This window comes from Mytilus californianus, unplaced genomic scaffold (genome assembly GCF_021869535.1).
Source record: "Mytilus californianus isolate M0D057914Y unplaced genomic scaffold, xbMytCali1.0.p SCAF_5, whole genome shotgun sequence".
Taxonomy (NCBI): domain Eukaryota; kingdom Metazoa; phylum Mollusca; class Bivalvia; order Mytilida; family Mytilidae; genus Mytilus; species Mytilus californianus.
This window is the reverse complement of record NW_026262701.1, coordinates 105,314,363-105,386,451: the sequence shown is the minus strand read 5'-3', so window position 1 is coordinate 105,386,451 and position 72,089 is coordinate 105,314,363. Positions and strand designations below refer to the sequence as shown.

Sequence of the window (72,089 nt, the reverse complement as noted above, 5' to 3'; positions counted from 1 at the left end):
TTCTACCTGAACCGTGTAATGAGTTGTCATCTGTTGAACGTAAATCTAACCATAATGCATAATTAGTTGTAAGATATTTTTCTAATGTTGTATAGGATAAATTTAAATCCTTTAAAACTTCTTCTGTTGTTTTATTTCTTTTTGAATTTAAAGCAAAGAATTTATTTATTTCATCCCATTGTTGATATGCTTTCATTCCTTGACTGTATAGTTGATTTGGAACACCTTCTATTGTCATTTCTACTTTTGTTATGTTAGGATTATAATAAGTTTCGGTACTTGTTCTTTCAGGATCTTCGAACAACATTAGAATTCCTTTCATACTTCTAGCTGGAACATTTAAATTTATATTCCACAATGTATCAGATTTGTTTTTGGTTATTTTTCTATGTCTTAGTATTCTATCGTACAAAATAACCATCTTACCATTAACTTGTTGTCTTATCTGTCTTGCTAATTCTGCATCAGTAACCATATCAAATTCTAAACAAATGTTTTTGATTGTATAACTTGCAGATGTATCTGTTGATTTAATAACATTGCTATAATTATTAAATGTAAGTTCATATTCAAGTCTATCACCAAGACCTGCTTGATAAAAAGGCATATGAGTTTCTAATAGTTCAAAATCAAGTGGGATACAAAATCTTGCACCATATGCAGTTGCAATTGCTTCATCACCTATGTCTGATGCTTTATTATCTGCACCAACTCTGTGTTTTAACATGTTTGTTTCACCAATTCCTTGGTATGCCATATTTAAACGTTCAGATGTAGATTTCCATAAATCAACATAACAATGATAAATATCACTATCATCAATTGACATAATTTCATTTCCACTTATACGAATTGTTGTTTTTTGAACTATTGTTCTTCCTATGTTTTGATATATAGTTGCATTGTCGTCTGTAGATGTGAGTTCTATTTCAAATGCCAATCTGGTTGTTCCAGGAACAATAACATCATTATTGCTTAGATTGGGGAATCTCACTAATAGCTGTTGATTTTGATCAATAGTTGAAGGATTATTTGTTATTGATACACTTTGACGAATACCTTTCACACCACGGGGTTCTCTTATTTTTCTGTAAGGATTTAATTTGTTTCCGTATGCCGACATTTTTAAGGATTAAATTTGTTATAAAAATAATTCAATTATCACTGATACTAGAGTATTGATACATGTATAATTATTAGTCATACTAATAAAACTTATTAAATCTCCAGCCTTAACTTCAAAAGGTGTATAAAAGTTATTAAAACCGTGTGTGACACCCTTATCCAAACTCATTTTGTAAATAGTTGACTTATCATTAACAATCATCTTAATGGCTATAATATCTGTGCTTGTTCTTAAACTTACTAAACTAATACCCAATATTTGTCCTGGAAAGTTCATTACATAATAACCACCACCAACACCAAAATTAAACTTTTTATTTCCATGTATTGGACCATCAATTCCAGCATATATACTTATTATTTTTCTGTCTGGTTTATTTTTAATATTATCAACTATATTTTCAACATTTAAAACTCTGATGCTTAGGGCAGCGACACTCCGATGTAAATTTTTATCCTTAGTATCCATTGTTTGAAGCTCACTCTTCATATTTAATATTTCTTTTTCTACGTTTTTTTTTTTGACACCAAGTATGCTCATTTTATTAAATAAATTATATAACTTCTAAAACACAATTAATTGGTAAATGATTAATTATCTTGTTATTATTTTCATCTCTTATTTCTAATTTCAATTCTGTTATAACATCATTTACTAAACACTTATATTCCGGATGCTCAAATCTTGCTGTTATAACTTCACCAAACTCTTTATTTTCAACTGGAATAACAGCTAATAATTTACTTGGCTTACCATCAAGATAATTATGAGAAGTGCTAACTTGTTCCAAATGGATATATAATGATTTATGGATAGCAAAATCCACAAATTTGTTTCCATAATGTAATTCATTAGGTTCGAATTTACGTTTATTATTAAACCCTAACATATTTCCCAAACCCTTACTTATCCTTAACTCAGTAGTAGTGTTTAATGAAGCGATACCATTTGCTTCATTTACGGATAATACAATATTTTCTTTTTGAAATTCATCCACTATTTGTTGAAAACTATAATAACCATTCATAATCCTTTGCTGTTCCTCTCCGGTTTTTGTTATAAACCCATGATAAACATTATACCAACCTATGCTGTATCTTATAAATTTCAAACCAATACGTTTATTTCCATTTCTGTTATTTATGTATTGTTCTAAGTTTATTGTATTATCAATATTTGAAATAGTATGAAACATTTTTAATATAAAAAAATGATAACAAAAGAATTTAAATATAATCCTAATGTTTCATATAATCCAGGTATTAAATATTCTGAAAAAGATCATCAATTAAAAACAAATCTTGTAAATCAAACGATATTTGTAAATCAAAAAGAGAACTTTAAAACAGCTTTTCCTGATTTATTTCAAAACTATCAAAACCCATCAATACACACTAACGAACCATGGAATGCCTGGATTCATTCTTCATTTGATTGGTGGCAATGTCAGTTAAATTTTGCAGTTTGGTGTGCAAGTACAGGATGTGGTGTTTCTTATAATGATCATATACAAAATACTTCAAATCTTACAAAGTCTTTTTATATGTTTCATTTATATTATTGTATTGCCAGAATTTTAAAAGAACTTAAATCACCTTTACCAACAGATTCTTCTTTCTGTTATTACAAGAACCCATATGACAAAGCTGCATATCAGAAATTATGTGATGAATTTAATATTTCTCCAAATACAAATTGGAGACAAAAACTAGAATCATCATGTCAAGGATTAGGAAGTTTTGAGCAATATTATAAACCAAGTGGAGAATATAGACAAAGAAATAAAATTAAAGGACCGTTCTTTAGTACTCATGATACTATTAAGCATGAAAAAGATATAAGTATGGCTTGGACAACATTTATTTTAGATAACTCTAATGGGTTTACACAAGCAGGTATTGAACGTATTAATGAAAGTATTAAAATTTATGTATGGGCTTTGTTAGGTGCACAATCTCAAACAAAAACAAAAATTTTAAAAGTAGGAACAGGATTTGATGCACAAAAACAATTCTTAGCAAATGTACAAGATGTAATAAATAGTCCTATCGATTTACCCACCCAGATATCGAATTATGAAAATGTTTTAAAATATGCAAGAAGTAAAGTTGATTATGCTTATGGACTTGGTTTATATATGTCTCCCAGTGATATGGTTTTACAAATTGGAAGTATTGTTGGTTATAATAATAAAATTATAATTGCAACAGAAAATCAAACACTTGGGTTAAATGATGATTTAAATAATAAAAATTTTGATCATGTTGATTTTAAACCAAAAGAACCTGTAAAACCACAAGAACCTATAAAACCTGAAAAGCCTAAAGAACCAAAAATAGATCCAATAAAAAAAATTGAACATGAAGATCATGAAGATAATAAACAAGCAATAATATTTGTAAGTATTGTAATAGGATTTACAGCACTTTATTTTTTCAAATAATCTCTAGCAGCAGTAAACAATAAACTAACAACTAAAATAAGCAATGCCCATAAGTTGTTTGCAAACCAATTTACTACGTCTTTTGTTGCAGACAATAACCAAGAAACAATAGAACCTATAATACCTGGTAATGCAGCTGCTAATTTTCCTGCAAGAAAAGATAATAATTTTCCAAGATTTTTTAATTGTTTTTTTATCCAGTCTTGTACACCACCACCTTTTGATGGAGGAGAAGGAGAAGGAGAAGGAGAAGTAGTTCCACCAGTAAATGCTTCAACAATAACACCAATAATCATTCCAAAAGCAGTTAAAACACTAACTATTGTTATTCCTTGTTCTCTGAATAATGTTCTTATTCTTTCACCTAATGTTTTGTCTTCGTTTAACATTTTATGTATTGTTTGTTTAAATCTGTTTACTTGACTACGTAGTTTTTCTTTATTAATATTAATTACTTCTAGTCTTGCACTTCTCTCAGATTCCAACTCTCTTATTCGACTACTTATTCTATCTATTTGAAATTTATTATTGTCTTCTTTAGCTTGTTCTAATTTGGCATTTTCTTTTGCTAAGTCTTTATTTGTTTCATTCAGTTTTGCTAAATTATTTGCAATCTCATCTTCCGCTGTTGTAAATGCTTTTATTATACCATCCATCTCTCTTTTTGTCATTTTTGTTTGTGTTTCTTCATTTATTAAAGATGTTCCTTGTTCAATAAATGAAGTTTCTATTTCTTTCACATATGTTTCTGCATTACTTGCTGTTTCTAATAATTCTTGTCCTTCTTCTTGTGTAGATATTTCTTGTAATGGAATTTCTATATTATCGAGTTCATTTAACATTCTCTGAAACCCTGCTCTACCTTCTCTTAAATTATCAGATATTTTATAATCATCTACACCTAAAACATCCCTGACAAAATTAACACCGTATTCTTTTTGAAGAGTGCTAAATTTATAAAACTTTAATACTCCTTTTTGGTAATATGTTAATGCAATATCATTACCTTTTTCATCTTTTACATATAAGATTTGTCTTCCCTTATGATTTTCCCCAACAAAAAAAACCTCTTCATTACGTATAGTTTCACCATTTTTTTTATAAAATTGTTTAATCATTTTTTTTGTAGTTTCTTTTTTACGAATTTTAACATCATTTTCTGATAAATCTCTTGATATTTCAAATTCCTTATTTATATTATTTTGAAACTCTTCATCATCTTGAAAAGACGTTTCTTCTTCTTCATAATCATCATCATAATCATTATTTTTAAACACAGGATTATCAAACTCATAACCTCCTTCAGCCATTTTATTCATCTAAAATATTAGATAATAAACAATAAAAAGAACCTGTTAAAAACAACTTAAGATAAAAATAATTAAATTTTTTATTTAACATTATTTTTACATTTTTTACTAATTTTTCTTTTGTTTCTTCATCCATTTATTTAATTAAAAATTGATTCATAGTTTGGTGGATTTCCGTTATCAACTAAAATTATTTTATTAAAGAAAATCAAAGATTTTCCATTTTTTTTTTTAATTCGTTTTTTACTCTATTTTCTGTTTCCTCAATTAGTTTTTTTCTTTCATTATCATTCATTACTGTTTGTGTTTGTTTTGTTCGTATATTTTCTTTCATTTTGTTGTATTTTTCTAATTCATCTAAAATAAGTTTAAATTCATCTGCACTTATCTGTCCGTCAGTTAAAGATTTTGATATTAAATCTTTTATGCTGTTTAACTTGCATTCTGCCATTGTTTTAATTTCATAATGTTTTTTTGATTTTGTTGTCAACTTTCTTCTAATTAATTTAACTAGACCTCCTAAACTTCCACATACAACAGCTGCAATTTGTATGGGAAGTAAGATAGGAAAAGCTATTCCTATACCAGCTAAAACAACAGATGTCGAAATTAAACTTGTATCAACACCATCAGTAACATTAACTCCGCGTTTATATTTTTTGTATAGTGATTTACGTTTATCTCTCTCATTTATTAATGTTTTTTCTATTTCTGTTATTTTTTGTAGTCTATAATTTTGTCCATCTTCTATAGGTAATTCTGGATATAAATCAGGAGCTGTAGGTTGTTTCATTTTTTAAAGTAAAAATTGATTTTTTTTTTTTTCTCTTAAATCCCACAGAATTCTTTCTTCGCCTGTTCTCCCGGTTTTTTTATTTATTTTTTTTTTGGAATTTTTTTGTTGTTTTTTGGGTGTTTTTAATAACGTTTTTTTCCAAAGTAAAAAAAAAAATTTTTTGGGAGTAAGAAAATTTTGGTGTTTTTGCGTTTTTTTTTGCTTTTTTTTTTATGAAAATTTAGGGCTCTTTTACTTGAAATGAGGGTAATTTTTTGGGGGTCAAATTTTTTTTTTTTTGGAGGGGGATATAGGTGTGTGATATTGTGTCACGTATAAAATTTGCGATTCTTATCCAACGCAATCATAGGTTTGAACGTTGTTTTCAATTTAGACTTGTTTATATTTTTTCGTTTGGGCTTGTATTATATTTGCCTTCGGGTTTATATGATCCGTTCATCCTATTTTGACTCTTTCAAAATTCAAGAGTCTATCCTAAATTGAGGTAAATTATATGGCCTTCCAAATACCGTTTCGATTCCTAACATCACTGAAGAGACATTAATTGTCGAAATCCGGATATGGTGTACAAATGTTTGCACCTCATGTTTGCGGTATACCATCTTTTCCGCAAGTTTATTGTTTTCTGTCTGGTAATAATTTAATTATAAGATCTGTTTTGTTACATCTTGTGATCCGTTTATTTGGCAATCGCCAATGGCAGTCAGCAGGGTTTAAGAACATCAGTTGTTCGACCTGCTAGTCAAATGCGTTTTGTTAAAATATACTTTTTCACTCATTTGGTCTTTTGGAAAATGTTGTTTGTGCTGTATTAAGACCCCTCTACCAAGAAATTTGTTTTGCATGCACACGTATAAAAATTGCGATTCTTATCCAACGCAATCATAGGTTTGAACGTTGTTTTCAATTTAGACTTGTTTATATTTTTTCGTTTGGGCTTGTATTATATTTGCCTTCGGGTTTATATGATCCGGTCATCCTATTTTGACTCTTTCAATATTCAAGAGTCTATCCTAAATTGAGGTAAATTATATGGCCTTCCAAATACCGTTTCGATTCCTAACATCACTGAAGAGACATTAATTGTCGAAATCCGGATATGGTGTACAAATTTTTGCACCTCATGTTTGCGGTATACCATCTTTTCCGCAAGTTTATTGTTTTCTGTCTGGTAATAATTTAATTATAAGATCTGTTTTGTTAAATCTTGTGATCCGTTTATTTGGCAATCGCCAATGGCAGTCAGCAGGGTTTAAGAACATCAGTTGTTCGACCTGCTAGTCAAATGCGTTTTGTTAAAATATACTTTTTCACTCATTTGGTCTTTTGGAAAATGTTGTTTGTGCTGTATTTAGACCCCTGTACCAAGAAATTTGTTTTGCATGCACACGTATAAAAATTGCGATTCTTATCCAACGCAATCATAGGTTTGAACGTTGTTTTCAATTTAGACTTGTTTATATTTTTTCGTTTGGGCTTGTATTATATTTGCCTTCGGGTTTATATGATCCGGTCATCCTATTTTGACTCTTTCAAAATTCAAGAGTCTATCCCAAATTGAGGTAAATTATATGGCCTTCCAAATACCGTTCGATTCCTAACATCACTGAAGAGACATTAATTGTCGAAATCCGGATATGGTGTACAAATTTTTGCACCTCATGTTTGCGGTATACCATCTTTTCCGCAAGTTTATTGTTTTCTGTCTGGTAATAATTTAATTATAAGATCTGTTTTGTTACATCTTATGATCAGTTTATTTGGCAATCGCCAATGGCAGTCAGCAGGGTTTAAGAACATCAGTTGTTCGACCTGCTAGTCAAATGCGTTTTGTTAAAATATACTTTTTCACTCATTTGGTCTTTTGGAAAATGTTGTTTGTGCTGTATTTAGACCCCTCTACCAAGAAATTTGTTTTGCATGCACACGTATAAAAATTGCGATTCTTATCCAACGCAATCATAGGTTTGAACGTTGTTTTCAATTTAGACTTGTTTATATTTTTTCGTTTGGGCTTGTATTATATTTGCCTTCGGGTTTATATGATCCGGTCATCCTATTTTGACTCTTTCAAAATTCAAGAGTCTATCCTAAATTGAGGTAAATTATATGGCCTTCCAAATACCGTTTCGATTCCTAACATCACTGAAGAGACATTAATTGTCGAAATCCGGATATGGTGTACAAATTTTGCACCTCATGTTTGCGGTATACCATCTTTTCCGCAAGTTTATTGTTTTCTGTTTGGTAATAATTTAATTATAAGATCTGTTTTGTTACATCTTGTGATCCGTTAACATCAGTTGTTCGATCTGCTAGTCAAATGCGTTTTGTTAAAATATTCTTTTATCACTCATTTGGTCTTTTGGAAAATGTTGTTTGTGCTGTATTAAGACCCCTCTACCAAGAAATTTGTTTTGCATGCACACGTATAAAAATTGCGATTCTTATCCAACGCAATCATAGGTTTGAACGTTGTTTTCAATTTAGACTTGTTTATATTTTTTCGTTTGGGCTTGAACTATATTTGCCTTCGGGTTTATATGATCCGTTCATCCTATTTTGACTCTTTCAAAATTCAAGAGTCTATCCTAAATTGAGGTAAATTATATGGCCTTCCAAATACCGTTTCGATTCCTAACATCACTGAAGAGACATTAATTGTCGAAATCCGGATATGGTGTACAAATTTTTGCACCTCATGTTTGCGGTATACCATCTTTTCCGCAAGTTTATTGTTTTCTGTTTGGTAATAATTTAATTATAAGAAATGTTTTGTTACATCTTGTGATCCGTTTATTTGGCAATCGCCAATGGCAGTCAGCAGGGTTTAAGAACATCAGTTGTTCGACCTGCTAGTCAAATGCGTTTTGTTAAAATATACTTTTTCACTCATTTGGTCTTTTGGAAAATGTTGTTTGTGCTGTATTTAGACTCCTCTACCAAGAAATTTGTTTTGCATGCACACGTATAAAAATTGCGATTCTTATCCAACGCAATCATAGGTTTGAACGTTGTTTTCAATTTAGACTTGTTTATATTTTTTCGTTTGGGCTTGTATTATATTTGCCTTCGGGTTTATATGATCCGTTCATCCTATTTTGACTCTTTCAAAATTCTAGAGTCTATCCTAAATTGAGGTAAATTATATGGCCTTCCAAATACCGTTTCGATTCCTAACATCACTGAAGAGACATTAATTGTCGAAATCCGGATATGGTGTACAAATTTTTGCACCTCATGTTTGCGGTATACCATCTTTCCCGCAAGTTTATTGTTTTCTGTTTGGTAATAATTTAATTATAAGATCTGTTTTGTTACATCTTGTGATCCGTTTATTTGGCAATCGCAAATGGCAGTCAGCAGGGTTTAAGAACATCAGTTGTTCGACCTGCTAGTCAAATGCGTTTTGTTAAAATATACTTTTTCACTCATTTGGTCTTTTGGAAAATGTTGTTTGTGCTGTATTTAGACCCCTCTACCAAGAAATTTGTTTTGCATGCACACGTATAAAAATTGCGATTCTTATCCAACGCAATCATAGGTTTGAACGTTGTTTTCAATTTAGACTTGTTTATATTTTTTCGTTTGGGCTTGTATAATATTTGCCTTCGGGTTTATATGATCCGGTCATCCTATTTTGACTCTTTCAAAATTCAAGAGTCTATCCCAAATTGAGGTAAATTATATGGCCTTCCAAATACCGTTTCGATTCCTAACATCACTGAAGAGACATTAATTGTCGAAATCCGGATATGGTGTACAAATTTTTGCACCTCATGTTTGCGGTATACCATCTTTTCCGCAAGTTTATTGTTTTCTGTCTGGTAATAATTTAATTATAAGATCTGTTTTGTTACATCTTATGATCCGTTTATTTGGCAATCGCCAATGGCAGTCAGCAGGGTTTAAGAACATCAGTTGTTCGACCTGCTAGTCAAATGCGTTTTGTTAAAATATACTTTTTCACTCATTTGGTCTTTTGGAAAATGTTGTTTGTGCTGTATTTAGACCCCTCTACCAAGAAATTTGTTTTGCATGCACACGTATAAAAATTGCGATTCTTATCCAACGCAATCATAGGTTTGAACGTTGTTTTCAATTTAGACTTGTTTATATTTTTTCGTTTGGGCTTGTATTATATTTGCCTTCGGGTTTATATGATCCGGTCATCCTATTTTGACTCTTTCAAAATTATAGAGTCTATCCTAAATTGAGGTAAATTATATGGCCTTCCAAATACCGTTTCGATTCCTAACATCACTGAAGAGACATTAATTGTCGAAATCCGGATATGGTGTACAAATTTTTGCACCTCATGTTTGCGGTATACCATCTTTTCCGCAAGTTTATTGTTTTCTGTTTGGTAATAATTTAATTATAAGATCTGTTTTGTTACATCTTGTGATCCGTTAACATCAGTTGTTCGATCTGCTAGTCAAATGCGTTTTGTTAAAATATTCTTTTATCACTCATTTGGTCTTTTGGAAAATGTTGTTTGTGCTGTATTAAGACCCCTCTACCAAGAAATTTGTTTTGCATGCACACGTATAAAAATTGCGATTCTTATCCAACGCAATCATAGGTTTGAACGTTGTTTTCAATTTAGACTTGTTTATATTTTTTCGTTTGGGCTTGAATTATATTTGCCTTCGGGTTTATATGATCCGTTCATCCTATTTTGACTCTTTCAAAATTCAAGAGTCTATCCTAAATTGAGGTAAATTATATGGCCTTCCAAATACCGTTTCGATTCCTAACATCACTGAAGAGACATTAATTGTCGAAATCCGGATATGGTGTACAAATTTTTGCACCTCATGTTTGCGGTATACCATCTTTTCCGCAAGTTTATTGTTTTCTGTTTGGTAATAATTTAATTATAAGAAATGTTTTGTTACATCTTGTGATCCGTTTATTTGGCAATCGCCAATGGCAGTCAGCAGGGTTTAAGAACATCAGTTGTTCGACCTGCTAGTCAAATGCGTTTTGTTAAAATATACTTTTTCACTCATTTGGTCTTTTGGAAAATGTTGTTTGTGCTGTATTTAGACTCCTCTACCAAGAAATTTGTTTTGCATGCACACGTATAAAAATTGCGATTCTTATCCAACGCAATCATAGGTTTGAACGTTGTTTTCAATTTAGACTTGTTTATATTTTTTCGTTTGGGCTTGTATTATATTTGCCTTCGGGTTTATATGATCCGTTCATCCTATTTTGACTCTTTCAAAATTCTAGAGTCTATCCTAAATTGAGGTAAATTATATGGCCTTCCAAATACCGTTTCGATTCCTAACATCACTGAAGAGACATTAATTGTCGAAATCCGGATATGGTGTACAAATTTTTGCACCTCATGTTTGCGGTATACCATCTTTCCCGCAAGTTTATTGTTTTCTGTTTGGTAATAATTTAATTATAAGATCTGTTTTGTTACATCTTGTGATCCGTTTATTTGGCAATCGCAAATGGCAGTCAGCAGGGTTTAAGAACATCAGTTGTTCGACCTGCTAGTCAAATGCGTTTTGTTAAAATATACTTTTTCACTCATTTGGTCTTTTGGAAAATGTTGTTTGTGCTGTATTAAGACCCCTCTACCAAGAAATTTGTTTTGCATGCACACGTATAAAAATTGCGATTCTTATCCAACGCAATCATAGGTTTGAACGTTGTTTTCAATTTAGACTTGTTTATATTTTTTCGTTTGGGCTTGTATTATATTTGCCTTCGGGTTTATATGATCCGTTCATCCTATTTTGACTCTTTCAAAATTCAAGAGTCTATCCTAAATTGAAGTAAATTATATGGCCTTCCAAATACCGTTTCGATTCCTAACATCACTGAAGAGACATTAATTGTCGAAATCCGGATATGGTGTACAAATTTTTGCACCTCATGTTTGCGGTATACCATCTTTTCCGCAAGTTTATTGTTTTCTGTCTGGTAATAATTTAATTATAAGATCTGTTTTGTTACATCTTGTGATCCGTTTATTTGGCAATCGCCAATGGCAGTCAGCAGGGTTTAAGAACATCAGTTGTTCGACCTGCTAGTCAAATGCGTTTTGTTAAAATATACTTTTTCACTCATTTGGTCTTTTGGAAAATGTTGTTTGTGCTGTATTTAGACCCCTCTACCAAGAAATTTGTTTTGCATGCACACGTATAAAAATTGCGATTCTTATCCAACGCAATCATAGGTTTGAACGTTGTTTTCAATTTAGACTTGTTTATATTTTTTCGTTTGGGCTTGTATTATATTTGCCTTCGGGTTTATATGATCCGGTCATCCTATTTTGACTCTTTCAAAATTCAAGAGTCTATCCTAAATTGAGGTAAATTATATGGCCTTCCAAATACCGTTTCGATTCCTAACATCACTGAAGAGACATTAATTGTCGAAATCCGGATATGGTGTACAAATTTTTGCACCTCATGTTTGCGGTATACCATCTTTTCCGCAAGTTTATTGTTTTCTGTTTGGTAATAATTTAATTATAAGATCTGTTTTGTTACATCTTGTGATCCGTTAACATCAGTTGTTCGATCTGCTAGCCAAATGCGTTTTGTTAAAATATTCTTTTATCACTCATTTGGTCTTTTGGAAAATGTTGTTTGTGCTGTATTAAGACCCCTCTACCAAGAAATTTGTTTTGCATGCACACGTATAAAAATTGCGATTCTTATCCAACGCAATCATAGGTTTGAACGTTGTTTTCAATTTAGACTTGTTTATATTTTTTCGTTTGGGCTTGAATTATATTTGCCTTCGGGTTTATATGATCCGTTCATCCTATTTTGACTCTTTCAAAATTCAAGAGTCTATCCTAAATTGAGGTAAATTATATGGCCTTCCAAATACCGTTTCGATTTCTAACATCACTGAAGAGACATTAATTGTCGAAATCCGGATATGGTGTACAAATTTTTGCACCTCATGTTTGCGGTATACCATCTTTTCCGCAAGTTTATTGTTTTCTGTTTGGTAATAATTTAATTATAAGAAATGTTTTGTTACATCTTGTGATCCGTTTATTTGGCAATCGCCAATGGCAGTCAGCAGGGTTAAAGAACATCAGTTGTTCGACCTGCTAGTCAAATGCGTTTTGTTAAAATATACTTTTTCACTCATTTGGTCTTTTGGAAAATGTTGTTTGTGCTGTATTTAGACTCCTCTACCAAGAAATTTGTTTTGCATGCACACGTATAAAAATTGCGATTCTTATCCAACGCAATCATAGGTTTGAACGTTGTTTTCAATTTAGACTTGTTTATATTTTTTCGTTTGGGCTTGTATTATATTTGCCTTCGGGTTTATATGATCCGTTCATCCTATTTTGACTCTTTCAAAATTCTAGAGTCTATCCTAAATTGAGGTAAATTATATGGCCTTCCAAATACCGTTTCGATTCCTAACATCACTGAAGAGACATTAATTGTCGAAATCCGGATATGGTGTACAAATTTTTGCACCTCATGTTTGCGGTATACCATCTTTCCCGCAAGTTTATTGTTTTCTGTTTGGTAATAATTTAATTATAAGATCTGTTTTGTTACATCTTGTGATCCGTTTATTTGGCAATCGCAAATGGCAGTCAGCAGGGTTAAAGAACATCAGTTGTTCGACCTGCTAGTCAAATGCGTTTTGTTAAAATATACTTTTTCACTCATTTGGTCTTTTGGAAAATGTTGTTTGTGCTGTATTAAGACCCCTCTACCAAGAAATTTGTTTTGCATGCACACGTATAAAAATTGCGATTCTTATCCAACGCAATCATAGGTTTGAACGTTGTTTTCAATTTAGACTTGTTTATATTTTTTCGTTTGGGCTTGTATTATATTTGCCTTCGGGTTTATATGATCCGTTCATCCTATTTTGACTCTTTCAAAATTCAAGAGTCTATCCTAAATTGAGGTAAATTATATGGCCTTCCAAATACCGTTTCGATTCCTAACATCACTGAAGAGACATTAATTGTCGAAATCCGGATATGGTGTACAAATTTTTGCACCTCATGTTTGCGGTATACCATCTTTTCCGCAAGTTTATTGTTTTCTGTTTGGTAATAATTTAATTATAAGATCTGTTTTGTTACATCTTGTGATCCGTTTATTTGGCAATCGCCAATGGCAGTCAGCAGGGTTTAAGAACATCAGTTGTTCGACCTGCTAGTCAAATGCGTTTTGTTAAAATATACTTGTTCACTCATTTGGTCTTTTGGAAAATGTTGTTTGTGCTGTATTTAGACCCCTCTACCAAGAAATTTGTTTTGCATGCACACGTATAAAAATTGCGATTCTTATCCAACGCAATCATAGGTTTGAACGTTGTTTTCAATTTAGACTTGTTTATATTTTTTCGTTTGGGCTTGTATTATATTTGCCTTCGGGTTTATATGATCCGTTCATCCTATTTTGACTCTTTCAAAATTCAAGAGTCTATCCTAAATTGAGGTAAATTATATGGCCTTCCAAATACCGTTTCGATTCCTAACATCACTGAAGAGACATTAATTGTCGAAATCCGGATATGGTGTACAAATTTTTGCACCTCATGTTTGTGGTATACCATCTTTTCCGCAAGTTTATTGTTTTCTGTCTGGTAATAATTTAATTATAAGATCTGTTTTGTTACATCTTGTGATCCGTTTATTTGGCAATCGCCAATGGCAGTCAGCAGGGTTTAAGAACATCAGTTGTTCGACCTGCTAGTCAAATGCGTTTTGTTAAAATATACTTTTTCACTCATTTGGTCTTTTGGAAAATGTTGTTTGTGCTGTATTTAGACCCCTCTACCAAGAAATTTGTTTTGCATGCACACGTATAAAAATTGCGATTCTTATCCAACGCAATCATAGGTTTGAACGTTGTTTTCAATTTAGACTTGTTTATATTTTTTCGTTTGGGCTTGTATTATATTTGCCTTCGGGTTTATATGATCCATTCATCCTATTTTGACTCTTTCAAAATTCAAGAGCCTATCCTAAATTGAGGTATATTATATGGCCTTCCAAATACCGTTTCGATTCCTAACATCACTGAAGAGACATTAATTGTCGAAATCCGGATATGGTGTACAAATTTTTGCACCTCATGTTTGCGGTATACCATCTTTTCCGCAAGTTTATTGTTTTCTGTTTGGTAATAATTTAATTATAAGATCTGTTTTGTTACATCTTGTGATCCGTTTATTTGGCATCGCCAATGGCAGCCAGCAGGGTTTAAGAACATCAGTTGTTCGACCTGCTAGTCAAATGCGTTTTGTTAAAATATACTTTTTCACTCATTTGGTCTTTTGGAAAATGTTGTTTGTGCTGTATTTAGACCCCTCTACCAAGAAATTTGTTTTGCATGCACACGTATAAAAATTGCGATTCTTATCCAACGCAATCATAGGTTTGAACGTTGTTTTCAATTTAGACTTGTTTATATTTTTTCGTTTGGGCTTGTATTATATTTGCCTTCGGGTTTATATGATCCGGTCATCCTATTTTGACTCTTTCAATATTCAAGAGTCTATCCTAAATTGAGGTAAATTATATGGCCTTCCAAATACCGTTTCGATTCCTAACATCACTGAAGAGACATTAATTGTCGAAATCCGGATATGGTGTACAAATTTTTGCACCTCATGTTTGCGGTATACCATCTTTTCCGCAAGTTTATTGTTTTCTGTTTGGTAATAATTTAATTATAAGATCTGTTTTGTTACATCTTGTGATCCGTTAACATCAGTTGTTCGACCTGCTAGTCAAATGCGTTTTGTTAAAATATACTTTTTCACTCATTTGGTCTTTTGGAAAATGTTGTTTGTGCTGTATTAAGACCCCTCTACCAAGAAATTTGTTTTGCATGCACACGTATAAAAATTGCGATTCTTATCCAACGCAATCATAGGTTTGAACGTTGTTTTCAATTTAGACTTGTTTATATTTTTTCGTTTGGGCTTGTATTATATTTGCCTTCGGGTTTATATGATCCGTTCATCCTATTTTGACTCTTTCAAAATTCAAGAGTCTATCCTAAATTGAGGTAAATTATATGGCCTTCCAAATACCGTTTCGATTCCTAACATCACTGAAGAGACATTAATTGTCGAAATCCGGATATGGTGTACAAATTTTTGCACCTCATGTTTGCGGTATACCATCTTTTCCGCAAGTTTATTGTTTTCTGTTTGGTAATAATTTAATTATAAGAAATGTTTTGTTACATCTTGTGATCCGTTTATTTGGCAATCGCCAATGGCAGTCAGCAGGGTTTAAGAACATCAGTTGTTCGACCTGCTAGTCAAATGCGTTTTGTTAAAATATACTTTTTCACTCATTTGGTCTTTTGGAAAATGTTGTTTGTGCTGTATTTAGACTCCTCTACCAAGAAATTTGTTTTGCATGCACACGTATAAAAATTGCGATTCTTATCCAACGCAATCATAGGTTTGAACGTTGTTTTCAATTTAGACTTGTTTATATTTTTTCGTTTGGGCTTGTATTATATTTGCCTTCGGGTTTATATGATCCGTTCATCCTATTTTGACTCTTTCAAAATTATAGAGTCTATCCTAAATTGAGGTAAATTATATGGCCTTCCAAATACCGTTTCGATTCCTAACATCACTGAAGAGACATTAATTGTCGAAATCCGGATATGGTGTACAAATTTTTGCACCTCATGTTTGCGGTATACCATCTTTTCCGCAAGTTTATTGTTTTCTGTTTGGTAATAATTTAATTATCAGAACTGTTTTGTTACATCTTGTGATCCGTTTATTTGGGAATCGCCAATGGCAGTCAGCAGGGTTTAAGAACATCAGTTGTTCGACCTGCTAGTCAAATGCGTTTTGTTAAAATATACTTTTTCACTCATTTGGTCTTTTGGAAAATGTTGTTTGTGCTGTATTTAGACTCCTCTACCAAGAAATTTGTTTTGCATGCACACGTATAAAAATTGCGATTCTTATCCAACGCAATCATAGGTTTGAACGTTGTTTTCAATTTAGACTTGTTTATATTTTTTCGTTTGGGCTTGTATTATACTTGCCTTCGGGTTTATATGATCCGTTCATCCTATTTTGACTCTTTCAAAGTTCAAGAGTCTATCCTAAATTGAGGAAAATTATATGGCCTTCCAAATACCGTTTCGATTCCTAACATCACTGAAGAGACATTAATTGTCGAAATCCGGATATGGTGTACAAATTTTTGTACCTCATGTTTGCTTTATACCATCTTTTCCGCAAGTTTATTGTTTTCTGTTTGGTAATAATTTAATTATAAGAATGTTTTGTTACATCTTGTGATCCGTTTATTTGGCAATCGCCAATGGCAGTCAGCAGGGTTTAAGAACATCAGTTGTTCGACCTGCTAGTCAAATGCGTTTTGTTAAAATATACTTTTTCACTCATTTGGTCTTTTGGAAAATGTTGTTTGTGCTGTATTTAGACTCCTCTACCAAGAAATTTGTTTTGCATGCACACGTATAAAAATTGCGATTCTTATCCAACGTAATCATAGGTTTGAACGTTGTTTTCAATTTAGACTTGTTTATATTTTTTCGTTTGGGCTTGTATTATATTTGCCTTCGGGTTTATATGATCCGTTCATCCTATTTTGACTCTTTCAAAATTCAAGAGTCTATCCTAAATTAAGGTAAATTATATGGCCTTCCAAATACCGTTTCGAATCCTAACATCACTGAAGAGACATTAATTGTCGAAATCCGGATATGGTGTACAAATTGTTGCACCTCATGTTTGCGGTATACCATCTTTTCCGCAAGTTTATTGTTTTCTGTTTGGTAATAATTTAATTATAAGATCTGTTTTGTTACATCTTGTGATCCGTTTATTTGGCAATCGCCAATGGCAGTCAGCAGGGTTTAAGAACATCAGTTGTTCGACCTGCTAGTCAAATGCGTTTTGTTAAAATATACTTTTTCACTCATTTGGTCTTTTGGAAAATGTTGTTTGTGCTGTATTTAGACCCCTCTACCAAGAAATTTGTTTTGCATGCACACGTATAAAAATTGCGATTCTTATCCAACGCAATCATAGGTTTGAACGTTGTTTTCAATTTAGACTTGTTTATATTTTTTCGTTTGGGCTTGTATTATATTTGCCTTCGGGTTTATATGATCCGTTCATCCTATTTTGACTCTTTCAAAATTCAAGAGTCTATCCTAAATTGAGGTAAATTATATGGCCTTCCAAATACCGTTTCGATTCCTAACATCACTGAAGAGACATTAATTGTCGAAATCCGGATATGGTGTACAAATTTTTGCACCTCATGTTTGCGGTATACCATCTTTTCCGCAGGTTTATTGTTTTCTGTTTGGTAATAATTTAATTATAAGATCTGTTTTGTTACATCTTGTGATCCGTTTATTTGGCAATCGCCAATGGTAGTCAGCAGGGTTTAAGAACATCAGTTGTTCGACCTGCTAGTCAAATGCGTTTTGTTAAAATATACTTTTTCACTCATTTGGTCTTTTGGAAAATGTTGTTTGTGCTGTATTTAGACCCCTCTACAAAGAAATTTGTTTTGCATGCACACGTATAAAAATTGCAATTCTTATCCAACGCAATCATAGGTTTGAACGTTGTTTTCAATTTAGACTTGTTTATATTTTTTCGTTTGGGCTTGTATTATATTTGCCTTCGGGTTTATATGATCCGTTCATCCTATTTTGACCCTTTCAAAATTCAAGAGTCTATCCTAAATTGAGGTAAATTATATGGCCTTCCAAATACCGTTTCGATTCCTAACATCACTGAAGAGACATTAATTGTCGAAATCCGGATATGGTGTACAAATTTTTGCACCTCATGTTTGCGGTATACCATCTTTTCCGCAAGTTTATTGTTTTCTGTTTGGTAATAATTTAATTATAAGATCTGTTTTGTTACATCTTGTGATCCGTTTATTTGGCAATCGCCAATGGCAGTCAGCAGGGTTTAAGAACATCAGTTGTTCGACCTGCTAGTCAAATGCGTTTTGTTAAAATATACTTTTTCACTCATTTGGTCTTTTGGAAAATGTTGTTTGTGCTGTATTTAGACCCCTCTACCAAGAAATTTGTTTTGCATTTACACGTATAAAAATTGCGATTCTTATCCAACGCAATCATAGGTTTGAACGTTGTTTTCAATTTAGACTTGTTTATATTTTTTCGTTTGGGCTTGTATTATATTTGCCTTCGGGTTTATATGATCCGTTCATCCTATTTTGACTCTTTCAAAATTCAAGAGTCTATCCTAAATTGAGGTAAATTATATGGCCTTCCAAATACCGTTTCGATTCCTAACATCACTGAAGAGACATTAATTGTCGAAATCCGGATATGGTGTACAAATTTTTGCACCTCATGTTTGCGGTATACCATCTTTTCCGCAAGTTTATTGTTTTCTGTTTGGTAATAATTTAATTATAAGATCTGTTTTGTTACATCTTGTGATCCGTTTATTTGGCAATCGCCAATGGCAGCCAGCAGGGTTTAAGAACATCAGTTGTTCGACCTGCTAGTCAAATGCGTTTTGTTAAAATATACTTTTTCACTCATTTGGTCTTTTGGAAAATGTTGTTTGTGCTGTATTTAGACCCCTCTACCAAGAAATTTGTTTTGCATGCACACGTATACAAATTGCGATTCTTATCCAACGCAATCATAGGTTTGAACGTTGTTTTCAATTTAGACTTGTATATATATATATATATATATAAGTGCCTATAAATAGCAGCACATGACATACAAATCTATGGGAGTGTGGATTAATCAGTACAGAGATTAATTCAATTACACAAATAAAATTATAGATTGCCTAACAATGTAATTTTAACACACTATTTAGTATGTAAATATAAGAATGTTTAAAATATTTACAAAATGATGAAAATAAACGCAATATTTCGCTAGACTAACTAGCTTTATCAAGCGTGCATCTATCCAGGTGAAATCGGATGTAGATGATAAGAAACTTTTGCAGCTCAATGTATATGTTGCACTTGAATTTAGCTGCCTTGAAAATAATACATAATTTGGATGAAGTTCAAGATTTTTACAAAATTGGTAGTTGAAGTTAGCAACGTCCATTGGCCAATATTACAGGATAAAAAGGACGATGCTGTGTACTAAATTATTCTTTATCTTTCCTGTATCTTTTCTCATCTTTTTCGTTAAGACCATCAGGTTCTAAAGTGTGGAGTTGGTGGATCCAAAAATTTTCTGTTCTCCTTCTCGCCGTGGTGTCCCACTCGGTGTTGACTTCTATGATTTGGAAGGTAACATTATCAAAAGAATGTTTCGTTGAACGAAGATGTCTTGTGAGAGGACAGTTTTTGTTGGTTTTGTACCATGAACGATGGTTATTGAGCCGAATATTAAATTTGTCCATTGTTTCTCCCACATACTGAATGCCACATGTGTCACATGTTAATATATAAATTGAGTTCTCCGTTTTACAGTTGGAATTTGAGAAGATGGTATAATTCTTCTCAAATTCCAACTGTAAAACGGAGAACTCAATTTATATATTAACATGTGACACATGTGGCATTCAGTATGTGGGAGAAACAATGGACAAATTTAATATTCGGCTCAATAACCATCGTTCATGGTACAAAACCAACAAAAACTGTCCTCTCACAAGACATCTTCGTTCAACGAAACATTCTTTTGATAATGTTACCTTCCAAATCATAGAAGTCAACACCGAGTGGGACACCACGGCGAGAAGGAGAACAGAAAATTTTTGGATCCACCAACTCCACACTTTAGAACCTGATGGTCTTAACGAAAAAGATGAGAAAAGATACAGGAAAGATAAAGAATAATTTAGTACACAGCATCGTCCTTTTTATCCTGTAATATTGGCCAATGGACGTTGCTAACTTCAACTACCAATTTTGTAAAAATCTTGAACTTCATCCAAATTATGTATTATTTTCAAGGCAGCTAAATTCAAGTGCAACATATACATTGAGCTGCAAAAGTTTCTTATCATCTACATCCGATTTCACCTGGATAGATGCACGCTTGATAAAGCTAGTTAGTCTAGCGAAATATTGCGTTTATTTTCATCATTTTGTAAATATTTTAAACATTCTTATATTTACATACTAAATAGTGTGTTAAAATTACATTGTTAGGCAATCTATATATATATATATATATATAGGACTCAAATCTATGGCGGGTCCAAATCTATGGCTAATTCCTAATCTATGGCAAATGTTATATATAATATTTATTATATATATAAACAAGTCTAAATTGAAAACAACGTTCAAACCTATGATTGCGTTTGATAAAAACCGCAATTTTTATACGTGTGCATGCAGAACAAATTTCTTGTTAGAGGGGTCTAAATACAGCACAAACAGCATTTTCCAAAAGACCAAAAAAGTGAAAAAGTATATTTCAACAAGACGCATTTGACTAACAGGTCGAGCAACAAATGTTCTTAAACCCTGCTGACTGCCATTGGCGAGTGCCAAATAAACGGATCACCAATGTAATAAATGGATCTTAATTATAAATTTAATACTAAACAGAAAACAATAAACTTGCGGAAAAGATGGTATACCGCAAACAAAAGGTGCAAAGGTTTTTGTACACCATATCCGGATTTCGACAATTAATGTCTCTTCAGTGATGTTAGGAATAGAAACGGTATTTGGAAAGCCATATAATTTACCTCAATTTAGGATAGACTCTTGAATTTTGAGGAGTCAAAATAGGATGAACGGATCATATAAACCCGAAGGCAAATATAATACAAGCCCAAACGAAAAAATATAAACAAGTCTAAATTGAAAAAACGTTCAAACCTATGATTGCGCTGGATAAAAACCGAAATTTTTATACGTGTGCATGCAAAACAAATTTCTTGTTAGAGGGGTATAAATACAGCACAAACCACATTTTCCAAAAGACCAAAAGAGTGAAAAAGTATATTTTAACAAAACGCATTTGACTAACAGGTCGAACAACAAATGTTCTTACACTCTGCTGACATATATTTATATATATATATAAGTGCCTATTAATAGCAGCACATGACATACAAATCTATGGGAGTGTGGATTTATCAGTACAGAGATTAATTCAATTACACAAATTAAATTATAGATTGCCTAACAATGTACTTTTAACACACTATTAAGTATGTAAATATAAGAATGTTTAATATATTTACAAAATGATGAAAATAAACGCAATATTTCGCTAGACTAACTAGCTTTATCAAGCGTGCATCTATCCAGGTGAAATCGGATCTACATCAGATTTCACCTGGATAGATGCACGCTTGATAAAGCTAGGTAGTCTAGCGAAATATTGCGTTTATTTTCATCATTTTGTAAATATATTAAACATTCTTATATTCACATACTTAATAGTGTGTTAAAATTACATTGTTAGGCAATCTATATATATATATATATATATATATATATATATATATAAAACCTTTAAGGTAAATTTTGGATTTAAAAAAAATATCTACCTGTTGTCAGTAATTTTGAGAATAGGAGGTGTCTAGCGAAACTAAAAATTTCAGGACATCGTTTGCAAATAGAAACTGGCAGATACCAAGGTATTCCTCCACACCTTAGACTTTGCGGGTATTGTGGCTCAGGTGAGGTAGAGGATGAGACACACTTTTTCCTTCATTGCACCAAATTTAACGAGGAGCGATAAAATTTGCTTAAAACTATATCTCAGTCATGTTAAATTTTTTTTAACATGAATACTCCAGAAAAGTTCTTTTGGTTAATGACCTGTGAGGACAAATCAATAATATTTGAGGAACTTCATTCATACTCACTGTAAATAGTTTTATGCTCTAATTTTAATCATTAAAACAAATTTGTTAAACTCATACTTCATTTCCTTCTTTTTAACTGCTTGCTTGGCTGGTTTTGGCACGGGGAGAATCATATTCAAACGATTCTTAAGCATCGTCCACTGGTGTCTCCTCCTGTTAAGCAATCATTAAAAGGCCCGATTTATTTATTTATTTATATATATAACGTCTTGTTGGCTTTGCTCCTCCTGCTAAGCAATCAATTTACCAAAAATGTTTGTCTCCCCTTGGGTCGCACTGCCACAAACAGCCTTGTTGTAGAGAACTCAACATTTAAAATCATCTTATATTGTTCTTGTTATTACCACACTGGTATTATACATTGTATTCTTGTACTGTATTGTTTGTATAACTGAATTATGATTGTATCTTTGTCTTGCCCTCTGAGGGACTTTAATTGGAATAAGCACAAATTGTATTGTATTGTTGTAGTATATAAATGCTATAGGTGATTTAAAGAGACATTAACTGTCAAATTCATGTTCACCGATTTGACTCAAATTCTAATATTTGATTTAAAACCTACTAAAACGTATATCCAAATTATAAAAAGTCTAGAAAAAAAAACAATTTACAATGCATGGGCTCGATGATATGTGTCGACATTTCGTTTGTAATTTAGTCTATATTCCATCTAATTAACCATCGATGTGACCTCCGAAGACTGTCGACGGTCATATAACTCGATATAAACATAAATATAGATATAAATAGATAGCGAACTCGTGCAATTCGATTTTTCTAGGTCTGTTTGATTTCATAGCATAGGTTAAAAATATATGTTAATCACCGTTTTTACCTGTATAAGAATGAGTGTTTTGTGGATCGAATCAGTCAATCAAATGGTTTACCCTTGTTTCACTTTCAATGTTGACATTATTTCCCTTTTTATAAATGAACACGCCTAATTCATGCTTAACCCATCTCTAACTAAGGGGTTAAATTGAAGGTCACCTGAATACAGATTTAATGAGGTCGAATTATTCACTTGCAAGTGAATAATTTATCAGCGATGTTTCTTAGCTTATTTTGACAAAATTGAACCAAACCTGCTACTAAAGGTTAAATTGAAGGTCACATGAATACAAATTTATTGAGGTCGAATTATTCACATTATTATTTCACTATTTCACTTCCATTGAACAAAAACAAATCTTACTTTAATTTTTGTATATCTCGTATCTTATGCCCGTTTAAACACATTACATACTTGAACAATATCATTAGGTTGTTTATGTTTACTCTTCGCCTGTAAAAAAATAAATAAATATCAATTCCTGATTTTTTTTTCGAATTTATGAATACCTGGTCTCCTTCAATTAGTCTAGAATCGTTTTTACAATGATTGTTATACATTTTTCAGAACGAAAATATTCGTATGTTGATAAAAATGAATTTTCACAATGTATTCTTAGTTGCAAGGTCAGCAAAATAGTATCAACAAATGTCTATTTTGGATAACAACTTGTTAAATATTTAAAAAAAAAGAAGGAGACAAATATACCGATAAATGTAAAAAAAAGTATTCCATCCCGTCAAACAAACATAACAAAAGAAGTTAATTTGACTAAACAAATATTGCAAAAAAAAAAGATGCAACCTATCCTATTGTACTTGAAATCTAAGATACCATAACTAAATCTGTTTTATATCTTCACTCAATAAAGGCAACATTAGATTACCACTGTTCAATAGTCATAAATCGATTAAGCGAAAACAAATCCGGGTTACAAACTAAAACCGAAGGAAACTTATCAACTGTAAGAGGAAAACAACGGAACAACATAAACATTGAACTGCAACAAAAACAAACGCCAACATACATAGAAACGGACTATTTGATAACAACTGCCATATTCTTGACTTGGTACAGAACATTTCAAAAAAAAATGGTGGGTTTAACCTGGTTTTATGGCGAGCCAAACCTCCCGCTTATATGGCAATGTTAAAAATACCTCTAAAATGACAACATTACGTGACATGAATACAGTACAAAAAAACGCAATAACACACAGGACAGATAAATACATAAATAAATGATATAATAGTACATTACAAAATGTAAACCACAGAATAACAACGGACATCCCCTATGAATTTACTACAGTACACCACAAACGAAGTATAAACTGCGCATCACACGAATGTATCAACGCCACACAAAGTGACCTATTTTTTTGTGACGTTTATACTATCACAGGTAAATTTCTAAAAATAGAATATATTTGTTTTATTATAGACACGTATAAGAATATAAAATTGGGATTGAGTTTGTAATGGTGTTATTTTATGATTTTTTTTAACCATGATAAGAATATTAAAATGGCATTGTGTTTGTAATGGTGTTGTTATTTGTATTTTCTAACCAAATCGGTTTTTCTTCTAAATCAAAACTGTGTATAAACAAAAAAATTCTGTGCATCTTAAAATCATATAAATGAAATAGCTGATTTATTATCTTAACTTTTACATACATATAGAAAATAAAAATAAAATAACTGTATATAAGGCAAGATCATGTAAGACCAAACAGTAAACACACTTGAAAACAAACAACATAAAACAAAAACACTGTAGACGAACCACGAGTAACTCGACTATACTGACAAATAAGACATATGTGAAATGAACCGAAAATACAGAATTCAAACCACAAACTATAAGACATAACACACTATCCAAACGGACTTATAAAAGAAACATCATAACTAAATACATTAATGTTGGATGTATAAATACCGAGACACGTCGTATATCAATGCGAATTCATACTCGGCAAAACAGTCATATTCGGAAATAGGTCACATTCGGTACTTAGCAAACCAGACGACTTAGATGGTAAACCACAATCTGAGACGTGGTAAAAATGTCTTTAGTTAGTTTAGACACAGACACATCGTATAGATCAACCAATTCGTGATGGTGTCCATAAAATTTACGAAGTGTCATTTTTAATCTTTCCTCCTCATAACTCTGTTGGAGCAGAATGGGGAGTAGTAGTGTAAAGCGTAGAAAAATCAATTGTCTTCATGTTGCTGCAAAATTGCAGAGATTGTGATCTAAGATCTTTAGAATATTTAAGAATATACATCTGATTGACACCACAGGTTTAATATATCCCATCGCAATATTTTTAAAGGCCATATTTTACTGAAGAAAGAATAGTAGTCAGCACTTTAGAAAGATGTTTAGTCGAACATCTTGATGATCCAGCTATGTATCGTTCTTTATAAAGAGTTTTGTGAAGTTTAGGTATCCAGTATAATGACGGTAGATTTTCTTCGTTTTCTTTGATGTTAATACAAAAAGAAAGAAGGACAGATTTGTGATTTTCTAAAATTTCATCCTTTGTAAATTATGTTAAAGAATATGTACGATTACCAGTTTTGCTGTTTATTCCAAGCTCTTTTGTGAGGTGTTGTAAATGTGCACTTGTGGTTCCCAATTAATGATTTAATATCAGTTTTATGTTTTGAGAGTGTAAAATGTGATAATATGTATTTATAGTTTCTGTGACTTTTTAATGCACAGAAAGCGTACGTTACACTTTTAGTTATTAACTATATTATCAGTGCCAAAAATGGCGCAATTTCGTCATGTACTGTTCAAAGCGCAGCCATTTGGTAAATATTCTAAGTATGGATCCAAAACTACACAAGAAGCATAAGCTAAAGTTAATATATGCTTTATCTAAATAGATTTACCTATTTTCTTACGAAGAAAGGATCATTTTGAGTCGAGGACTCCCATGTTTTTGTCAGCGTTTGACGTTTCATTTCTGTTCCGGCTTAGAATATTTACTTCCGGTATTTTAAAAATAAATACCAGTGCAAAGGTCAAATTCCTCAGTCTTTGCTGTTTACATTTTGGCAAATGCAAAGATCCCGGGTGGTTCCTTTAGAGGTAAGAAGCAGCGCAGATAGCTGTATGCCTCGCATGGTCTAAATTATTTACTATACACATATCGTTTGGCAATTCCTTATCCTAGTTCCAAAAACACATGCGAAATATTATTATTGAGATCAGCTCCGCCTATTTATGCAAATTTACATGACAAATTATTTATAGACAAGTATCTTGAGAATATGTTGGAAATTACATGTTAAATATATTACGATAGTTTAGTCTGTACATTGTTGCGTTGTGCCGTAATAAATATATTATTTTACTACGAATTATTCATTTACGCTACCAATATTACCGTGGAGAACATAGGCCTGATGAAAGACAGACAACACTGTAGTTAGTCAATTTAAAGAGTTTCCGTCGTATATATTTGCTTATAACTATACAAAAACATAGCAAAAAGCAGAAATTACAACATGAGGCATTCCAAGGAATGGTTTTTACATATGAAGACAATATTATTGGAGGCTTTATCTGCTGGAACAACGACATATTTGTCCTGAAAAGGGGATAAAGCATCCACAACCTCCGGGTTCTTGAATGGGTTAGAAACGATTGTGCTCATAGTACATCGTAGTTTCAGAATGCGCTTCTGATTGCATGATCGAATAACTTTGATCCATTCAAACAAAGTGTCCATTTCTGGTTCATCTGGCTCTCGCTTTACTCATTTTCTGGCATAGTCCTCAACTGCATCCATCAGTATCCTGAAGTTCTTTTTCCAGTTGATGGGCTGGGGAATTCTATATTTTGGTCACTTGGCTAACAACTCTCTTAGTAGTTCATTGGCTACGATGCCAAGGCCGTCAGTAATACATGACCAGCTTGACTATAATTGTATTCTGACGATGCACATGAGCAATCCGGAGGTTTGGATTTCACATCTTTTACATCTTTTAGGTTAAAGGCCTCTAAAACCCTCTTGTGGTTGAAAGTCTTGGATGCAATAGGCTTGGTGTAAGTATATGAAATAACAGGTGTAGCTTTATTTTTGAAGTAATCAGGTATAGCTTTTTGTACAGATTTCTGGTAGAAAATATTGCTAATATCTAAACCTTTATTAGCGAATTCTACTTAAAATAAATAAAAAAAAACGTTTTTCCTCATCTTTGGAAGTAGTAGATACGGGTTTGACAAATATGATATAATGCAACAAACGGCAACAACTGAATTACAGGCTACGGACTTGGGACAGGCACATACAGAATGTGGCGGCGTTAAACTAGTTTGAATGCACACCAACCCTCCCCTAACCAGGGACAGTGGTGTAACAGTACAACATAAGAACAAACTATAAAAATCAGTTGAAAAGGGCTAAACTCATCAGCTCGATACAAAGCAGAAATATATCTAACAAAAACACAGAGTGGAAGTGGCAGGATTCATATACATCCCCCCCCCCCCCCCCCAAAAAAAAAAAAAAGACACTAAGTACAGATCTGAGAGTACTCGTCGTTACTGACAGCTAGTTCAAAGCAAATAACAACTAATAAAAAAAATCATGCATCTAAGACTAAAATTTCAATTAGTTCACATCCAACATCCAATGGATCTAGTGTAAATTAAGACATCATTAACTGTCAGAGAAAAACATGACCTTGTGCAATGCCAAGATACAGGTATCGACAGATTGTAGAGCCATGAATGTGCATATGTATATAAAAATAATATTTAGTTTGATTTTAATTTACTAATAACAAAATCAATATTAATACCAATAAAAACAATATTCAAAGATCTAATTATAGTGTTGAATTGTTAACCTTTTAGAATAAGTTTATTTGAAGGATCGATAAGTTTACCAGGATCGTATCTAAATTTCCAGGCTCGGTAAACAACATCTCCATAAAAATTAGGATGTGCTATCCCGTTAAAAATAAGTTTTCTACAGGTACAACCAAACTTCCAAACCAAATCTGTATATCTATGGAAGAATTTAGTAAAGGTTTTAAGTAATTTGTTGTAACGAAATCCCTGACTTAATACTTTACCAGTAATACATAGACAACGTTCATTGAAATCCAATACGTCACAACAGACATGGGCATAGCGAACGAGTTGTGATATGTAAATATTGAATTAACAATAGGGAACGAATAATCGTCCCTTTTGTCGTAAATTTTAGTGAAGAGTTTCCCGTGTAAAACTGAAATATCTAAATCTAGGAAATGACAGTTATTACCGTTTACATTTGATTTATTTAAATTAAGTTCTTCTGGGTAAATTTCAGCAGTTTATTTATACAACTCTTGATTATTTAACAAAAAAAAATCATCAAGATAACGATAAGTGTTGTTGAATTTTTCAGTTAAATGCAATTAAAACGGGTCTTTACTGAGCGTGGCCATAAACTGTGATTCATAACAGTACAAGAACAAGTCTACTATTAAAGGGGCGCAATTGGTGCCCATAGGAATACGTACAAGCTGTCGATAAAGTTTATTCCCGAAACGTACATAAATATTATCAAGGAGAAAATTAACAGCTCAATCATCTTATCACACCTTCAGTAAGTATATCTAGCATATTTACCTTTCTCATTAGAGAAGAAGGCTTTAAATGAGTTGCAGCAAATATATTTGTATTCAGATTTACCAAACGACCATTTAATTAAATAGGAAAACTTTTGTTTGATAAGATTGTGTGGAAGTGTAGTGTAAATAGTTGAAAATTCAAAACTGTCAACAGAATCAAAAGGACCATCAAAGACACGTAATTTATCTAAAACATCCAAAGAATTTTTTACACTCCAAAAATAGTTAATTCCACTATTTTCATATGTTTTATTACAAAAGTTAATGATAAGTCCTTTGATAGTAATTAAGGAACTATTTAAAAGCACTAAAAGATCAGTTGTAGAACACTTACTAGAGGCCAAGATGAAACGAAATTTTACTTTTTTTTGTGTAGTTTGGGTAACCAATACATAGTAGGGACCTTCAAATGTTCAGAAGAGGCCTTAAGCTGTGATGTGGTTATGATATGATTGTTTACTATACGACTTTCTGTGAAGCGCACGGATTTGAATGTAGAAGAATTTAAAATTTCATTCTTAAGAACGTCCGTGTAGTATTTACGGTATACAACCACCACATTGTTGGCTACTTTGTCGGCCGGTACAAACACAAACCGCTTTGCGAGTACTTGAAGTTTGTTTCTTATTCTAGAAATAGACGTATTATGTACTCTTTTATTTATTTCTAAATTATTTTCAAAATGTGATATTCGAATATCCACAACATTGATACATTTATTTAAAGAGATTTTTAATCAAATTTTTCCCGTTTACACAAATTTTTACAATAGTATGAAAGAGCGTCTTTTGTGATCTGACGACACTTTTTCCAATCTATTTTAGATGGAGGACGATATAAAAGTTTTTAACCGATCGGTCTTGAACGATATTAATGTCCCCCGTAATAACATGGCCATAGGGATCATATCTAAAATTCAACGATTCACAATCTCAAGTTAGAGAAGTATTATTTTCTACACTGACGTCTGATGTTACTGACGTATAATTAAAAATTAAACTTCTGCTGGGTTTTTTGTATGTATACGAAATAATAGGTGGTTCTCTGTTATCAAAATAGGGAGGTATAAAGTTTTGAATGGAAGAGTCATTAAATATACTCGATAAGTTGATGAAATCAATACTTCTGTTAATATATTTAATTTTCAGAAAATGTCGTTTATGATTTTCAGGTTTATTGATACGCGGGAACAGCCTATGGTGACAAAAAGCTGTAATTATACGCGAATATTCATAAAGTGGGCTGAAGAACGAGATTGTGTCACACTCCTTGAAAATTTCAAGTAATTTACTAATTGGTATTTGACCCAGTTTACATAATAATTGATGCCTACTATTGTTTTTTAATATAGATAGGAGATCATCAAGTGTATAATTTATACGATGTTTAATTCGTTGATTTCGATTGATACGTTTGCCATCAGACCTATTATTACGTTGTCTTTTATCAACAATATTCATGATATCAATAGAAGTTATAGATATGTTCCCTTGTCCCATTATATTGTCATTTAGACCCAGGGGATATGCTGTCTGAAGTCGTTAAATACAAGACAGTTTGATAATTTTACGGGAATCTTCAAATTGTTTATGCGATTGTGCTTGTTGTTTCTGGATCGTTTCGAGTGGTTGGAATCTTATATTGTGATTGTGTTTACCTAAATGTTGGTAAATTTAACTTTTGAATTTCTTAGGTTTTTGGAAGCGGTATAGATGTTCCAGTGTTCGTCTAAATTCCCATCTTGTTTGTCCTACATATTGTAAACCACACTTTGGCTTTGTTCAAGTAACCAGCCTCGTATTTTTGATGAAGTGTTAGTACAGGCACTTGAAAATGTGGCGGGTTTCAACTAACTTTTGTTTAGTTTTTATCCTCCATCTTTTTAAACTCGATCATTCGAAGAACAAAACACACATAAGAGAACATTCAATAAAAACCAGTACAAGAAAGGCACATAACTCAATAATAACGATATAATAGGCAACAAAACGCACACACTAAATAACAAATCATACATAGCTAACTAGTCTATCTTAATAAAATTGGAAATTATGAGTACTTTCCTTATATCTATAAAACTAACTTCTAGTTGAATTTGCAGAACTATAAATTCAGCAATGAATACAATACACATTCTTTCTTTCAATTGCAAAAGAAAAAGACCCACAATAACTACAGTCTGGCTCAACTTAACATAATCAAATATCTGTATCTTAACATTTAAGAACACCTTCTCAAAACTTCGATTAAATATTTCATCAAAGTTGCTCTCTAATATTTAATAATTTGCTGAATATATGCAATAGGCAATCTACCTAATTATCGATATACTTTAATTATTGACAGTAAATTTTGATACTTATTTTAAATCATACAAATTATTTAGTTTCCTATGAAACCTCATGTTCACAACCATATTTGGATATTCTTGTTTCATTGGTGAAAAATAAAATCAATAAAGTTTCATGGTTATCATTTTTTCATTATGCAATATCCATTAAGAACGTTATCCCAAAAAAAATACTCTAAGCGATGTACACAGTAAAAAAATAATCATATAAATTAGCAAACTCAAATATGGTACAAAAAATAAAATAAAAAGGGGTGAAAAGCCACAAAAAATTACATAAATGAGTTAGCCTTAACACTGTAATATAAAGGGATAAAATAAATACATTTTTATATGCAAACAATGTTAAAATCTTGATAGGCAAGTCTATAAAGTAAGTATTCGCAATCTTCCTGAAAGTTCCCATCTTCTGTTAGTTCCGCAGATTATAGTGCAGGTTGTTCAAGAGAGTTGCAGCCGCTTTGTCAAATCGTCTTTCCCCGTAAGTTGTAGTGTGTTTACGTGGTGGTTGTAGCTGCATATCTGATAGCACTGAGTTAATAGAGATACTTTGAGTTCTGCTGCTTAGGTAGGACTTAATCCATGAAAGGGCATTACCAAATATTCCGTAGGAGTATTCAAGACGGAATCGGATGGTCAATAACAGTCACAACAGTTGTTATCAAGTACTAGCGCAATGTCGTGATGAACTGTTATTGGAGCTGTTTTCTATGAATGACAAGCATGGTAGGCTGACTGTATGTCGTCATAAAGAGAACTAAAATTCAAGTGATTTCTAAAGCGCACTCCTATCACATTCTCTAACACCTTCGAGACTGGTCTGTAGCATTTAAATGTGTCTTTGTCTAAGTCAGACTTTAATTAGTGATGGTCGGACTATGACTTTCCTGAAAGATGATGGAAAATTTGATTCAGCAAACGATTTGTTGATTATTTTTGTGATCTAAGGAAGTAAGCTATCCAGACAAGGTTTAGAAAGGTAATTTGGAATACGATCAAGTTCACAGGACTTTATTGGAACATTCTTGATGATTTTGTGAATCTCTTTATTTGGTGCAAGTGACAGAGTTGTTAAATGTTGTCCTTTAAATGTCACATCTGCTCTGAGAACACCGGAAGATTTTTTAAGCATTATAGATACAATGGATAAGCGTTGAATCTTGAAAAAGAAACCAGAGGCAGTCGATACAAAGGGCACAATCAAAACTCACAAGTAGTTGAAATACGAAAAACTACGACTAGACGAACATCTTCATAATCTTTTCTATAACGAAACAATTTCAGCGAAAACATTCTATTAAATCCATGATAACAAAAAAAGCAAGAACCAGACATATTATTGTAGCTCCGACGTATCCAATGGAAACGGCGGAAATACGATCGTCTGCTGCAGAATATTTGGTACGTAAATTCAGGGTTGTATTTTTCTTATTTATCGCAATACGTTTCTGTAATATATTTAGATCAGGTTTCAATATCTCCTCTAATTGTGCCAAAGACAAATTTAGATCACGCAAATATGCCCATTTGTTAGCTCCAACTAGAGAACAAGGACAGCGACATGCCAAAAGGTCTGTATCAGTAACAGGCGTAGTCAGATCAATGTTAGCTGTTGTCTTTACTGTTGTAGTTGCTGAAATATAAGATATCTACATCTACATCTATACAACATAATAGCTAAAAAAGAAATTTATATTAGCTGCAATTATATCGATTTCATAGTAAAAAAATTAATTTTACTGTATTTTTATTTGACCGATCAAAGAGGATGCTGATCAGCTTAGTGTAACTTGTTGTAGCTCTTTATACATCAGATCCTTTCATCGACCTTGCATCTAGCATGCGTTAACAACAAACAGTGAAATTGATCGTAAATGGTTTGTATGTTCCTTTTGAATACTCATATACATTCTAGGAATAAAAAAAAAAATATTTCAGTTTTTCTTTTAAAAATATCCGATGAAATCTATTCTTAATATACTAAAGTTAATTATCGCGATGAACAATTGAGATCTTTTCAACTTAGTTTTCTTTGAAAACACCTACCACAAATACAACGTAAGAAATACGATAGATGGTCGTACAAAGTGATATATATTGCATATGGAAACAAACCACATAGATTGAAAGCGCATGGTGAAAAGAAAACAGATGAAAATCCAATATGTCCACAAAACACTACACGAGAACTTAAGATTTTTTAAGAACAACAGCTAGACAAGTCAATAACATATAGTTACCGCATAGACAACGAACAAAAAACAAATGATACAAAAAACTAAAGGAAAAACAACACGAACCTCTTTAAAAAAATTCGCGACGCAGCCGAATCTCCGTCAGAATAAGAAGTTCTTGTTCCATTACTGGCACCCGTCGTTTTGCTCATATTTTGTAAAAATCAAGTGATAACTGGAACGCCACAGATGTCTTATGTGGAACTCTGATATTACGTTATGTTGTTTTATTATTACTTGATGATATTTTGTCTTTACATAATATGGTTTTGACTTTACGTAATGATGTTTTGATATAACTCAGTATGGAATAGTCATTTCTTAATGATGTTTCGATATAACACGATATGGTTTCGTATTGACTTGATACAGTTTTGTCATTACTTAATATGGTTGTTTTGTCATTACTCAATGTGATTTTACCATTATTTAATGTGGTTGTGTCATTAGGCAATGTGGTTTTAATATTACTTGATGTGTATGTGACTTAACTTAATGTAGTTGTTTCATTACATTTGGTTTTGTTATTTCGTAATGATGATTTGCCAATTCTTTATATGGCTTTAACATTACGTAATGATGTTTCAAAATTTGACGATTTTACACTACATGATGTGTTTCAAAATGTATTTGATGTGGTTCTGTCATTCTTTGATGTGGTTATCACATTACTTGATGAGGTAAAACCACGTGACCATTTCGGAAAAAAAATATGTTCTATTTTTAAACCGATTTCCATATGTCGTTTGTTTAATGTGCTTTGGATGAGTATCGCTATCCATTGAGTTAAAGTTCAAATTAAAGTTCGAGTTGTTGTTCAGAGTTATTTGGTATGAAAAAGGGGAACGGCAGACAAAAATAATAAAATAGTACTAAAAAATTAACAGTATTTCGGACATAAGTGGGATATCCCCAAACCACTTGGTCCTGCCGTTTTTTTTTCATTAGTTCTCAAATGGAAGCAATATTATAATAAATTCGTAAAAGATTCGACGGAACCCTGTGTCTCGCCTGATATTGCTGCTGTCAGTGTAAAAGCGTAATGTTGACTGTACATTTATCGGTACATTTTTCGGTAAAAAAAAAACCAAAAAAACAAAATGTTTTTCTGTAGATGCTTTATCTTGATTTTGAAGAATAACTCCTATACAAGTTTTATAACAATTCATGGAGGTTTACAAATTTATCATGTCAAAACAGTTTAATTCGGTAATATTTAATGCAAAAAAACCTTATATAAAAATAAGAAAATGTGTTATGATTGCCGATGAGACAACTCTCAACCACATACCAAATGACGTAGAAGTAAACAACTATATGCGACTGTATGGTCTTCAACAATGAGCAAAACTCGTACCACATAATAAGCTCTAAAAGGTCCCGAAATGAAAAATGTTAAAACAATTCAAACGAGAAACCTAACGATCTAAATGATGAAGACGCCGACGCCACTACCGACGACGGAATATAGGTTTGTTGTGTCTCACTGCCGCTACATTAATGTCGCAGGCTCGACACAAATCAAAAGACTTGTACTTTATTGTCAACAAATGAGACACTTTAAATCAACTCACACTCAAATTACAGGGAAATGGGGGGATCGGACTAAGCGACAAAGCATCAATTTTATAAAATAAGAGTTCTTCGATTTTTTTTTAGCGTGTATGATCATTTGAACATATACGAATATCAATCTTTTATTTTTATAAAATGCATTCTCTGATATACCTCGCACTAATTGAAAAAAACAAACGTTTTGGAATATCTGTTTCACAGGTGACGACGGATATGTTCCAGTTGTCGTAACCACAATCCCATCATCTTTTCCCCGAATGTGAACTCCAAATAGAACCAAATCACTGGGTTTGTACTTTCACGAATAACACGACGGGTGCCACACGTTGAGCAGAATCTGCTTACCCTTCCGGAGCACCCAAGATCACCCTCGATTGATTTATATTACTCAGTCATACCGATCTATTGAGTTAAGCCAATTGAAACTGTTTTTTACATTTTTTTCTTATGTTGTGATGTTACACTACAGTCCGAGGTTAGGTTATGGTTTAGCGCTCACATACATGTTAAACTCCGCCACGTGCACTTTCTATATGTGCCTGCCCCAAGTCAGGAGCCTGTTGTTCAATGGTTGTCGTTGTTTCATGTGTGTCATATTTGTTTTTCGTAGATAAATTTGACTGTTAGTTTTCTCGTTTGAATTGTTTCACATTTTCACGTGGTGGCCTTTTGTAGCCGACTTTACAGTGTGTTGAAGGCTGTACGGTTGCCTATGATTGCTTACATCCACTGCATTTAAATTCTGGTGGATAGTTGTCTCATTGGCAATCACACCACATCTAAATTTATTTCAATTTCTATGTTGTGTTTTGTATACTGTAACATTGTTTATCTTTTGTACGCATACCTCTGAGCCCTCTTTTCGTAAGCCCGAGCAAAAGCCATTGATTCGCGATAGAAAATTTAAATACGAACTCATATTAGATAACTCGAATTTCAACTCGAAATTTTAATCTCAAAAGGTGACTCAAATTCAAAGTTGAAGTCGAATTGTAACTCGAACTCTACCTTTAAATGTGACTCAAACTCGAAGTTCAACTCGAAACTCAATGCTAACTAGAACTTTAATTCTAATAATGGCTTGAATTCTAACTCGAAATCAAAGACTAACTCAAAGTTTAGCTCGAATAGTAACCCGAACTTTAATTTGAACTCTAACTCGATGGATGGCCACACTCATCCAAGGCACATAAACTATGGAAATCTATTTAAAAATAGAACCAGTTTTTCCGAATTGGTCACGTGGTTTTACCTCATCAAGTAATGTGATAACCACATCAAAGAATGACAGGACCACATCAAATACTGAAACAAACACATCATGTAGTGTCAAATTTTGAAACATCATTACGTAATGTTAAAGCCATATAAAGAATTGGCAAATCATTAATACGAAAAAACAAAAACCACATCATGTAATGAAACAAATACATTACGTTTAGTCACATACACATCAAGTAATGTTAAAACCACATTGCCTAATGACAAAACCACATTAAATAATGGTGAAACCACATCGAGTAATGACAAAACTATATTAAGTAATGACAAAACTGTATCAAGTCAATACGAAACCATATCGTGTAATATCGAATATCATTAAGTAATGACTATTCCATAGTGAGTTATATCAAAACATCATTAAGTAATGTCAAAACCATATTATGTAAAGACAAAATATCATCAAGTGATAATAAAACAACATAACGTAATATCAGAGTTCCACATAAGACAGCTGTGGCGTTCCATAGTTAACTTACATTCAGTGATAATGATAAACGACAAAGGGAAGACGGAATAACTTTGACGATCGCGTCGATTTTTTCCGTCGGTTTATTGTGTGCAATACACAAAATGTTGACATAAAATGGTTTGACAACGCATTTCAGTTATGGTAATATTGATGTGTCATTTTTAACTTCTAGTTATAGGATTTTTGTTTTGTTTTTGTTTGTCACTACGCACAAAATAAAGCAACGGGGGATTGAAAAGAATTACATTTAAACCTCACCAGAAGCTTTTTAAACAATTGATGCTAAATAACCGTAATTTTAACGAATTCTCAGTATTCAGGTGTACTCGATTACACAATTGCTCGTTGAATGATTAATAATTGCATTATTCTTATAAAATTGTGATGAAATATTTGTCTTTACGGTGAAAATTACCACAATAGTTCTAGTAAGACTTTAATGTACGATCTGGGACGGACTTAAAGTTCTATATAGTAAAAATTGTGGTTGATACACCTTAATGAGTGAAGAATAAACTATAACATCATGAAAACATTTGATGATAATACGCGATTCATGAAAACTTAACTGGTCAAAGAAAAAAATAGTCACAACAAAATATTCAAAGAAAAAAGTATGTTTTCCTCATTGGTCATTTAATGCTTAGCTATAGGGATCTACACGTATTTTTTGTATAAGTTGATCAAATACTTTTAATAATTGTGATTGATAAAGAAACACGATATAAATATATCGCCGGAGAATAAAACCACAGCTTTCGATTAGTTCGAGTACTCATAGTTCGGAGCTTTGTGTCTTTCGTCATTTTGTTAGTTGGTCTTAACCTTCCTTGCATCCAATCGGGAAGCCGCGTGCTGGAGAACTGCGAGGCGATGATGCAGCAGACACAATTTTTAAACTCGTACTTAGAAGGGGATTGAACACATAGCCATCTGTTTTTGACATAAACACGACCATGATACAACGGAGTCGTATTTTTAATATTTCAGAAAGGGGTTTCTGCATCAGGGGGATATGATTTCATGTTCAGGTAGATCGAGAGTATTTAGCTACTTTATCTTAGAGGACAAAGCATGTAACACTGTGACCTAGGGAAAAAATATATATTTCCACAATAACATATTCATACACATAATAAATTATTCATTAGCACCATACCTGTTTTCAAACAGTCATAAGTAACGTTCAGGTATTTATGTACACCTTGACGAGGATCACCGTATGTGTTCGAGGATACGGGCTGACATGACTGTACTCCGTCACAAGCGGTTTTCACATCAGTGAGTGCAGAATATGTATGATTGTATTCTGTAGAATTGGATACGGAGATGTGTGGACACACTATAGAACTAGTTCTCCCGTACTTCGCCTGTCGAATTTGAATGGAACATTCCTGGCAACACTCCAATTTAGGACCAGTAGAATCCTCACATAATAAATACTCATCTGCAAAAATAAGATTGACCTCCTTTCATAGTTACGGACCTGATCTATAAAGAGGAAGCAGTTTGTAAGTTAAGTTGCCAAGTAGAAGACAAATATTATTAACATTTACAATGATAATTTTAGTAGATCAAATACTAATAGAGTAAGAAAATAAGGTTACTGAAAGTTACAGGACATTTTCTTACATTAAAATCTTCTAGTAATTTTTTGTATACCTTGAATAACAAATTAGTCAAGTTTTAAAGATCCAAATGGAAATAAGCTATATGGCTTTCATGGATTATCCTTGTTTTAAAATAGACATGCTTTTGTTTGGGTATTGTAGTTTTAATTATCTATTAAAGATTTTATATTTCACTTTTAATAGAGAAAAATAATTTTTGATAACCTATCATTTCAAAGTGTTGATATTTTTAAACTTAAGGTTTAATTGACAGTTATTTCCAATATGGCCATACACATTGGTTTAAATTTGTGCTTAGGTGTAAAAGAAGGTGATGTTTTTTAATACAACGACTGACCGTGATGTTTAAGTTTAGAAGAATATAAGCAATGTTTCGGAAGGGCAATCTTATATTCTCCCCATAGAACATAACTTCAATCGGTTTAGTGATTTAGAAAAGGACACGGTTAAATCCATTTCCGATAGGGTTCAATGTTAATTTGTCCGTGTTGGTGGCCATGTAAAATAACAAACAGACTTACATGTCGAAATTTAAGAAAAACTTTGATACAATCAGTCATGCATACTATCAATCAAATCTGTGAAATGGTTTTTAAATATGCTTCTTATTTCCGTGTAAAGTAAAAATATTGTCTGTGTTAGCAGACCTCTAAGATTCAGATCGGTATAACAGTCATGCATTCTAGATATCAGATACTTCCACTATGTATATTATAACACAATGTCTATAAATCTGACAAGTGGTATGAATAAGACTTAAAGTAAAATATTTCTTTACATTAAATTCCTGTAGATTCCTTAACTTTCCAATTTCAGTCATTCACCATGAAAAGCAGAAAATCTATTGACTTGTTTTTTTACAATGACCACACAAACCCTGATTAAACTTTGTCCGCGATTTTTATCAACCATTACCCTTTCATCTGAAGAGATAATGTCGAAGTATTGGTGTTCATAGACATGAAATCTGAGTTGGCCTTCTATACGCGCTTGCGCGGGTTCTTATCTGCAATAATTAACCCCGAAATTATAATTATAACCGATCTTGACAGGAGCATTAGCTGCCAAATTCATTTGATATATGGTAAAACGTTATTCAGAGCTACAAAAGTTCCATAGAAAACAATAAACAATGTATCGAAGCGCTATAAAGTATCAATAATGCGTGTGTATTCCAGACTGGATGCAATCTATTTAATCATCGACATGACTTACGAAAACTGTCGATGAGTCAGTGACACCGGCCCGTTAAAATAATAAATATAAATAGACAGGTAAACATAGGTACACATAGACAGACCAGCACGTGCAACAGTAGAATATGGATTTTTTTTTATCTGTTAATAGTCTCATTTTATAGATAGAATGTAAATCATTTACTCATAGCATGTATACACTTTTTGCCGGTTGAATCAATGGACAAAACTGTCTACCTAATGCTGCCTTCCTTTGATTCACTATATTCAGTTGAAATTCGTTGTAGTAATTGAACATGCTGAGCCCATTCGCAAGACATTTCCAACTAAGAGGGGGTGGGGGGAGGGAGTTGGTGTCTAATTTGTGTACTCAACTTCGCCTACAGTTTTCAACCCAGGTCTCTGAAACATCACAGGAAGATTAAACATATTTGTAGTTATGCAAATTCTATTATGAAAGAAGGTACCAGTTTACAGCTTCTGCTACAGTTTTAACCAAGATCCACCAGACTTCACAGAAAGATTGTACACCTGTTGAAGTAATGCAACTGCTGTTATGGATTTTGGAACATTCTACATCGATTAGTAAAAAATATTGCAACCAGACCATTTGAGACTTTGATCCATTGCTACAACACTAAACCAAACTGGTTGCTGAAAAGCGAATTTTTATTTCAATAGTCCGCTTTTATTTATGGTTGAAAAAAAAAAGTTTAAGAATCGTCTCTTTAATGGACGAAATTAAAATTATGATGCAAAACATATCATAACTAATTATTTCCGAAAAATGTTCCAAAAAAACTCATTAATGATACAATACATACAACTTACAATAGTATGCAAATAGCGAATATAAATACTGTCTGTCGAAGAATACATAATTGCTGCTTTTGTCAAATTAGTTTGGTATTGACACAAGATCCTGGTAGCTATGGCAGGTTTTCATATAGTTCAAAAAGATTGTGGAAAATATATATTTCAAGTTGTCTGGAGTGACAAAAGTAATTTGATATGGAAGGTAGAACAAAAACCCTGTCATTATAAGTATTAGATTTAAATTGGTAACATGATGAACGGAAGATACATATCACATAAATTTTTCAAAGAGAATGGATTTATCAAGTTGTTCGATATGGTACTTTCGATTGATTTATCAGTTCTGAAATTATAAGAAATGCTCTCATTATTGTAATATAAGGAAATGTTAATAATTTTGTTTCCTGAAATTTCTCCCAATACCTGGGTGTTTATGCTCAAACAAAAATAAATTCACAATTTGAGAGAACTGCAATGCTAGTAACTTTGCTATGTATAGACTTCCACTGTCGACCATCATCCGCTCACAGTCAACCCATTCAAATTTAATGCTAGCTCATAAATGCCTACTCCTCACCATATTTTTACGATAGCCCATAAAAGTTATTAAGCTACTGTGTATTAAACCTATCGGTAAAGTCAGACGTTTCGTTTTTTACAGTCAAAACATAGATAATTAGGCTGATAAATAATAACGTTTAACATTACACTTTCACTTTCCCAGTTCCCTTTCCCCTCATTCATTTACATGAAATGCAAAAAAGACATTCGTTCCGTTGGTAGATAAAGTCTAACGTTCGTTTTTTCCAGGTTTTATTGGCTTTACTCTTTTTGAATTTACCTTGGAGTTCGATATTTTTGTTAATATGCCATTTTTTAATTAAGCACCAAAGTTGAATTATTGTCAATATACTAAAACCCCGATCGTATGACTATCTATTCTTATATCAATGACCACCAAATTTATTTCAGCAGATTTTCTTGTAGAGCACTATATGTATGATAAGCTATATTTTGAAAGACTCCCATACAATTTTCATGTACTATATTCTGGTACGATTTTAGTTTCGTTCGGTAAAGTTATGATGCAACAGTGGTGTAATTTCAAGTAACCTAATTCTACGCATTAGCCACTTGGACGTGTCTTTCATTTTCTATTTTTGCAAAAAACAGGCGAAAGAAACCAATGGGATAATCAAACTGACTATGTCATGTAAAAAAAAAACAACAAAAAGACAAACAACTGTACACAAAACACAACACAGAAAACTAATGACTGAGCAACACAAACCCCACCAAAAACCGGGGGCGATCTCAGGTGCTCCGTAAGGGTAAGCAGATCCTGCTCCACATGTAGAACCCGTCGTGTAGCTCGTGGTAGTACAACCCGATGAAGTTAATCCGCTTGTGCATAGATGAACTATATTATTACATAGTACAAACTGAGTATCAGAGATAACACCACATATGGCATTGAGATGTTTTAAATCAATTTCTATAGGATTAATAGACATGTAATAGCATACACAATATGTTCTACATAACAATAGTAACGTGTTTGTACAAATAAGAAATATTAATTATTCGTTTGTAACTTACAGTGGGCAATGCAATTGTTAAAGCATTTTTGAAATTACAAATCAATACTTAATTTAATTTGTTAATACGATACTAGTTATAATGACCGTTTATTTAAAGAGACGTGTTGATTAACAAATAAATAATGTATATTAGCATCCGCGAAAATTATATGAACAATCTAAAAAAACTGACAGACAATTTCAGTATTCAAAAACAACATATGATTACAAACAAATCGTAAAGATTACTGTATTTGTTGAATAATTCGTTCAGTTTTTTCGTATTTATATTAACTACAAGAATTATAAATCATACTAGAACACACCCGCAACATCGCGGGTCCGTGACTGAATTAAAGTACCTACGCCTTATTTTCAGCCTGGATTTTTAGTATTCGTATTGTCATTTGATAAAGTCATGCTGATTATAAGGTGCACAGTTTTCTCTTCTTTAAAAATCTTTCTGTTTGAATCCGTCCTGGTTTTCTTACTACAACCGGAAACTACTTGTAGATATATTTTTTTGGTCAATGATTGAATTTAGTAGTGTCAATCCCTGTATAATGACGAAGTTCAGGTGTGATTATGACCCGTGTATATAGCAAATCCCAAATACACCGTTTGGTGTTGTGCCTGACAGATGCAGAACGTACAGATTAGGTAACAGGTAACAGGTACTATTGGTATCGGTATCGGATTCGACCCGGAACTTGTAAATTATTGTTCATATTTATTAATTGGGGAAAAAAAGGGCCTGGAATGGTGTAATTTTTAATCAACACCATTGTCCTTTAGTAATAATATATAAAGTTGAATTCTTTTATTCGTCGTTTTTACGTCATGCCGGCTAACAAATTGGACCTCGTTATTTTAGTAGTATAGATAATCGACCGCTTTCATCCAGATCAATGTGGCCTCAATGCAATAAATCTTAAAAATTCAATATTTTTTATTCTTAAAGTGAATTATAATAACCGTCAATAGAAACAGGACGTGTACCACTAGTGAGACAGGATTTACTTTCAATCCAGAATTATGTGCATAATCTATCATTTTCTGTGCTAAATTTACTATATCTTAAATTTACAGTATCATTTCCACTGTAGTTCAAATCAAGTGAAAAATACAAAATGTCTGTATACTGGTTCTACTTTTATATTCAATGATTCCTAAAAATATTTTATCTACAAGGGAGTAATATCTAGGCCTAGATAGTCATGTCTTCATCAAAGGGCTTTTACCTTTATAGATAGTTAACTTTTTCACATACTTAAATGAAAACAATTAAAAACATTGACAAAAATATATATTTGCTAGAATTTGCAATTAATCTATTAAAAAAAAAACGCTTTATAAATTTGGTGAGTCCGAAGTTGTTTTGACAGATTTAGCTTCATCGGGAATGTTCAAACCAAATTTATAAGACCGGGAGGTCTTTGTTACGTTGATTTTTATTATCTTTATCGATAAATGAAATTTGAACATCGGTAAACCACTGTTGCTTTAATTTAAGAATTATATTCTGAGTTTCTTATCAATTATAAACCTAACAAAAACTACACATTCAGAGAGAGTCAGTGTAGAATTTACTAATTTATTTCACAATCTTAATAATTGAAATCGTTTGGAATGTCAATTATGTATTGTGTGTATTTTTTTTTTTTTTTATTAGATTATATATTTTTATCTTTTAAGCTATTTATTGTTTTTATATTTTTGTTTTTCGATGTGATTTATTATCAGTCAATGCAAAACAAACCCGAAATTCACGATTAAATGACTTTATTAATCATTCGCCGACTGTGTTTGTCTCTACCTCAGTAATAAATGAAATCTTGAAAATTAAAACTAATCTATACTTACTAAGTGTCGTAACACTTTGAGCCAACAAATAAATCACAAGATAAAAGGAAAATAAGTGCAACATTTATTCCGCTAGTACTTAGAATACCAGTAAGATTCAGTGACTATCTATTGTCTGGATGATTCGTAGGTAAAATGCGTAAACATTTCACACGATATTGCAGAAATGTTTCAACTTGCCAATACTATTGACAACCGCTCATTTTTAAACGAATCATTAAAGCATTTTTAATTGATTTGCATATACTTATTATTTAGCTAAACGATAACAACTACAATTGTTTATCCTACTGGTATATCTTGTCTATGTTTAGTGGACTTTGTTTAAACAAACAAAATATTTTTGTGCTAAATAACTCCAGCTAATTTGAAGGCATGTACAAATAATTGAGCATAAGCAATTAAGTAAACTTCATCGTTAGACTTTTCTTACTAAATACAGTGAATCAAGCACATGGTTTAGTCACTGAATAGCGCAGTTACCACCTGGACGCTCACAGAAGGCAGGCTAAAATAAGACTTTTTAACATATATTTTCTTTAGAAAGTAAAAAGTATGTTTATCGTTTACAAGAACAACAGATTGTTGTAGGATATTGTACTTTGGATTGATTTATCAGTTTCAAACCTGAAATTATAAGAGATGCTCTCGTTATTGTAGCATAAGAAAATATTAATCATTTTGTTTCCAGAAATTTTAAACAATACCCGTGTGTTTGTGCTAAAACAAAAATTAATTCACAATTTGAGAGAACCGCAATGCTAGTAACTTTTCTATCTATAGATTTCCACTGTCAACAGTCTTCCGCTTACAGTCAACCCATTCAATTAAATGCTAACTGATAAGTGCCTCCTCCTAACTATAGACAATACAAGTTATTAAAAATTCAAATAGCAAAAATACCGAACTCCGAGGAAAATTCAAAACGGAAAGTCCCTAATCAAATGGCAAAATCAAAAGATCAAACTCATCAAACGAATGGATAACAACTGTTATATTTCTGACTTGGTACAGGCATTTTCTTTGGTAGAAAATGGTGGATTGAACCTAGTTTTATAGCTAGCTTAACCTCTCACTTATATGAAAGTCGCATAAAATTCCATTATATTGATAGCAATGTGTGAACAAGACAAACAGACATAATAGGTAAAAATGTCAAAAATAGGAGTACAACAGTCAACATTGTGTTATAATCTTAATCACTATAAAAACAAACAAATATGTCAACAAAGAAAACCGAAAAGGTGTATAGACACACTAGCAAAAACACCTATCGTTAAAGTAAAACGTTCAGTTTTTTTTTCAATTCCCCACTCCCCTTATTTATCACCGGAAATGCAACAGGCAATTTGTTCCATTTGTAGATATAGTCTAACGTTTGAATTTATCAGGTTTTGTTCCGTTGTTTTCCTCTTATAGTTGATGTGTTTCCCTCGGTTTTAGTTTGTTACCTGGATTTGTTTTTGCTTAATCGAATTATGACTATTGAACAGCGGTATACTACTGTTGCCTTGATTTATTGACTTTTTCATTTCCCCTTTTTCAAATTACCCTGGAGTTCAGTATTTTTGTTAATATTTTTTATTTTTAGATTTAAGCACCAAGGTTGCACTTTTGTCAATACAAAAAAAAAAAACGCGATCGTGTGACATCTGTTCTTTTTTTAACCACTACCAAGTTTATTTCAGCAGGTTTTTTTTTGCAGAGTACTATATGTATGATAGGCTATATCTTGAAAGATTACAATTCAAATTACATGTACCACGTTCTGGTACGTTTTTAGTTTCGTTCTTTAAAATTATGATGTTACAGTGGTGTACTTTTATTATCGTCAGGATAAAATTTGGACGCTTTGTCTTATAAGCCCCGGTCATTGCTAAACTTAATCTATTGTTATGATGTGATCGAAAATGGTTGAAATGTTAACATAATTCTAGGCAATAGCCACTTGGACGTGTCTTTTATTTTCTTTCTTTTTTTTGCAAAAGACAGGTGAAAGATATCAAAGGGATAAACAAACTGACAATGCCATGAAAGAAACGAAAACCGACGAAAAGTCAAACAACAGTAACCACATAGAAAAGTAAAGATTGAGCATCACAAACCCCACCAAAAACCGAGGGCGATCTCAGGTACTCCGGAAGGGTAGGCAGATCCTGCTCCAAATGTGGCACCCATCGTGTTGCTCATGGTAGTACACACCCGGTGAAATTAATACGCTTGTACATAGAACTATATTATTACGTTGTAAATTATGCCACACAATCTCTAAAATGAGTATCAGAGATAACACCTCATATAGCATTGAAATGTTTTAAATCAATTTCTATAGGATTAATAGACATGTAATAGCATACACAATATGTTCTACATAATAATAGTAACGTGTTATGTACGAATTCAAAATATTAAGTATTCATTTGTAACTTTCAGTGGGCAATGCAATTGTTAAAGCATTTCTGAAACTATAAATCGACACTTAATTTGATTTGTAAATACGATACTAGTTATAATGACCATTTATTTAAAGAGACGTGTAGATTAACAAATAAATAATGTATATTAGCATCCATGACAATTATATGAACAATCTAAAAAAAACTGACAGACAATTTCAGTATTCAAAAACAACACATGATTACAAACAAATCGTAAAGATTACTGTATTTGTTGAATTATTTGTTCAGTCTTTTCGTTTTTATATTAACTACAAGAATTATAAATCATACTAGAACACACCCGCAACATCGAGGGTCCGTGACTGAATTAAAGTACCTACGCCTTATTTTCAGCCTGGATTTTTAGTATTCGTACTGTCATTTGATAAAGTCATGCTGATTATGAGGTGCACAGTTTTCTCTGCTTTCAAAATCGTTCTGTTTGAATCCGTCCTGGTTTTCTTACTACAACCGGAAACTACTTGTAGATATATTTTTTTGGTCAATGATTGAATTTAGTAGTGGCAATCCCTGTATAATGACGAAGTTCAGGTGTGATTATGACCCGTGTATATAGCAAATCCCAAATACACCGTTTGGTGTTGCGCCTGTCAGAGGCAGAATGTACAGATTAGGTAACATGTAACAGGTACTATTGGTATCGGTATCGGATTCGACCCAGAACTTGTTAATTATTGTTCATATTTATTAATTGGAAAAAAAGGGCCTGGAATGGTGTAATTTTAATCAACACCATTGTCCTTTAGTAATAATATATAAAGTTGAATTCTTTTTTACGTCATGCCGGCTAATAAATTGGACCTCGTTATGTTAGTAGTATAGATAATCGTCCGCTTTTATCCAGATCAATAAGGCCTTAAAGGGAAAATTCGCGATTTTTTACTTATCATCTTATTATGTTTATAATACCATAAAAAACATATTCACCAAGGTTTATCTGGATATGAACACTAATAAAGAAGAAAATTAGGAATTATTAATTTTATTTATTCGAACTTCCTAGTTTAAGTCTAATTGCATGCCGGGAGTGGATTTAATCTCATGTTAAGTCTTGTTCGTTAATTTTCTAATAACGCGATTTAAAGCGCATCGACGACTATTTTGCGTATCTATTAATAAAATTGAGAATGGAAATGGGGAATGTGTCAAAGAGACAACAACCCGACCATAGAACAGACAACAGCAGAAGGTCACCAACAGGTCTTCAATGCAGCGAGAAATTCCCGCACCCGGAGGCGTCCTTCAGCTGGCCCCTGAAGGACGCCGACTTCTTCTAGCTCGGTTAATTATTAACCGACTAATAATTAAGTGAGTAAAGTGATCAGCCGTGCAACTTTTTAAATCAAAATGTACGATAAATATTTTAGGGATTTCTGATATGATTATTGTAATAAAAGAGGGACGAAAGATACCAGAGGGACAGTTTAACTCATAGATCGAAAACAAACTGACAACGTCATGGCCAAAAATAAAAAGACAAACAGACAAATAATAGTACAGATGACACAACATAGAAAACTAAAGACTAAGCAACACGAACCCCACCAAAAACTGGGGGTGATCTCAGGTGCTCCGGAAGGGTAAGCAGATCCTGCTCCACATGTGATAAAAGTAAATCATACAATAGAATATTTTTATGAATTTTTTTTTCGACGGATATGTTGAACAAACATTTATAACTGATAGTGTAATAAAAATGCTTGTTTGTATTCTCACCTTTTACTTCAGTCAAGGATTTGTCTTACTATACAAATCCTTGCTTCAGTCTAGCAAACATTTCCCGCTAGTACCGTGTAAATATAATGTGTATTATACTGACACTGCCTGGTAAAGGCGTAGTTAAATTCACGATAATTAAAACATTAGCATTATGTTATGTTAGTCTTTTGATCTTCACTAGAGTGTTGTTTGGCCCTATTTTAAATTATCATCGGTAACCTTTAATATTTAAATGTGCAGAGAAAATTATATCAGTTACATTAATATAGTTTAGAAAGAAAAAAATCCCGAAATTAATTTGATACTCAATATTTTTCCTGGAAAATATTCACATCCTCATTCGGTCTGAAAATAAGATAAGAATTTGTTATACAGAACATACAGAAGTGTGAATGTCATAAAACCTTGTTATATCAGAAACCATTATAAATGTGAACCTGTATACGTAAGACCTCAAGGGACGTCACCTTACCTCATACAGGTAATATACAAGTAGCTCTGTTATACCTTAATCACTACCGATACAGAATGTACCAATGCAAAGAAAATTCTGAACATGGTGAAGCATGAACATTCATGATTTTAGAGGAGTCTTAGGCGTGGGATTGCCGGAACGATTTAAATTCTTACTAGATTTTTTCTCTCAATTTAAATCACTGAACTAAAAAAAAAGAAAACTACGTCCAAGAACAGAATTCTTCTTGTAAATATTATTCATAAATACAACGTTCTTATTTTGTAACTTTCGATAGACTTGACCTTAATCCCCCTCCAAACCTGGGAACAATATATCTAACAATGTATTTGTTCCTGCCCAAATAAAAAGAAAGAAAAAAAGAAAAAAGAAAGAGATGAACGTTAAGTCACATTAGATTCAGATATTTATATAGTTGATTGTCGTTAACTAGAGATGCATATACATGTCTCTGCGTTAACTTATAAAAATAACAGGAAAATATAAACTTGAAATAGATTGATGATGAATACTATGCAACTGCGGCACCCCTTTTTAAGACAGCGTACATGCATGTATTTTAATGACTGTCCGTTATTTCGATTTAGAATGACAATTGTACGTAAAATTTTATAGTTGGTGAGACTTTTTTCTACCAGATATGCGACTTTTCGTATTTATATTTTCTCTTATATTACTCTCATTTAATATTTTATGCATAAGTGCAATATTGGGAATGGTTTATTCCCACACAAGCTAACTATAATAAATTAATCAACCCCTAGCTGATTAGACGTTAATACAACTACTATCAGTCTATCCGGAGTGAATTTCTTTATTTCTTCAAATATAGGCTTTTTGGGGATCATTAGTGTACGTCCAGTGGCATAAATATAACATGCATGTCGGAACAGGAAAATTGGCATAAGGTAGTAATAGAACCATGTTCATATTATTATACATTATACCCGTGATGATGACGAATTTCTTAAACTGTTCGAGAACAATCTAATTGAAATATAAATCTGTGATTTTACTATGTCCATAACTTCGATGAACCAAAGCAAGTTAGATATCGACCTGTATTTAATTCAGATTGGTTCTGGATGTTTCTCTCTTATATTCAATATACATGTTTATATTCTAAATTGCGACTATCTATAGTTCCGTAACTTTCTATCTAGGCGTATAAACCAATGATCGACAAGTGCGTACATTTTTGTTAAATCAATATTTGTATGTTTCAAAATGTCCATAATTATTGACAACGAGTATATACTTACATTTTCCCCAATTTACCCTTGGAAAATATGTAAATATAACATATATAGATTTTTATTTTATCAAATCTTTTTTTGGAATTATTTAGATTTTCATAAATATCATTTTTTACACCAGAAATGTTATTTGTAAACAAGCGTATGACTTTAGTAATGATTATAGTATATCACTATCGGACACGCAAGACAAAGATGTATATTACACCTGATAGTTTTAAAATGGAAAGTTACAAGTTATCGGCCGTGTACATTGATCAATACCCTCAGAAGTGAAGCGATGCATGAACTTGCATTATGTAAGTCTGTTATAAGAATTTTTTAGCCCGACCGGAAATCGCTTGAATACCTGGACATGTCACCTCACAATACCTCTGGGAATAATTCCTTTAGCCATGCTGGTGATCAGATAAGGGAAGGTACGAATTTATTTAAATAAGTTTATTACATAAAACTAAAAGAATTATGAACAAATTACATTTTCGAAAACAATCTTACATGGAACACATATTTTTGATTTAAACTTTGACTTTTTAACTAATTCCCATTTAAATTTCTTGTTTCAAAAAACGACAGACCATAGTTATTTAAAAAAAATAATTACATTTTCCGTATCTAGTTTGTTAGGACATGTCTATTATAATCATTTTTGTGACCCGGTTAACTGTTTATGCTTTCCTTGTCGAATAAAACGACCGTACGCTTGACAAGATATCGACACTCAATTACGACTACGTTATGTTACTGCTGGTTTTGGTCCTTTGTGGTTTATAGATATCAAGTGGTTTCGTAAACCGGGAAGATGACAAAATGGCAGCATGCAGAGAATTGATACTCTCAGTTTAAAATCGATGGTGATCTCTTATCTAGCAGAATAAAACTTTAATATTTATGAATTTGTGCTTTTTTATACATAATGAACATAATATCTATTTTTAATTTTTTTGCGATGTTTCCCTTTAATGCAATAAATCTTAAAAATTCAATATTTTGGATTCTTTAAGTGAATTATAATAACCGTCATTAGAAACACGACGTGTACCACTAGTGGGACCGGATTTACTCTCAATCCAGAATTATGTGCATAATCTATCGTTTTATGTGCATAATCTATCGTTTTATGTGCATAATCTATCGTTTTATGTGCTATATTTACTATACCTTAAATTTACAGTTTCATTTCCACTGTTACAGTAGTTCAAATTAAGTGAAAAATACAAATGTCTGTATATTAGTTCTACTTTTATATTCGATGATTCCTAAAAATATTTTATCTACAAGGGAGTAATATCTAAGCCTAGATAGTCATGTCTTCATCAAAAGGCTTTTACCTTTATACATAGTTAATTTTTTTCACATACTTAAATGAAAACAATTAAAAACATTGAAAAAAATATATATTTGCTAGAATTTGCAATTAATCTATTACAAAAAAAAACTTTTATAAATTTGGTGAGTCCGAAGTTGTTTCAACAGATTTAGCTTCATCGGGAATGTTCAAACCAAATTTATAAGACCGGGTGGTCTTTGTTACGTTGATTTTTATTATCTTTATCGATAAATGTAATTTGAACATCGGTAAACCACTGTTGCTTTAATTTTAGAATTATATTCTTAGCTTCTTATCAATTATAAACTACACATTCAGAGAGAGTCAGTGTAGAATTTACTAATTTATTTCACAATCTTAATAATTGAAGTCGTTTGGAATGTCAGTTATGTATTGTGTGTATTTTTGTTTTTTTTATTAGATTATATCTTTTTATCTTTTAAGCTATTTATTGTTTTTATGTTTTTGTTTTTCGATATGATTTATTATCAGTCAATGCAAAACAAACCCGAAATTCAGGCAACTTTAGGTTAGTTCCAAAAGTTAGTTCCAATCACGATTAAATTACTTTATTAATCATTCGCCGACTGTGTTTGTCTCTACCTCAGTAATAAATGAAATCTTGAAAATTAAAACAAATCTATACTTACTTAGTGTCGTAACACTTTGAGCCAACAAATAAATCACGAGATAAAAGGAAAATATGTGCAACATTTATTCCGCTAGTACTTAGAATATCAGTAAGATTCAGTGACTATCTATTGTCTGGATGATTCGTAGGTAAAATGCGTAAACATTTCACTCGATATTGCAGAAATGTTTCAACTCGTCAATACTATTGACAACCGCACATTTTTAAACGAATCATTAAAGCATTTTTAATTGATTTGCATATACTTATGAAGCAGATTATTTAGCTAAACGATAACAACTACAATTGTTTATCCTACTGGTATATCTTGTTTATGTTTAATGGACTTTGTTTAAACAAACAAAATATTTTTGTGCTAAATTACTCCAGCTAATTTGAAGGCATGTACAAATAATTGAGCATTAGCAATTAAGTAAACTTCATCGTTAGACTTTTCTTACTAAATACAATGAATCAAGCACAGTGTTCAGTTACCGAATAGCGCAGTTACCACCTCGACGCCCACAGAAGGCAGGCTAAAATAAGACTTTTTAACACATATTTTTCATTTAGAAAGTAAAAAGTCTGTTTATCGTTTACAAGAACAACAGTAATAGTATTATGTTTAGCAAACACAACTTGATGACACCAAGAGTCACATGATTATTATTCTTGAAAGTCCAAGAAAATGTACTCATTGGCCACTACTATTGAAGAAATTAAATTTGAATCATCGTTCATTGTTGAAGGCCGTACTGTTGCCTTTAATTGCTTACATCCACTTCATTTGAACTCTGGTGGATATTTGTCTCGTTGGCAATCATACTTCATCTCCTTATTTTTATACAAATCATGTCTGAAGCATCGAATCGGAGAGATAATAACTCTCCTTTAAAATATCCAGTTTGCCTGCAACTAAGACCTATCAACCTCATGAAATTCTTAAAGGCCAATGTCTTTGACGAACTGAACATATTCTTAATTTCTCATAAATAAAAGGGCCAAAAAACAGACGATGATTATTTCGGAACAACTTATGTTAATTTCTGCCTTTCATGTAACTAAATGATTGATGCCTTTTCTAGAAAGATTAAAAGGGGAACTTACCAATTATTATCCCCCGTTCAAATTACAAGTAAAGCTGCAATAGCACTAATCAGTAGCCACTGGTTCCCGTATTCTTAAATAAGGAATTATAAATCTGCTACCCTTAGTGTTGCTTATTTTGGCAAATCTATCAACTGTACGAGGACCCCATGATATAATTAATTACAATTACATTGTACACGGACCGCCAAATCGAAAACAATTGTTACACAACCTATTTTGATTTCATTTGTAGAAGTATTGATAATTTAATAAAATATTTTGATAAAATAGTTTCTGTAAATAGCATGATTTTCTGACATTGCAATATTTTGAAGGAACTGATTCATAATAATTTACCGCTAATTTGCAATGTAATAGATACAATGACCTGTATTAGGTTTTTATGATCATGAATTTTCATCATTTAGCTTTGCACCCATTTCCTTCAGAAAAAACACTGTACGCAGTCTACATCCAATATATTGGCACCCCAAGGGTTGACTAGTTTATAGAAATATCATCATCCCTGGGTCTTCTTCCGAGCGACAGTAAAATCATAGTCAAAGAAGGCTGTGCTGGATATATACACTAACAGTTTCGTACGTTCAAAACGGGGACGTAAAATCCGATGCATCGTGTAAAGAGAGTGCCACACATTCAGCACGTTAAGAACCATTGCAACAACTCTTAGAGGAATCTGTAGGTGGCCTGTTGCAAGCCTTAATATCTGTATTCCGGGTGCGGGAATTTCTCGCTGCATTGAAGACCTGTTGGTGACCTTCTGCTGTTGTCTGTTCTATGGTCGGGTTGTTGTCTCTTTGACACATTCCCCATTTCCATTCTCAATTTTATATTTCATAAATTATTCTATCATTTTCCAGTGGAATTCCAAATTTCACGTCTATCATAATGGTATATCCCCTATTGCAGAACCTAACTCTTGTTTTTATTGTTAATTGGTTTTCGTTCTAAACAAGCATGAAATATTTTCCACTGGATGTAAAGCAAATATTAATAAATCAATCAACAGCCTAAGATTCGATGGGAGTTTGGGCACGAAATGGAGTAACCAGGAACTATACATTTACATGTTAGTTGTATTAGGTGTCGAAACGAATAACCGTCAGAGATCATAAATGGGACACAACAGTAGTCTATCGATGTACAAAGATCGTTAACCCATATTTAACAAATGGGTAAACGTAATATTTTTAAATGCTTATCAATATTTGGATGAATTTATTCCACACACTCGTTTGGAACAGGCGACAAAATTGATTTAGTCTATTCAATAAATTAGATAATGATTATATAAAAGTGTGAAGGCTACTTTTCATAGAAATTCAATAATTTGATTGATTCAAATATAATATTATTAATATAAAAAATTATGTTTCAACAGTTTTAACAGTCAAAATTTACTTTAATGTTAGATTTATACATTTAAATCAATGTTTTTTCTGAGTTTTTATCTATCCTGTTCGGATTAAAGAGGTGATGTAAAATATATTCTATCATTACTCATTTAGTGATTGTGAGTTTTCAAATCTGCTTCATTGCCCCTCGAAAGTGACTTTATTGCCACTCGAAAGTCGCACCGCGAGGATATTGTATTGGTCTCCATCCATCCGTCCTTTGTTTCGTTCGTCCTGCCGAAACGGATACCCTCAGAGACCGTTTGATACAAAGTTTCATACTGGGTAGGATTGTTTGTCGTCATATTCCCTTGACCGAGCTATATCTACAGTTTATTTTGACAATTTTGACGGGAGCTATTGAACCTTAATCATTTTGTTTTTGTATTGTAAAAAATTAAATATCTAAAATACCGAACCCCAAGGATTGTAACATTGACACTTTGTGAGCGCAACTTTTCTGAGTCAGTTTTACAGAAAGCTCTCATACTCAGTAGTTTTGATTGCCATCATGTGTAGTTGACCATACTTTACCGCCATTTTCATTTGACCATTTTTACAGGAATTATGAGTCGTTGGCCATTATTTCTTTTTTTAATTATTGTTACAATTACACCTTGTGAACACAATTCTTCTGAGACCGTATTACAGAAAGCGATCATACTTAGTCAAAGATTGGTGTACCATATTATACCGTAATTTTTATCAGACAATTTTTATGGAGGAAATTGGACACCTCGTTACGGCGTAGCAATCTTGTTTTATCCTCAATATTTATATTATTACATCAATTTTTTTTTATTTACTTAAACATCCCTTTACCAATTGTTCTCCATCTTTTATTTGAAACTAACAATACCTCCAACGGTGATACAAATTTCGAGCTACAAAATTCTGTTTTTTTTCTGCACTCGTATCGCTATTGTTCCATATCAACACGATTTCTACTGTGACAAAAAGTACACTACTTTTTATTAGTCTTAAACATATACATACTAGACAGATTCATTTAATTTAACAATCAATAGTCCTTTGTTATTCCATTCTAACGTTATTTACCTGTTTGGTTTCTAGTTAAATAAAGTGCGTTAAAATTAATATCTATGTAATTCTCATTTTTCTTTAATATTTTTGGTTAACTGTCACTTGTTTAATCTCTTTCAAGTCATTTGAGAGTGTACATACGCCATTTGGTTTTTCTTTGTTGACAAAGTTGTTTGTTTTTAAAGTGATTAAGATTATAACACAATGTTGACTGCTGTATTTTTTGACATTTTACCTATTATGTCTGTTTGTTTTGCTCACAAATTGTTGTCAATAAAATGGATTTATATGCGACTGTCATACAAGTGAGAGGTTTAGCTAGCTATGAAACCAGGTTTAATCAATCATTTTCTACATAAGGAAATGCCTGTACCAAGTCTGGAATATGAAAGTTGTTTTCCATTTGTTTGATGTATTTGAGCTTTTGCTTTTGCCATTTATTAAGGGACTTTCCGTTTTCATTTTTTTCTTGTAGTTCGATATTTTTCTTATTTTACTTTTTGTAATAATTTATTGTCTTTGATCACCACTAGAAAAAAAGACTAGATTACTTTTAACTGTCATTACTAGCTTTGGGACGCAATTAGTTGTATTTACTCCTATTATTCAACTTATTCAGTTGCAACTTTAACAACTAATGGGAATAATATATTGCAAACAAAACCCAAACAGGAATAACATTAAACGAGACATATTTTTTAAAACATGCAATCTATTTAAACTGCATAAGCAAATAACTTAAAAAAGGAGCAAAAGATAAAATAAAAAATGAAACATGTTCTACTTATATAAACTTGAATCACCTTTTCACATTCAAAATAATGTTGTACACTAGTCCAAAGCACTAATTTACTTGTTTTTTTTATTTGAGATTCTAAAATGTCCATTGATTGTCTAGTTACGTAAATTGAATAGTTAGACCCCTCATTGTGACAATATTACTTACTTGTTTAATCATATGTCAACATTATTTAGATGTTCAAATATCATCAATCAATTAGAAAAATGCAAATTAGGGTAAAAAAAACTCTAAGGGAATTTCATGAACACCAAGAGAGGCGATACCAGATCTTTGACAGGGTACACTGCTATGGATGCACCACCCGCCATACGAATCCACACTCAATTAAAATATCACAATTGGAAATAGGTTACAATAGGTAAATTAAGACATCAAACGACTATTATGTAATGACCTCAGACCGCAAAATCATGTCGCTAGTGAGTTGAGACACATACACATTGTTTTGGTCATCAGTAAGGTGACCGTAAAACCGATTAAATGCAATTTTGTATTCGTTTATTTTTGGTTTTTGTGTCAGAAACACACCGTGGTAAATGATATCCGTATAGTGTGAACATGCTCGAGCGTTATGTATTAATTGAGATAAGGATACACTATATGATAGGATAGAGGATATGTTACTGCAGAGACATTAAAAAGTTTACAATTTAAGTAATAATCTGAATGATCAGACGATAACAAATAATTGTTCATATTTAATGTTTAACTGTAGAAAATTGTTTCAAGTTGACACATTTGTTTATCGAAATATTATACATAACAAGGCAAATTAAAACTAACACACCTTATCATGATGAAGGCCACTATTGTGACAGTTATTTTTAAAATTTCAAATAAAAAAATACATGTATACCAATTATTGTATACCACTTTAAAATTTGCGCTACTTATTGTCAAATTCAAAGTCAATTAACTTAGAGTTATCGTCCCTAAACAATATTTATAACATCTCTACTTTTGGGAGCAGATACTTTTTCTGATGACGTCAGATGACGTCTTTGTCAGCTTTACTATCATTTATCAAAATCTTTTTTGTTTGCGTCTTTGTCAGATTTACTATCAACTACAATAATTTTTTTGTTGGCGTCTTTGTCAGATTTATTATCAACTACAGTAACTTTTTTGTTGGCGTCTTTGTCAGATTTACTATAAACAACAATAATTTTTTTGTTGGCGTCTTTGTCAGATTTACTATCAACTATATTAACTTTTTTGTTGGCGCCTTTGTCAGATTTACTATCAACTACAGTAACTGTTTGGTTGGCGTCTTTGTCAGATTAACTATCAACTACAGTAACTTTTTTGTTGGCGTCTTTGTCAGATTTTCTATCAACTACAATAACTTTTTGTTGGCGCCTTTGTCAGATTTACTATCAACTACAATAACTGTTTTGTGGGCGTCTTTGTCAGATTTACTATCAACTACAGTAACTTTTTTGTTGGCGTCTTTTTCAGATTTACTATCATTTACCAAAATCTATTTTGTTGGCGTCTTTGTCAGATTTAATATCAACTACAATAGCTTTTTTGTTGGCGTCTTTGACAGATTTACTATCAACTACAATAACTTTTTGTTGGCATCTTTGTCAGATTTATTTGTCACAAGAAATATGGTTGGGATATCTTAATACATATTTGGCTTGATATATTGTAACGAAAACCGAGCGGTCGGTCCTAAGTGTTAAACTATAAATGTTTATCCCTTAGTGCGTTGCTATAAAAATGTGTTTTGTTAGAGTGTACGAGTATATAAGAAATAAAAGTAATAACTGGTGATAATAAAAAGATTTAGAGTTAACAATGTTTAAACATAGTTGTACAAGAAATATATAATAAGAAAAGTCAATTATGGGTGAGATTTAAACAACGTATCACACAATTTTAGGGGAAACAAGTTCCATTTCAGGGGACACATATTTCGTGACACTCTCCCCACCTTTGAAAAATAATGTGTGTCCCCAAACATGAATAGGCATTTCCTAAAATTTAAAACAAGGTCTTCAATAACATTCATTAAAATATTCTATAACATACATATTCAGCATTATAAAACAATATTTAATCAAATTTAATTAATCTTTGGAATGTTCATTGTTCATATACGTCTTCACGCAAAGCTTGAATTCCGCACTGTTCTTTATGATCATTTAGTCTTGTAAATGTTCATATAGCACCAACATCGCTTCTTCTCATAACGATTGTTCATAAAACACAAGTTCTGTTTATTTTGACGAATGTTTATAGAGCACCGACATATCTTTTTCACTTGACGAATGTTCATAAAGCACTAACACATCTTCTTCGCGTGATGAATGTTCTTACATCAGAACTAATTCTGTGTATTTTGACAAATGTTTATAGAGCACCATCAAATATTCTCAGCGGGACGAATGTTCATAAAACACTATTGTACAATTGAATTTCCTGAAAATAAGTTACATATTTAAACAATCAATAAATGTAAGCAATATTAATAAAAATCTGAAATAAAATAAACGTCAATTTAAAAAAAATACTCTTTCCCTTATACAATATACATGGACTTTTATCTTTAAAAATCAAACTCAATAACCCTTGGTACAAGTATATCTATGTCTGCAACAATTAGACGGTGATACACAATTTTATTATCCGACTGCGTTGGTAATTCAGCAGTCCCCATCGGCATAACTACACTTCCATTAGCCATGCGTAAACCACTACGTGCATTGGATAACACTGGCTTTACACTCTTGGACATGATATTATACATGGATGAGTTAAGGACACTAACAGTGGACCCGGTATCAATCAAACAATTTAATTTCATGTCAATAACACTGACAATTACAAAATGTACATATATAAATTCAGAATATATTTATCTGATTCAATTTCTCAAAATTATTGGATTCTTCAAAATCATATTTAGTTTCGGCTGAAACTTGGTCCTCAGTTTCAGCCACTAATAGTTTCCCCGACCAGACATTTGGTCTGCCACTTTTCTTGGAATTAAGTTTTTAGTTCTGTTACCTTCTAACCTTTGGGTTCGGTTATTAAATAGGAGACATTCCCTTTTAATTACCGGAAAGCCCACAATGGTAACAAGAAAAAGTTTTTGTTTTTTTTTTTCTATTATTTTCTATTTTTGCAAGACGACCTGAAATGTCATCAACTTGTTCAGAAAAATAAATTTCCCTATTTAGATCAAAATTATCATTTTCATTTACAGCACAAACTAGCTTAGAGCCGTGTTTACGTCTGTCATTTTGGAATGCTTCATATTCAAGAGCTACTTGAATAGCGTTATTGATACTTTTTGCTTTGGCCTGGAAAATAGCCCATTCCATGTCAACATCATTTAGGGAATCAATAAAACAATCGCATGCTAATTGTTCTTTAATCTCTATCGGAGCTGATGGATACGCTAATCTTACTAGACGTTTTATGTCTTGGCCTAACACAGGTATTTGTTCCGTGCGTCCGCGTATTTTACTTTTCATTTGAGCCCTGTACATTTCTGCTTGATTTTCTGGTTGAAAACGAGACGCTAAGGCGGCTGTCAGTTGTATAAAATTGGTCTGCATCTCTGGTCTTAAATCGGTTAAAATACTTTTGGCTGTACCTCTTAAGCTAGTAGCTAGTTCTAAGGCTTTCTCTATGTCAGACCATTTGTTAATTGCTGCAATTAATTCAAACTGAACTAAATATTCTTCCTAATTACCCTCCCCATCATAAAGTGTTGGTTTCTTTTTGTAATATTTTGTATTTTGTAAGTTTATATCATAATCACGCTCAAAATTTGGTTCATTGCTAATGCCAGCATAATTTATATTACTGGTTATTTCATCAGTACGGTGTTCATGGTCGGTCCCGTTAACCACCACTCTGAATCGTCCGCGGGACGTCAAAGGTAATGCTTGGTACGTTGCCCCCTGATTATAGGGTACACCCCGGTCCAAAGTCCTAGGTAAATCTCCCAAATCCCATCTACCCCGTCGGGCATCGGATTCACAAGACGTCATGACTCGTCTTGTATTCCCGGAGTCTCCCTCAGCAGTATCCATTGCTTTCTGACTCCAAAACCCATACCTAGACCCTCTGGCAGCATGGTCCAAAAGAGTCCTTGACTCTTCCCCAAAATTCTGGTTTACCGTACGCGCTGCATTTTTTCCAAATGCACAACCGTTGCCCTATTTGAAACTTCCAGGTTTTTCGCTTGGTCAATGGCCACTTTCCTTGATGGTGATAGATCCCCTGACAATGGCCTATTGTCAGTATAATGTATACCATCCTTTTCGTATCTATTCGTATTCTCTTGTGAGGGCCATCGATCTTGGTTCACTCTTATGCCTATCTCTCCGGTCGGCGTCAGATCATGGAAAATTTCACAGGATCGAGATCGGGGGAGCACTGGTCTACCCTGGGCAGTTAACCTAGGTGTTTCAAATTTATTTTCCGCGCTATCCATTTTATTTATATTTATTTATTCCTTATCTTGAATATAATTACACTTATTTAAAGAATATAAAAATGTAGGTACGTGCCTCCGCTGCCACCACTGTAACGAAAGCCGAGCTGTCGGGCCTAAGTGTTAAACTATAAATGTTTATCCCTTAGTGCGTTGCTATTAAAATGTGTTTTGTTAGAGTGTACGAGTATATAAGAAATAAAAGTAAATCTTTGGTAGCGTGGTACTCTGGTATCGTGGTACTATGTGGTACTTTGGTATTCTGAATACACACTGGTAAGGTTAGTTTCTCTGGTAAGGTAATGACTCGGATATAAAAGGGTAGATTGGAGTATAGGTTTTTGTATGGTAACTCCTCGATGTTTGTAAGAATAACAGACTCGTTAAATAAAAATCAACTTGTATTAACTTTAAGATGCATTAAATATCAACAATACAAGGCAAATTGTAAATCAAATTCAATACCAAAAGATAAAGTTTCTCTCGAGAAGTTATTCTTTAAATGTAACGTGTAAAGGAATTCACAAACCCACATTAGACGTCGTCTCCTCGGACATTGTAAGTGTTGGCTGTCTGGTTACTACTTGGTCTGGTACATGGTATCTGTACGTATATCAAAATAGCTTGGAATTAGCGAGTGTTACTTGCCCAGGGTAAAATCGTGCTGAAGACTTATCTGTTTTCTCCGCCGTATTTATACTTAGGTAAACCAATTTACCGATTTGGTTTACCGTTTACCATTTTGGTTTACCATTTACCATTTCGGAAAATACCCAAATTATCAAAACCGGAACTGACGTCATTGTACGTCAATTGAAATAAACAATTCAGAAGTTTTCCGAATGTAAACACAAAGGCAAGAATAATAAAAAGTTTTAGAGTTAACAATGTTTAAACATAGTTATACAAGAAATATATAATAAGAAAAGTCAATTATGGGTGAGATTTAAACAACGTCATCACACAATTTTAGGGGAAACAAGTTCCATTTCAGGGGACACACATTTCGTTACAATATTATGCTTTAATTATTTTACATGAATGTAACTAAATAACGAACAAGAATCGACATCAGAAGCCAGGTTTGATTTAAAAAAATCTATGACATTGAGTAGAGTGCAGCAACCAAACAACCATATAGAAAGATATCAAGGTCAACATATCTGAAGGTCCTTTATCAAAGAAAAGTCTTTATACAATATCTAAGTTACAAATAATCCCGAATCAACATGCAGCATTGATTTGCATTAACAACTGCTAGTTTCTAAATTGGCATGTTTTTGTTAATTTTAAATGATGCTATTAATCTAATAATGATCATTCAGAATTTTTTATTCGGTTCATTTTTACATCAATATTTTTGTTGTCGACAACGCTGTAACTGAGATGGAAAACGCTTTTTAGATAACAGGATGCGATTTATTTTTGTTTGCTGAAATTTTATTATCTGTTAGTTTAGCAATATTGTGGGGTGTTCGAAAACAAATTGTACAACTGTTGAATTTTTTCGAAACACTAAGTTTGTTTTACCCCAGAATAGATAACCTCAGCTGTATTTGGCAAAACCTATCAGAATTTTTGGGTCTCAATGCTCTTCAACTTCGTACTTTATTTGGCCATTTAAATGTTTTTGATTCGAGCGTCACTGATGAGTCCTATGACGCACGGTCTGGCGTACAAATATTTAATCATGGTATCTATGATGAGTTTATTTACTTCTGTAACTATGGGATAAAAAGCCATGGTAATTTGATTGTTTATAAAACGACAAATCGACTTCCGTAATTTTTTCCCAAAGAAATATGATTGACCTTTAGAGTTAAGAGACATTGTGATTATATATATGTCTCTGGTATATTAAAATTATGATAAAGAGTTTTATATTTGTTTATATCTTTAAAGATAATATTTTTTTGCAAAAGTTATGCTTATTTGCAAAACAAACATTCTTGAAAAACACAAAGTACATTTCCCACACCAATTTAAATTAATATCAAAATATATAGATTTCACCTCGTTTATTTGGAAATAGTTTTGCAAAATAGTATTGTTGTAGCACGACATTCATGAAGGAATTCACACAAGGAAGCTTGTAAAACTATGTTATCGAAACAGAAATCACCAATGAAAATATACATACATCGTAGATAGCTTTAATAAAATTACAATATCCCAATAAATTTTGTCGTAATCTAGCAAATATTTAAACTGTTGTAATAAAATCGAACTTCAATGGACTTTTTTTAATTTAAGTTACCTGCATCAGTTTTAAACGGATACACAGAGATATACCTGTATTGATGATTACAATGTGTGTTCAAAAATCGTGAATAATGTATAACGATTGCAGGTTGTCGTCACAGTCATGATCGGTTGGTGATCAAACTTTATTTTTACGTACATTTATCCAGTATTGATATTAATTTAGCTCGTGGAATTTCTCATTAAAGAAGAAAATGTAAACAACTCCGATATGAGTAAAATATGGTGGATTTTGTTATTACTAATTTTTCATTTCAAAGGTAGGAAATCCTTTTTTTTTATCAAAAGGGAGTACAAAATGTTTCTGTTTTGGTCCTTGATTGATGAATTAATGTATAAAAGTTTTCTGACGATCAGAATAAAATAAAAAGATTTCCAACTTAATTTCGTGAAAGGAGAAGGTCCGGTAAGGGCTAGTTTTGGCCTAAAATTCGAAGTACATCTGATGAAAGATTTTTGAAATTTTTTAAACACTTAAGTGTCTACTTCAGTCGATTCAATTATTTTATGTAAAAGATTTCAACTGATTTGGTCATTAAAGACACTCAAATTCAAGCTTGAATATGAAAAATCTATCAAATATGCCATAAAACGTCACTTTTCAGATGGTTTTTGTCTAAAATGGAAGTGGCCGCTTTCGTGTTCAGTCTCAATCTTTATATATGTTAAGTATTATCATCAAATACAACGTATATTTGAATATAAAGACTGAACACGAATGCAGCCACTTCCATTTTCGACAAAAACCATCTTAAAATTAGCGCAACTGCAAAAATTGTGAAGATGTTAGTAATATTGCATGAATTTTTGATGCTAGTACCTTATACATGTGCATTGTATTGTCAAAAACAGCCGATATTAATGGAACAAAAGTATTCTACTTTTCAATAAATAGCTAAAAGTTTACATTTCAACAAATTTGTAAAAATGCTATATTTTGTGGCCGAAAAGGGGTCTTACCAGGCCTACTCCTTTGATATTATTTTGTGAGGCGATTATATTAACATCTGTTTGTTGATAATTCTTCCTTTGTCAGAATGTGAATATTTTCCCGATCAGTACAATTCGAAATTATAGAAAAATGAAAGATAAATGATTTTGTTCATTTAAACAACAATAGCCTGACTCGGTTTAGGTGAAAAAGAATATATGTGTCAGAAAAAAAGCTAGCCTAAAACCTTTTTCTCTCTTTCAGTCTTCGTTTTCATATGATATCAACGGATAAAAACATGGGTTCCAACGTAAAAATATGTACTAAAATTATATTTCTATATATTATTTCAAACAATTAATAGGAGCAGATCTAGGTTTTTTTGTGATAGATGGTACATTTTATTATAATGTGAGCTCGAAAATGTTAGCAATCAATGTGCAAATTTGATTTTATTAACAAACATGTTTTCTTAATAAAGTGAGAGCCTCTTAGGCCAGTCCATTTGAAATGGGAGTTCAAATACTTTAATGTTATTGTACAACGTTGGTTGACACATACAATTCAAATATAAGAAAGCAATGCCTCACTCCGCGCTGAAACATTTTCCCCGACAATAAAAAGATTATTGAATTGAATATTCTGACTAATAATCTATTCTAAAGATGAAAAGAATGGAATGCATTATATTATTACGCAACATAACCGTGTGGTAGGATGAAACCTAGTTTTCCTAAAAGAACCACCCTTAGTTTTACTTGTGTATACTTGGACAAACGCAATATAAGAAAATTATTCTATATTTTTTCATCTTAAATAAGACCAGAGTACGATGAGAGAATGTTTAAAAGTAAACCAAAAATAAATAAGTTCACTGTCTATGTGTTCTTTAGCAATATCATAAAATGTATATCCTTACTATAAGTATATTCAAATTACTGCAATAAAACTTACAAATAAACCGATATATTTTCGAATAAAGATTTAAAAAAAATTTAGAATCGATATTGAATATTAAATTCTTTTAACTATCTATTTGAACTGATAACGTTTTCTGTTATGTACTAGGAGCGTGCTCCTAATACACATCATTGCCATCATGGAAATCAGGAAGAACGATTTAAAACCACGCTACACAAGTTTAACGGTCGCTATCACGAATCAGTTGACCGATACGATGCGTCTTTATCTCAACTCACAAGTGACAAGGGATCTTGGATTTTAAGAACACAAGAATAAGCGGGTCGTCTAATATGAAAATTTGTCCGACTCCATGATTTGGCATATGTATATATAATACAAATTGGTCTTGAGTTAAATATTCTAGGTGCTGTGTATCTTTTTATATACTTTACAGTTTTCCCTCTTTTTGTCTGTGCTATAATGTTCCTTTTGGTAGAATGACTCTTGACGTGACTCGATAGATGTGCATCGAGCTATCGGGTTTTTTTTTTGCTTTAGACGTTCCTGGAGCAGGTGGGTCCAGAGGCGCGATTCCAATTTTTCACAGTGTTATTTTTATTTTGTTTACCCTTGTATTTACATTTTATTTAATGTGTACTAGTACGGCATTGTGTTTTAATGTACTATATGTACTATCAACTACAATAATGTTTTGTTGGCGTCTTTGTCAGATTGTTGGTATATTTAGTGTTTTTTTTTAGTCAGGTGTGTTGTATGTCTGCGTATGTTCTCACAGTTTTGGCTGCTGGATCACGATAATTGTCACATGAACCAATTATGTCTGTTTGGGTTGGTAACTCATTTTTTTCACGATATAACGGACCTATAAACAACTGTCATATTGCGGGCATGTTTAGCTAGTTATAAAACCAGATTTGATTCACCATTTTCGTCGGAAAATGCCTGTTCAAAGTCAAGAATATGACAGTTGTTTTTCTTTCGTTCATAGTATAACGTTTGGTATTGTAACTTTTTATGGTCACTTCCCCCTTACGGATTTAAATTGGAGTTCGGTATTTTAGTCTGGATTCAGGTGGTAGATGATGAATGCATATCAGTAGACGCCTACCACGTCAACGCAACTGGTCTAGGTCCATTTGGATTTCCTCAGATTGTTTACTCTTGTTTGTTATGCTCGAAATCGATTTACTATTTATGACATTGTTAAACTACTGTTGTATAAAATATGCATATTACAATATTAAAGTGATGACCATTTAGTGTATAATTAGATCATCAGAATCTGTATAGAAACAGCGTCTTTATCGAAAGAACTTGATAACCGGACCTGATTTGTTAGATATATTTCCGTTTTTTTAAACATTTTGCATGCTGAATAATATAAATAAAGGCAACAGTAGTATACAACTGTTCAATAGTCATCAATCGATTAAGCAAAAACAAATCCAGGTCACAAACCAAAACCGAGAGAAACACACCAACTATAAGAGGAAAACAACGGAACAACAGAAACACTGAACTGCAACAAAAACATACGCCAACATGCATAGAAACGGACTATTTGATAACAACTACTATATTCTTGACTTGGTACAGGACATTTTAAGAATAAATGGTGGGTTGAACCTGGTTTTATGGCTAGCCAAACTTCCCGCTTATATGGCAATGTTAAAAATACCGCTAAAATGACAACATAATAAACGCAAGAACACTCAGGACAGAGAAATACATAAATAAATGATATAATAGTACATTACTACATGTAAACCGCAGAATAACAACGGACACCTCCCATAATTTACGACAGTACACCAGTACACCACAATAGAATTATGAACTGTGCGTCACACGAATGTATCAAGGCCACAAAAAGTGACATATTTTTGTGACGTTTATTTTATCACTGGTAAATTTCTAAAAATAGAATATAAAATTGCGATTGAGTTTGTAATGGTGTTATTTGTGTATTTTCTAACCATTACAAGAATATTAATATGAAATTGTGTTTGTAATATAAACGGTTCCAATTTTTCTACACCAGATGCGCATTTTGACAATCAATGTCTCTTCAGTGATGCTTGAGGCCAAAATATTTGAAATTCAAAAGCGTATTAAAAAGATAAACCAAAAAGGACAAAAAAAGTATAGTCTAAGTAAATTTTAAAACACAAAAATCCGTTTTTTCATTTCGGTACTGGCTGGTGATACCATCGGGAACTATTAGTCGACCAGCCGAGGCATCGACCCAGTGGTAGTAATAACATAAATGGTACCAATTTTTCTGCACCAGATGCGCATTTCGACAATCAATGTCTCTTCAGTGATTCTCGAGGTCAAAATATTTGAAAACCCAAAGCTTATTAAAAAGATGAAGAGCTTTAAACCAAAAAGGACAAAAAAAGTATATCCAAAGCTGGACAAGGAATCAGAGCTTTGGATGAGGAAGACCTATTGCTTAATTTACAATAATTTCCAAACTTTAAGAACAGCAATTTTAAAATACAAAATCCGTATTTTCATACCAGTACCGAAGTACTGGCTACTGGGCTGGTTAGAAACTATCAAAGATCTCACATCAACGACAAACTATTCAAATAACAAAAACATTAAAAATCTTACGACACTATACTGACTAGGTTTCTTAACTGGGATAATCGCTTACAAAAGTTTTTGTCATTAACTATTTTGTTTACAAAAGCGAATTAATGTGTCTACTTAACTTCCGTATAGTGGGAAAGCTTGACTTCTCTTGTAACAAGTTGAAACACCAATTGTTTGTCTTTTTAGTATCTGGAATATCGTAATGTTATTTTTTGAATGTTTTTTGTAAATGATGGAAGGCGATCTTAATGATAGATTCTTGGTAATTTCTAATGAATTCACAACAATTAGACATAGGACTAGGGAATGACATTTTTAACAGCAACCGTAAAAGATTTGTTTATTTATCATTTTCGATGTTGTATTTTTTTATTCTTATAACAAGGGTATACATTTTGCATTTGGTGTATTGACGTTCTTAAATTTGTATGTATTAAAAATCAAAAAAAATAACCCACTCAACATGTTTATACTTTTAGAGATCAAATGTTTGTCATGTTATTCGTGCATAGAAGGTGAATCTAATATGAGATGTAATGTCGCTGGAACAATTACATGTGATTTCAATCAAACGTGTTACACAGAAGTCACAAGAAGACCTTTAGTAGTAACACGGTATACAAAAGTAAGTTAGAAACTCAAATAGATAGCTTCAAAGAGTAGAGCTTTTTCTACATTTGTTGATTTCCCTTTATGCATAAAGCAATATTGGTTTTAGGATGCCTAACGTTTTGAATGCAATACTAGTGCTACGACAATATATGTGACCATGACTGAGAAAATGGGCCCAGATTAAAAAAAATAAAATTGAGAATTGAAATGGGGAATATGTCAAAGAGACAACAACCCGACCAAAAAGCAGATAACAGCCATATTTTAGTTTCTTGTTTTCGATTTTGGGAGCCCAATTATCATGAATAAAATTCAAGTGTAAAAATTTCAAGGAGATAGCATGAGTAGTTTCTGAGAAAAAATCCATTTCATGAATCGTAATTTTCATGTTTCTTGGAAATAGATTGACAAATTGATCGCATTAAAAACTCGTGACTTTTCTTTGAAAGGTGTATTCTTCTTGTCTTATAGTTTGAAATAGTATGAAGTATTTATCATAATGTTTTTTTTTTTTACTATTAATCGGTAACCATTGCAACCAATTCTTTTAAAAAAATTCTTAAATATGACCAGTTTGTGTGTTGAATTGTAAATTTGGGAGAATTTTAAATTTCAATATATAAATGTAAAAACTGGTAAAAATGGTTTCTTTTTATAATTAAAAACATATAGGATATGGGATATATTCTTATATTTATTATAATAACAAAGGGCTGACTTGGTAGAGAAAATACATTTTTATTTTGAAATACCGGTAGCTAAATTTTTTCTGATGATTGTCTCATGGAAGCTTACAATACATCTACTTTGACTTTCTTATATTATGTCATTTCTGATAAATACATAATTGTTTTATTTGTTTACTTCATTGTTTTCGTATTCGTATTCATAGTACAGCAAGAATTGTCTAATAATTCAAATAGTTTTCACTGAAATATTTTTTGTTTTTTATTTAATTCAGCAGAGCCTTTTCTCTTCCTCCATTGCCTCTGACAGTTGGTTTGTCTTGTTGTGTTTAGTATATTTCCTTTTTAGGAACAAGCGGTTTTTTGACATGCTATGTTCTTAGCTGAATCTGAGTAGCAGTACTGTCTTATCTGCTTATAAAAATACCGGTACCTGGAAAGGTCGAGTCCTTTGATAGTAAATTGATGTGGAAGCACATCTCTTTGTGGAGTTTTAGTTTTGCATTTCAGTAAATTGAATGCATATGATTCTGCTGATTCATTTTCTCTGCATGTTACTACTCCTGGGTGTTGTGAATTCATATAAAAAATGGTCTTAATCAGTAATATATTATCAAAGTTTTAAAGTACTGTAGCAAATAAAGCTTCCATTCATAAAACATTACAGGATCTTGTATATCTCCTACAACTTGTGGTATGTTGTGTCCATTTCTGCTGGACCTTGTCACAGTTTCAGGTAACTGTGATAATATAAAGAAAAGTAAATCAACTGCAAGAATTGTTTTAATAAATAATTTAAGAGATGAACACATACATACAGATTTAAAGAAAGTAAATTTGAAATGATGCCTTAACAGTAAAATACTGCAAGACATCAAAAACAGAAGACCATAATATGCAAGTTAGATAAATCTAGAACAACAAATACATAACTTTAGAAACTCAGTTAATTAAAAACTGTGTATGACATCTTTGCTTGAATGTATTATGATAGCATTTTGTGGAATGTGCATAAAAATAAAACATTATTATTTTATGTCATTAATTCAAGGAAATAAACCAAGTTGCCTATGTGTAAGAGTTATTGCCCTTTGATCAATATTGAATAGGTGAAAAGTTTACTAAAAGAAATAACAAGAAAAAAAAACATGAAAACCTTTATCATCAATGACAATAGTTGATCATGTGATAATGTCCATTCTCAATTCTATTTTATATGTTAAATCGTAGTTTTAATTCATATATTAACTACTATTATCTACCTCTGATAATTTTTCTGCATTGAATTTCCCCAGTGTAACTTCCAAACACCAAAATTCTAATCAGGCTCAAACTTGGTATGTCCTGCAATCATCATTGAGTATTCTATGCTTTTCTTTAATCCTATCAAAACAAGAATAAAACTTCTATTACTAACAAAATATATTTAAAAAAGACAAAAACCAAAATGTGAAATTTAACAAAATAACAATACCAAAACAATTGTCATACTAGAAATGAAATTACATTTACAATGAATATTATCTGCAAAACATATCTTTATATATCATTTATAAAAGAAGTAGTTAATCTTTTGGAAGTTGATTGCATGAAGTGTAAATTTTAATCACAAAATTATCACAATTACATATTCAGCATAAATTGCTTAGTCTTAATATATAAATACAAAACAAACAATACTGAATGTACTTTATGGATTTTGCTAATTATTGAAAGCCGTCACCTAAAGTTGCTTTCATCTACGTTATATGGTCTTCGGTAGATTGGTGTATCATTGAAAATAATACCACAACAATTTATTTTTATAAAGTTGTTTAGAATTATTTCATTTTATTTTCATGTTGGTTCTTATTATTGTTATTTTGTTATTTTGAATGAAGATAAGCCAAAACCTTAATATATATATACAGCATGTTTAACAGCACATAAAGAAACACATTGATGCGACCTACTAGTACACGACTTTTAATTGGATTCTTTCACAGTTGATTATTGTGAATTTTTTATTGAACACTGTAAACATAAGTCTGTATGGTATCAAAGAAATAATTTATACAGAAACATCAGAAAAAAGTAAAAAAAAAACACTATACTCAATGGAAAATTCAAAACGGAAAGTCCCTTATTACATTGCAAAATCAAAAGCTCAGACACATCGAACCAATAGAAAACAACTGTCATATTCCTGACTTGGTACATGCATTTCCTTATGTAGAAAATGGTGAATTAAACCTGGTTTTATAGCTAGCTAAACCTCTCACTTGTAAGAGTAACTTGACAGAACAGTAAGACAGTGGGTGAGAACAAAATAGTAGATTTTGTACTTTAATTACAGGAATCTAACATAGAATTAAAATGACTCCTGAATTTGAGTGAAGTCTAAACAAGTTAAATATAGTATTGAAAACCATTAAAAAATGTGCAAAATCTGATTTCATATTCCTTTTCTGTCTTTGTAGGGATGTATGGACATTGTGGGATGTTATACAAAAATGAATCTGAATGATAAAATGGCTTGTGATGAGACACCATCTAAGTGTACTTATTGTTGTACAACTGACATTTGCAATGCTTCAAACAAATCAACACGTATTCAAATAATGAAAATATTGTACCCATTAGTTTTCATATTTATTCACTTCAGGTGGACGTTTATATAAGTAAAAATCCGAGACAGATTTTAATTTCCTTTATTCAACTATTTATTTTTATAATTTTTACATAAAAAAAGGTCATATAAATTTAAAGGTGCTTATATGTAATAGAAATGTTAATTTAAAAGTGCACACATTTACTGTAAATATAAAAGAGAGGCGCAAGATACCAAAGGGACATTCAAACTCACAAGTCGAAAATAAACTGACAACGCCATGACTAAAAAAGAAAAAGACCAACAGACAAAAAACGGTACACAAAACACAACATAGAAAACTAAAGTCTGAGAAACACGCACCCCACAAAATACTGGGGGTGATTTCAGGTGCTCCTCAAGGGTAAGCAGATCCTGCTCCACATGTGACATCCGTCGTGTTACTCCATTGAAAATGGTACGTTATATCAAGTGATAAGGCATCATGCAATAGCGTATTGGTAATTGACTCTTTATCTAACCCGTAGAAAATCACCAAGTTCATATACCATCAGTCATGTAAATATTCTAACCCTGAAACATAACCGAATGTGAAATTTTGAAATTGAAACAAATTTCATTTGACGAAGGATAGACAAGATTGTTACCGAAATATTCATCACATACATTCAAAAAATAAAAAGCGCAAAGAACAACACTAAAGACTAAAGCAAGAGCAACACGAACCCCTTTAAAACAAAACTAGAGGTGATATTATTATATATACGCAATGTAAAATGTAAATTACATAAATGCAATGTTAATGTAAAGATGCAGATAATTATGTAATAT

The 72,089-nt window shown here is 32.1% G+C and overlaps 3 long non-coding RNA genes across 3 annotated transcripts; 1 reads left to right on the top strand and 2 right to left on the bottom strand.

Moving 5' to 3' along the window:
* Positions 1 to 23,751: 23,751 nt before the first annotated feature.
* LOC127702615 (uncharacterized) lies at positions 23,752 to 26,859 on the bottom strand. The gene is made up of 2 exons (XR_007982506.1): positions 26,246 to 26,859; positions 23,752 to 23,790 (listed from the first exon to the last, which is right to left on the bottom strand). It is a non-coding gene; the product is annotated as an uncharacterized LOC127702615 (long non-coding RNA).
* A 4,037-nt stretch (positions 26,860 to 30,896) lies between these two features.
* LOC127700456 (uncharacterized) lies at positions 30,897 to 52,007 on the bottom strand. Its single transcript, XR_007981583.1, has 3 exons — positions 51,869 to 52,007; positions 38,053 to 38,340; positions 30,897 to 32,964 (listed from the first exon to the last, which is right to left on the bottom strand). It is a non-coding gene; the product is annotated as an uncharacterized LOC127700456 (long non-coding RNA).
* Positions 52,008 to 62,876: 10,869 nt separating this feature from the next.
* On the top strand, positions 62,877 to 71,347 carry LOC127702614 (uncharacterized). Its single transcript, XR_007982505.1, has 3 exons — positions 62,877 to 63,174; positions 67,850 to 67,995; positions 71,128 to 71,347. It is a non-coding gene; the product is annotated as an uncharacterized LOC127702614 (long non-coding RNA).
* Positions 71,348 to 72,089: the final 742 nt, after the last annotated feature.